Source organism: Pogoniulus pusillus, unplaced genomic scaffold (assembly GCF_015220805.1).
Source record: "Pogoniulus pusillus isolate bPogPus1 unplaced genomic scaffold, bPogPus1.pri scaffold_64_arrow_ctg1, whole genome shotgun sequence".
NCBI classification, from domain to species: domain Eukaryota; kingdom Metazoa; phylum Chordata; class Aves; order Piciformes; family Lybiidae; genus Pogoniulus; species Pogoniulus pusillus.
This window is the reverse complement of record NW_026974714.1, coordinates 532,031-598,437: the sequence shown is the minus strand read 5'-3', so window position 1 is coordinate 598,437 and position 66,407 is coordinate 532,031. Positions and strand designations below refer to the sequence as shown.

Below are 66,407 nucleotides of genomic sequence, written 5' to 3'. Positions count from 1 at the left end.
GCCCAAGGACCTGCCCACCCTGCCCAGGATGTGAGTCCCAGGGCCCGGGGCAGAGAGGGAAGCTCAGGTGGAGGATGTGTGGAGCTGCTGCTCCCCCCCTGGCCGTGCCTGCTGCTGGCAGCTCAGCACCCAACTGCTCCTCCCTGCCCCTGCCAGCACCCCAGAGCCAGCTCCAGCCACCAGCTCCACCCATGGGAGCCTCCCACACTGCAGCAGGACAGCCTGGGAGGAGGCTTGGCAGGAAGAGGAGGAGAGGGAAAGCAGTGGGCAAGGGTGGGAGAGACTCTGGAAGTGAGGAGGTCTGGACTGGACCTCAGGATCTTCAGCAGGAGGGTGCTGAGAGCCTGGCACAGGCTGCCCAGGGAGGTGAGAGCCTGGCGCAGGCTGCCCAGGGAGGTGGTGGCAGCCTCAGCCCTGGAGGTGTTTAAGGCCAGGCTGGGTGTGGCTCTGGGCAGCCTGCTCCTGTGTGAGGTGTCCCTGCCAAGGATGGTCCTTGAGGTCCCTTCCAGCCCTGGCAGTTCTCTGCCTCCATGACCAGAGCTCTCCATGATGCTGAGGGTCAGGGGATGGCTGGAAGGGACCTTAGAAGCTGCTCTGGTGCAGCCGTGGTGGAGGCCATGAGGATGGGGCTGGGCTCTGCTCAGGGGTGCCCAGGGCCAGGACAAGGGGCAAGGGGCACAGAGTGGAGGGCAGCAGGAGGAGAAAGTTGTTTGTTGTGAGGGTGCCAAGGCCTGGAGCAGGCTGCCCAGAGAGGCTGTGGAGCCTCCTTGTGTGCAGAGCTGCCAACCCCCCTGGGCACTGTGCCCCTGGGCAGGCTGCTGTGGGTGCCCTGCTGGGGCAGGGTGGGGCTGGCACTGGGTGAGCTCCACAGGTCCCTTCCAGCCCCCTCTGGGCACTGTGCCCCTGGGCAAGCTGCTGTGGGTGCCCTGCTGGGGCAGACTGTGGCTGGCACTGGGTGAGCTGCACAGGTCCCTTGCAGCCCCTCCCTGCTGGGATGCCAGTCCGGGGCACAGCAGAGAGGGAAGTGCTGGAGCCCAGCCCCGGAGCAGGCTTCTCCTGGGCTGTGCATTTCCTGTGTCTCCTCCCTGGGGAGCTCCAGGGCCTGAGATAAGCCTCCAGAGCCTGCTGCTGATTGCAGCCCTCATAAAAGCTCTGGTAACCAATTAAGCCTTTGAAGAGTCTCTGATCTCCTCCTCTGCTGGTGACTCAGCTGGGAGGGGGACCTGAGCCTCTCTGCTGCAGCCCCTCCACCTTTGCCCCTCTGCCTTTCACGCAGCTGCTGGAGTGGTCCCAGGCAGGGCAGGTCCTGCAGGCTCACATTCCTGGGGCTGGGATGGGTAAAATTCCTGCAAGGGAGGGGATCCTGCCCCTCTGGGCTGGGCTGCTCTGCTCTGATCTGCTCTGCTCTGGGCTGGGCAGCTCTGATCTACTCTGCTCTGTTCAGCTCTGGGCAACTCTGTGCTGGGCTGCCCTGCTCAGCCCCCACCTGCAGCACTGCCTCCAGCTCTGGGCCCCCCCAGCAGCACAAGGACCTGGAGCTGGTGCTGGAGAGGCTCCAGAGGAGGCCAGCAGGAGCAGCAGAGGCTGCAGAAGCTCCCCTGTGGGGCCAGGCTGGCAGAGTTGGGGCTGCTGAGGCTGCAGAGCAGAAGGCTGCAGGCAGAGCTTGGAGCAGGCTGGCAGGAGCTGAAGGGCTGCAGGAGAGCTGGGGAGGGAGTGGGGAGAAGGGCTGGGGGGGGCAGGAGAGGGCCAATGGCTTGGAGCTGGGAGAGGGGAGAGGGAGAGAGGAGAGGAGAGGAGAGGAGAGGAGAGGAGAGGAGAGGAGAGGAGAGGAGAGGAGAGGAGAGGAGAGGAGAGGAGAGGAGAGGAGAGGAGAGGAGAGGAGAGGAGAGGAGAGGAGAGGAGAGGAGAGGAGAGGAGAGGAGAGGAGAGGAGGAAGAAGAAGTTGCTGGAAGTGAGTCTGGGCAGAGGCTGGCACAGGCTGCCCAGGGAGGCTGTGGCTGCCCCTCCCTGGCACCATCCCAGGCCAGGCTGGGTGAGGCCCTGAGCAGCCTGTGCTGGTGGAGCTGTCCCTGGGCATGGCAGGGGCTGAGCTCTCAGCTCCCTTCAGCCAAACCCATCCCATAATGATTCACTTGGTGCTGTCCTTTCCCCTTGGCATGAACTCAGCCCACAGACTCCTGTCCTGACCCTGAGCCCTGCTGCACTCTTCTGCTTCTCTCCCCCAGCAGCTGCTGTGCCCTGGAGTGCAGGGAGGTGACCTCGTGGCCTCCACCTGCCCTGAGTGGGGAAACCTTCATCTGCTGCTGAGTGAGGAAGAGGAGCAGGGGAAGATCTGCTCAGCCCAGCTGCAGTCTGCTCAGCACTAGCTGGGATGAGTTGGAGCAAGCAGTGGAGCAGCAGTGGGGGGAGAGGAGCAGCAGCAGCAGGAGGGACCCAAGCTGCAGCCTCCCAGCTGGGCAGGGTCAAAGAGCTGCTGGCTGGGGGGGGCTGGAGGGAAATGGGCAGAGGGAGGATGGCTCTGGGGTGACCTCTGCCTGGGCTGGAGGATCTCTGAGGTCCCTTCCAACCTAAAGCATTCTGGGGTGACCTCTGCCTGGGGAGGCTGCAGAGAGCTGAGCTCTGACCTGAGCCATCCTGCCCTGCCCCAGCTGAGTGCCCACAGAGGGCAGAGCAGATCAGGGCTGGCAACTTGGGCAGAGCAGCAGAGCCCAGAGGCAGAACACAAAAGTCATGGACTGAGAATGGTGGAGCTGGAAGGGACCTCTGGAGCCCCACCAGTGCCAGCCCCACCCTGCCCCAGCAGAGCACCCACAGCAGCTTGCCCAGGGGCACAGTGCCCAGGGGGGTTGGCAGCTCTGCACACAAGGAGGCTCCACAGCCTCTCTGGGCAGCCTGCTCCAGGCCTTGGCACCCTCACCCCAAACAACTTTCTCCTCCTGCTGCCCTCCACTCTGTGCCCCTTGCCCCTGGGCACCACTCAGCACAGCCTGGCCCCAGCCTCCTGTCCCCCCACAGCTCCTTCAGCTCCTGCTGGGCACTGCTCAGATGCCCTCTGGGGCTGCTCTGCTGCAGGCTCTCAGCACCAGGGCACAGCCTCTGCTCCTCCCAGAGCTGCTCCAGGCCCTCAGCCTCTGCCCAGCCTCCTCTGGCCTCTGCCCAGCCCTTCCCTGCCCCTCTGCCCCTGGGCAGCCCAGAGCTGGGCACAGGCCTCCAGCTGAGGCTCCCTGGGGCAGAACAGAGGGCAGCAGAACCTCCCTTGCCCTGCTGCCCACACTCTTCTCTGCCCACACTCTGCTGCCCGCACTCTGCCCACACTCTGCCCACACTCTGCCCACACTCTGCCACACTCTGCCACACTCTGCCCACACTCTGCCCACACTCTGCCACACTCTGCCCACACTCTGCTGCCCACACTCTGCCCACACTCTGCCCACACTCTGCCACACTCTGCCACACTCTGCCCACACTCTGCTGCCCACACTCTGCCACACTCTGCCCACACTCTGCCACACTCTGCCACACTCTGCCCACACTCTGCTGCCCACACTCTGCCACACTCTGCCCACACTCTGCCCACACTCTGCCACACTCTGCCACACTCTGCCCACACTCTGCCCACACTCTGCCCACGCTCTGCCCACACTCTGCCCACACTCTGCCACACTCTGCCACACTCTGCCCCCCACACTCTGCTGCCCACACTCTGCCACACTCTGCCCACACTCTGCCCACGCTCTGCCCACGCTCTGCCCACGCTCTGCCCACACTCTGCCACACTCTGCTGCCCACACTCTGCTGCCCACACTCTGCCCACACTCTCCTCACGATGCTCTGGGGCCAGGCTCAGGATTTCCTCTTCCCAAGGAGCCTTTCCCAGCTCTGAGACCTCTCCTGGGCTCTTCATGTCTGCCTTTGGTTGTTTGCCCCTCCTGAAGGCTTCAGCTGTGGGGGAGGGAGCCTCAACTGCCCCTGATCCACCTGATGATGATGATGATGATGATGATGATGACTCTCTCTAATCAGAGCTCCATTTGCAGCCATTCCCCCAGGGATTTCTGCCCAGCAAACCTCCTGACCCGGGGCAGAGGGGAAGGAGCCAAACCCCAACCAGCTCCAGGTGGCTGTGAGGGGAGCTGGAGCCAGGGGAGGTCCATAGCTGAGATGCCTCCAGCATGAGTCAGGGGCAGGAAGCTCTGCTGCTGAGCTGCTGTCCCCTCCAGCCCCCCCGGAGCCCTGCAGCCCATCTGCCTGGGTTGGGTTTGCTTTGTTTGGCCCAGGAGCTCCTGGCAACAGGCAGAGGTTTGGTTCCCATGGCTGCAGCCTGGGCACTCCTTCTGCAAACAGCTCAGGAGGGGCCCCGGAGGTCCAGCCCCGAGCCCTGGGGAGCTGTGCCCAGCAGCTGGGGCCAGGAGGAGCCTCCAGCAGCAGCCATGGGGGTGGTGGGGGGAGGGGTCCGAGATGTCCCTGGGGATGCTGGAGAGGCTTTGTGCTGCTGGCTCAGCACCTTGGGCTCCAGCCCCTGCTCTCGGTGGCTTCCAGCTGACAGGACAAGCAGCTGGGGGAGGGGGGGAGGTGATGCTCAGTGCTGGGTGAGGAGGGGCTGGCAGCAAGGAGCTGGGCTGAGAGCCCCCCAGGCTCAGCAGGGGGAGGAGGGAAGGTGAGATGCAGCTCCTGGGGGGTCAAGAGCTTGCTGGAGGCTGTGTGCAGCTGTCCTGGGGGGGCAGGAGCTTGCTGGAGGCTGTGCCCAGCTGTCCTGGGGGGGCAGGAGCTTGCTGGAGGCTGTGCCCAGCTGTCCTGGGGGGGCAGGAGCTTGCTGGAGGCTGTGCCCAGCTGTCCTGGGGGGCAGGAGCTTGCTGGAGGCTGTGCCCAGCTGTTCCAGCTGCTCCTTTTGGGGTCCCTCTCTACACCAAGGCTGCAAACAAGCAGAGGTGCAGCTGGAAGCTGCAGTGGGGTCTGGGTGGGACCTCCTGGACCATTCCTTAGCCTTGCTGTGGCCCTGAGGCTGTCTGGGCCCTGAGGGTGGAGAGCAGAATGTGGCTTGCAGGTGTGAGAGCAGAGGAGCTGGCAGCAGGAGCAGTGCCAGGCTGTGTGCCAAGGGCAATGAGGCAGAGAGAGGCCACAGAAGGGCTTTCAGGTTCCCAGCAAAGGGCTCTGGTGGAGAGATCCATGAGGACTGCAGCAGATGGACCTCAGCCAGGGAAGGGAGGGGGGGAGGTGGCAGCAGAGTGGCACCAGGGGTGGGGACTGCCCCAGGTGCAGCTTTGCCACCAGAGTGCCTTAGAGGTGTGCAGGGCACAAGGCCAAAGCCACCAGCCCAAGAGAGCAGCCCGAGGGGGGGATCTGAGCAGGGCAGAGCAAGAGTGCCAGGCTGGGGGGCAGGAGGCTGGGGCCAGGCTCTGCTGAGTGGTGCCCAGGGCCAGGACAAGGGGCACAAAGTGGAGCCCAGGAGGTGCCACCTGAGCAGCAGGAGAAAGTTGTTTGGTGTGAGGGTGCCAAGGCCTGGAGCAGGCTGCCCAGAGAGGCTGTGGAGCCTCCTTGTGTGCAGAGCTGCCAACCCCCCTGGGCACTGTGCCCCTGGGCAGGCTGCTGTGGGTGCCCTGCTCAGGAGAACCTCCCTCAGCCTTGCTGCTGCCTCCTAGACCCCTGCAAGTGACCAATCTCTCTCTCAAGCCAGCTGCAAACCAAATAGGACCTGGAGGTAGGGAAGAGTGAGGCCAGCAGCTCCAGGGAGCTTCTGCTCTGCTCAGCTCTGCTCAGCTCTGCCCTGCTCAGCCCTGCTCAGCCCTGCTCAGCTCTGCCCTGCTCTGCTCAGCTCTGCTCTGCCCTGCTCAGCTCTGCTCAGCTCTGCCCTGCTCTGCTCAGCTCTGCCCTGCTCAGCCCTGCTCAGCCCTGCTCAGCTCTGCCCTGCTCTGCTCAGCTCTGCCCTGCTCTGCTCAGCCCTGCTCAGCTCTGCCCTGCTCTGCTCAGCTCTGCTCTGCCCTGCTCAGCTCTGCTCAGCTCTGCCCTGCTCTGCTCAGCTCTGCCCTGCTCAGCCCTGCTCAGCCCTGCTCAGCTCTGCCCTGCTCTGCTCAGCTCTGCCCTGCTCTGCTCAGCTCTGCTCAGCTCTGCCCTGCTCTGCTCAGCTCTGCTCAGCTCTGCCCTGCTCTGCTCAGCTCTGCTCAGCTCTGCCCTGCTCAGCTCTGCTCAGCTCTGCCCTGCTCAGCTCTGCTCAGCTCTGCTCTGCTCTGCCCTGCTCAGCTCTGCTCAGCTCTGCCCTGCTCAGCTCTGCTCAGCTCTGCCCTGCTCTGCTCAGCTCTGCTCAGCTCTGCCCTGCTCTGCTCAGCTCTGCTCAGCTCTGCCCTGCTCTGCTCAGCTCTGCTCTGCTCTGCCCTGCTCAGCTCTGCTCAGCTCAGCTCTGCCCTGCTCAGCTCAGCTCAGCTCAGCTCTGCTCAGCTCTGCTCAGCTCTGCTCTGCTCTGCTTTGCTCTGCCCTGCTGATGCCACAGCTGGAGGCCTGTGGCCAGCTCTGGGCTGTGCAGCCCAAGCAAGGCAGGGAACTGCTGCAGAGGGCATAGCAGTGGAGCTGCCAGGACCATGCTGGAGCTGCCAGGACCATGCTGGAGCTGTCAGGACCATGCTGGGGCTGTCAGGACCATGCTGGAGCTGTCAGGACCGTGCTGGGGCTGTCAGGACCTGGCTGCCAAGGTGCAGCTCTTGCTGCCAGTGCCCACAGGCAATGCCAACCCAGCAGCACTTCCACCCCCCCCCTGCAGCCACAGAAGTGCCCTGCAGAGGATTCCAACCCCGCTGCTGCCAGCAGAGCTTCCCCTTCCAGCCTCTGAGCAGCTTCCCTCATGCCAGCTCCCAGCACTTACCCCTGTGGAGAGGGAAGGATTGCTCCAGGTCTGGGGGGGTTGGGATGGTAGAGCTGTCGAGGCTGGGAGAGGCCTTGGAGATCATCCAAGTGCTGAGCCCCAGCCCTGCTGCTCAGCCACCAGTGCTGAGCCCCAGCCCTCAGCACCACAGCTGGGGGAGGGGTCTGGGACCCTTCCAGGGATGGGGACTTCATCCCAGGATCACAGCTCATAGATGCCAGGGATGGGAACTGCATCTCCTGGGGTGGGAACTGCATCTCCTGGGGTGGGAACTGCACCTCCTGGGGTGGGAACTGCACCTCCAGGGATGGGAACTGCACCTCAGGGATGGGAACTGCACCTCCAGGGGTGGGAACTGCACCTCCTGGGTTGGGAACTGCACCTCAGGGATGGGAACTGCACCTCCTGGGATGGGAACTGCACCTCAGGGATGGGAACTGCACCTCCTGGGATGGGAACTGCACCTCCTGGGATGGGAACTGCACCCCAGGGATGGGAACTGCACCTCCTGGGATGGGAACTGCACCCCAGGGATGGGAACTGCACCTCCTGGGGTGGGAACTGCACCTCCTGGGATGGGAACTGCACCCCAGGGATGGGAACTGCACCCCAGGGATGGGAACTGCACCCCAGGGATGGCCAACCTGAGCCTGCTCTGGGGCAGCTTGAGGCCATCTTGTGGACTCTTGGAATCACAGAGCCTTGGAGTGCTGGAATTACAGAGCCATGGGGCCACAGAACCATGGAATCACAGAGCATGGGGTTGTGGAATCAGGAATCACAGCCTTGGAGTCATGGAACTGCATCACAGCTCCCAGGTGCCAGGGGGTGGAAGGGACCCAAGGAGCTCATCCAACCCAGCCCCTGCCAGAGCTCATCCCATCCAGCCCAGGGCACACAGGAACAGCTCCAGACAGGGCTGGGAGGGCTCCAGGGAAGGAGACTCCACAACCTCTCTGGGCAGCCTGTGCCAGGCTCTGGCACCCTTCCAGTCAAGAAGGTCTCTGCTGTGTTGAGCTCTGCTGTGCTGCAGCTTCCATCCACTGCTCCTTGCAGCCCTGGGGCAGCTCATTCCAGCCCCAAATCGCTCTGCAAACAACTTCCTAAGGCCCAACCCAAACCTCTCCTGGCACAGTCTGGGGCTGTCCCCTTGGCTCTGCCACTGCTTGCCTGGGAGGCTCAGCAGGGGGAGAGAGAATAGACTCAGAACCCCAGACCCCAGCAGGTGGGTTGGCAGAGAGCTCCAAGCTCAACCCAGCCCTGCCCAATCACCCAGAGCATGGCATCAAGTGCCCCAGCCAGGCTTGGCACCAACACCTCCAGGGATGGGCATTGCTCCCTGGGCAGCCCATGCCAGTGCCAATCACTCTCTCTGGGCACAGCTTCCTCCTACCCTCCAGCCTGAGCCTGCCCTGGCACAGCTTGAGGCTGTGTCCCCTTCTCCTGCCCCTGCCTGCCTGGCAGCAGAGCCCAACCCCACCTGGGCACAACCTCCCTGCAGGCAGCTGCAGGCAGCAATCAGCTCTGCCCTGAGCCTCCTCTGCTGCAGGCTGCACCCCCCCAGCTCCCTCAGCCTCTCCTCACAGGGCTGTGCTCCAGGCCCCTCCCCAGCCTTGCTGCCCTGCTCTGGGCACCTTCCAGCACCTCAGCAGCTCTCTGCAATGGAGGAGCCCAGAACTGGACACAGCACTGCAGGGGTGGCCTGAGCAGTGCTGAGCACAGGGGCACAAGAACCTCCCTTGTCCTGCTGCCCACACTGCTCCTGAGCCAGCCCAGGATGCCATTGGCTCTGCTGCCCACCTGGGCACTGCTGCCTCCTCTGCAGCTGCTCTCTGCCAGCACCCCCAGGGCCCTCTCTGCCTGCCTGCTCTCAGCCACTCTGGCCCCAGCCTGGAGCTGCTTGGGGTTGTTGTGGCCAAAGTGCAGAACCTGCCCTTGGCCTTGTTCAGTCTCATCCCCTTGGCCTCTGCCCACCTACCCAGCCTGGCCAGGTGCCCTCTTGGGGTTTCTCTTTGGGCAGGATGATGAAATTGGGTAAGCAAAGAGTAAAGCAGCCAGAAGCTGCCATAGATGTGGCAGTGCAGAAGCTACCATCCATGGGGGCTTTGGGTTTTTGCTCTCCTTTGCTTTGCTTTTGTCCTGTTCTGTTTTGTTCATCTCTGGCAATTAAATCCTGCAAGGTTGAAGCAGCAAACCCAAACTGCCACCCGTGGGAGGCAGCTCCCTGGGCAGCCTGGGCCAAGGCTTGCAAGCCTCAGACGTGGAGGAATTGTTCCTCACCTCCATCCTGGGTCCAGTCCTGTGCAGCATCTTCAGCAATGGCATTGCTGAGGGCACAGACAGAGAGAGTCTGCTCTGCAGCTCTGCTGCTGGCACCGAGCTGGGAGGCTTGGCTGAGACAGCTGCAGGCTGCCCAGAGAGCTGGGCACAGAGCCCTGGGCACAGAACTGGGCACAGAGCCCTGAGCAGGCAGAGCTGGGCACAGAGCCCTGGGCAGGCAGAGCTGGGCACAGAGCCCTGGGCACAGAGCCCTGAGCAGGCAGAGCTGGGCAGAGAGCCCTGGGCACAGAGCTGGGCACAGAGGAGCCAGATGAGGCCCAGCAAGGCCAAGTCTCCTGGGGAGGGAGAATAAACTGCAGCAGCAGAGGCTTGGAGGTGCCTGCTGGAGAGCAGCCCTGGGGAGGGGTCCTGATGGCTAACATCCATGGCACAGCAATGTGCCCTGGTGGCCAAGAGGGCCAGTGGGGGCCTGGGGTGTGTTAGGAAGAGTGTGTGCAGAGCCAGGGAGGTTCTCCTGCCCCTCTGAGAGCTCATCTTGAGCTCTGCCTTCAGTTTGGGGCTCCTCAGCTGCAGAGGGACAGGAACTGCTGGGGAGAGTCCAAGGGAGGGCTGTGAGGATGAGGAGGGGACTGGAGCTGGGTGAGGAGGAGAGGCTGAGGGCCCTGGGGCTGAGAGTCTGGAGGGGAGAAGCCTGAGAGGGGATTGGATCAGTGTCTGTGAGTGCCTGAGGGGTGGGGGCAGGGGGGGGTCAGGCTCTGGGGGTCAGCAGGGGGGGACAGGCACTGGGGGTCAGCAGGGGGGGTCAGGCTCTGGGGGTCAGCAGGGGGGGGGGTCAGGCTCTGGGGGTCAGCAGAGGGGGTCAGGCTCTGGGGGTCAGCAGGGGGGGACAGGCTCTGGGGGTCAGCAGGGGGGGGTCAGGCTCTGGGGGTCAGCAGGGGGGGTCAGGCTCTGGGGGTCAGCAGGGGGGGGGTCAGGCTCTGGGGGTCAGCAGAGGGGGTCAGGCTCTGGGGGTCAGCAGGGGGGGGCAGGCTCTGGGGGTCAGCAGGGGGGGTCAGGCTCTGCTGGAAGCTGCAGCACAGCTCAGGAGGTTCAGCTCAGCACAGGAGGAACTTCTCTGCTGTGAGGGTGCCAGAGCCTGGCACAGGCTGCCCAGAGAGGTTGTGGAGTCTCCTTCCCTGGAGCCCTCCCAGCCCTGTCTGGAGCTGTTCCTGCGTGCCCTGAGCTGGACTCTGTGGCCCTGCTCTGGCAGGGGCTGGACTGGATGAGCTCCTTGGGTCCCTTCCACCCCCTGGCACCTGGGAGCTGTGATCCTGAGCCTCTCCCCCACCCCTGCAGCAACTCGAGGCTGTTTCCTCCTGTCCTGCCCCTTGCTGCATGCGAGAAGAGCCCAACCCCTACCTGGCTCCAGCCTGGAGGGAGCTGGAGAGGATGAGGAAGAAGAAATAAGCAGCTAAAACAAGCCCAAGGCTCTCAGCTGTGCTCCAGACCCTTCCCCTTCTTCATTGCCCTTCCCTGGACCCTCTCCACCTCCTCAGTGCCCTCCTTTGGAAGCGAAGGACCCAAACCCTGCCCCCCAGGATGCCAGCTGTGGCCTCCCCGGCGCTGGAGCTGCTCCCTGCCTGCCCCCAGGCTGTGCTGGGGGAGCTGTCCCTTGGCCCCAGCGTTACTGCTGCCTCCAGCCCTGCTCCCTGTGCCCCTCAGGCTGCAGGCCCCAGCTGGGTGATGCAGCTCCTGGGCTGCTGTCTGGGTGCCCAGAGCAGAGCTGCTGGAGCTGGAGGCTTCAGCTGGCCAAAGGCTGGCAGCTTGCTGCAGTTCCCTGCCCTGCCAGCAGGAAGCCTCCTCTGAGCAGCCTCTGCTGGGTGCCTGCTTGGGGGTGGTGGAGACACAGAGGATGGGAGGGGGTTGGAAGGGACACCCAGGCTGGCATCCAGGTGGCTCTGCAGTGACTGCAGAGATGGAGGCTCCAGCAGCTCTCTGGGCTTGTCTAAACCTTGCACCCCCCACAGCCCCCAGACCTCACTGCACTGAGCCAAAGGCCACTGAGGATGAAGAAGAACCTCCAAGGTCACCCAGTGCAAGCAGCAACCCAGCCCCACCCTGGGCACCAACCCATGGGCACAGTGCCATGGGCACAGGGCTCTGGAGCCCCCCCAGGCATGGGCACTGCCCCAGCAGCTCCCTGGGCAACCTGGGCCAGGCCTGCAGAACCCTCCCAGGGCAGGAATTGTTGCTCAGGGCCAAGCTCCACCTGCCCTGGGGCACCTTGAGGCCATCTCCTCTTGGCCCTTGGCAGCACAGCCCAACCCCCCCCGGCTCCAGCCTCCTCTCAGGCCCTGCCACAGCCCCACAAGCTCTGCCCTCAGCCTCCTCTCCTCCAGCCTCACCCCCCCCAGCTCCCTCAGCTGCTCCTCCCCAGCCTCTCCTCCAGACCCAAGGCTGAGGGAGATTCTCCTGAGCCTTCTGAGCTCTGCTTGTGTTGGGAATGATCCAGCAAAGAGAAGCTGAACTTTGCCTGGGAGACAAACTCATCCCTGCCTAAATCCAGGGCTGCTGCCTGAGATTAGCAAATGGCTTTGTCTGGATCTGCTCCCTGACAGTGCCAGGCAGGCTGAAGGTCAGTGCCTTGCTCTGGGCTGGGTGTTCCTGCCCAGCGCTGCCTTTATGAGGCTTTATCAAACAGCAGCTTCGGGTCCCACCTTGCCTGGGTCCTCTCTGCTTTGTCTGTGGAGTTATGCAGAGGCAAATAACCTCTGTGGGCTGCTGGCCAGGAGCTGGGGCTGGAATGCAGCCAGGTAGAAGCAGCAGCCCTGGGGGAGCTCTTCCTGCAGGGCTCACACAGTCAGATGCAGTCCTGAGCCTCTCAGGAGGAGATCCATGGCATGGGCTGGGCTGGAAGGGAGCTGAGAGCTGAGCCAGCTCCAGCCCTTGCCATGCCCAGCAACAGCTCCACCAGCACAGGCTGCTCAGGGCATCACCCAGCCTGGGCTGGGATGGTGCCAGGGAGGGGCAGCCACAGCCTCCCTGGGCAGGCTGTGCCAGCCTCTGCCCAGACTCACTCCCAGCAACTTCTGCCTCCTCTCCTCTCTCCCTCTCCCCTCTCCCAGCTCCAAGCCATTGGCCCTCTCCTGCCCCCCCCAGCCCTTCTCCCCACTCCCTCCCCAGCTCTCCTGCAGCCCTTCAGCTCCTGCCAGCCTGCTCCAAGCTCTGCCTGCAGCCTTCTGCTCTGCAGCCTCAGCAGCCCCAACTCTGCCAGCCTGGCCCCACAGGGGAGCTTCTGCAGCCTCTGCTGCTCCTGCTGGACCCAAGGCTGCCTCTTTGCTTTGCCCTCAGTGGCCAGGGCTGTGTGGCTGGTGCCAGCTGTGCCAGCTTGCAGGGCAGGGAGGCTCCTGCTCTCCTGCCTCTCTCTCTGCCTCCATCTCTCCCTTTCCCCTCCCTCAGAAAGAGATTTTCCTGCTGGCAGCTGCCAGCAGCAGCCAACTGCTGCCCTCCCCCACGCTGAGGAGGAAGCAGAGGCTGTGGCCAGGGTATGCAGCCAGCCCCAGCCGGGCTGTGAGGGGCAGAGCTGGGGGGGACCCTTCCAGGGCAGACTTTGGAATCTCCTGGAGGATTTATGAGCTGATAAGGAGGAGCTCTTCCCCTCCACGCTGCTGGAAGTGCAGAGGGGTCATAGATCTGCTCCCTGCCTCGTTCCCAGAGCAGCTCAGGAATGCCACACAAAACAGTTCCCTCCTGGGGGGCACTGGGGAGGGGCTGGCACCTTGGGGTGCCAACCATGTGCAGGGTGGGACCCACCTCAGTCACCTTCATGCCCTCCCTGGCAGGAGAGGGGAGGCAAAGGCCTGGGGGGCAGGGGCTGGCTGCAGCAGCTCCCATGGCAGTGAGCTGCAAGGGACCCTCAGAGCTCCTCTTGTCCACCCCCACCCTGCAGGCTGCTCACTTGGGGGTGTTGGACAGAGAGCTTTAGAGGTCCTCCAGCCCAGGTGACTCCAGGGCTCCATGGCTCCATCATTCCATAATTCTGTGTTTCCATGGTTCCTTGACTGCAGGGCTCCATGATTCCATGGCTCTTTGCTTCCATGGCTCCATGCTTCCATGGCTCCATGGCTCCAGCTTCAATGCTTCCATGGCTCCATACTTCCATGATTCTATGGTTCCATGATCCCATGGTTCCTTGGCTCCATGGTTCTAGGTTTCCATGTTTCCATGCTTCCATGGCTCCATGATTCTATGGTCCCATGCTTCCATGGCTCCATACTTCCATGTTTCCATGGCTCCATGATTCTATGGTCCCATGCTTCCATGGCTCCATACTTCCATGTTTCCATGGCTCCATGATTCTATGGTTCCATGGCTCCATACTTCCATGCTTCCACTGTTCCATGCTTCCATGGCTCCATGATTCTATGGTCTCGTGCTTCCATGGCTCCATATTTCCATGCTTCCATGATTCTATGCTTCCATGGCTCCATGATTCAATGTCCCATGATTCCATGGCTCCATGCTTCCATGCTTCCATGGCTCCATACTTCCATTCTTCCATTGTTCCATGCTTCCATGTCCCCATGATTCCATGGTTCCATGCTGCCATGGCTCCATGATTCTATGGTCCATGGTTCCATACTTCCATGCTTCCATTGTTCCATGCTTCCATGGCTCCATGATTCTATGGTCCCATGTTTCCATGGCTCCATGATTCCATGCTTCCATGGCTCCATATTTCCATGCTTCCATGGTTCCATGGCTCCATGCTTCCATGGCCCCATGATTCTATGGTTCCATGCTTCCATGGCTCCATACTTCCATGTTTCCATTGTTCCATGCCTCCATGCTTCCATGGCTCCATACTTCCATACTTCCATGGCTCTACGACGTCCCCAGCTAGAGCAGGTTGCTCAGGACCCCACTGAGCTTCACCTTCATTGCCCCCACAGACTGGGCCTCATCTGCCACCTTCCTTCCCCTCCTGGTACAGAGTGCCCAGGTGCTGCTGGCAGCTGTGCCCCCGAGCCTGCAGCTCCCCTGGGTCAGCTTAAGCCAGGCTGGAGCTGGTGCTGAGCTGAGGCCTCTCAGCTGCTTTCTGTTGCTGCACCTTCCCTGTCCAACACCCATGCAGCCTCCAGGAGGATGCCCAGGGCGAGGCTGGGCAGGGCTCTGGGCACCCTCAGCTACCCAAGGACATCTCTGCTGCCTGGGGGGGTTGGGGCTGTCCCCAGAGGAAGGCAAAGGTGTCCTCAGCTGGTGGAGGAGGTGAGGCCACAGCTCAAGTGCTGTGCTCAGCCTTGGGCATCCCAGTCCAGGAGAGCTGTGGAGGTGCTGGAGCAACTCCAGAGGAGGGCAACAGAGCTGGGGAAGGGCCTGGAGAGTAAATCTGCTGAGGAGAGGCTAAGGGGGCTGGGGAGGGGCAGTGTGAGGAAGAGGAGGCTGAGGGCAGAGCTCATTGATGCCTGCAGCTGCCTGAAGGGACCCTGAGCAGAGGCTGCTGCTGGGCTCTGCTCACAAGGAGTTGGGGGCAGCACAGGGGGGAATGGGCTCAGGCTGAGGCTGGGGAGGGTTAGGTTGGGCATGAGGAGGGAGCAGTCAGGGAGTGGAGTGAGCTGCCCAGGGAGGTGCTGGAGTCACCCAGACTGGGTGTGCCTGAGGCTGGCTTGGATGTGGTGCTTGGGGCTGTGGTTTGAGGGCTGGAGGTTGGACTTGGTGCTCCTGAGGAGCTTTGCCAACCTGGATGCTTTGTGAGAAGAGATGAGCCTGGGAGCAGGCAGCAAGGTGTGGAGGGGCAGAGCAGAGCTGGGACTGCAGGGAGGGACTGAGACCTAACCCAGCTCAGCATCTGCTCAGGGCTGCTGAGGCCACATCCTTGGAGATCCAGAGGGGCCTGGGCAGGCTGCAGAGGTGGGCACAGGCCAAGCTCAGGAGGTTCAATGAGACCAAGGGCAAGGTCCTGCAGCTGGGTCAAGGCAATGCCAAGCACCAATCCAGGCTGGGCAGTGCCAGGCTGGAGAGCAGCCCTGAGCAGAGGGACTTGGGGGTGCTGCTGGAGGAGAAGCTCAGCAGGAGCCAGCAGTGTGCACTTGCAGCCCAGAGAGCAACCAGAGCCTGGGCTGCAGCAGCAGCAGTGTGGCCAGCAGGGCCAGGGAGGGGATTCTGCCCCTCTGCTCTGCTCTGCTGAGACCCCACCTGGAGTCCTGCACCCAGCTCTGGAGCACCTGGGACAAGAAGGCTGTGGAGATGCTGGAGAGTGTCCAGAGCAGGGCCAGGAGGATGCTCAGAGGCTGCAGCAGCTCTGCTGTGAGCACAGCCTGGAAGAGTTGGGGCTGTGCAGGCTGGAGCAGAGGAGGCTCCCAGGGGACCTTCTTGTGGCCTGCCAGGAGCTGAAGGGGGCTCCAAAAAAGCTGGGGAGGGACTTTTGAGGCTGTGAGGGAGTGGCAGGAGTGGGGGGGATGGAGCAGAGCTGGAGGGAGGCAAAGTTAGGCTGGAGGGGAGGAGGAAGTTCTACAGCATGAGAGTGGTGAGAGCCTGGCAGGGGCTGCCCAGGGAGGGGGTTGAGGCTCCATGGCTGGAGGGGTTTGAGGCCAGGCTGGGTGAGGCTGTGGGCAGCCTGAGCTAGGGCAGGGTACCCAGGGCACGGCAGGGGTTGGCACTGGCTGGTCCCTGTGGTCCCTTCCACCCTTGACTGGTTCTGTGATCTCCAAGGTGAGGCTCGACAAAGCCCTCAGCACCCTGAGCCCCTGGGCCATGTCCCTGCTGACCGCGGGCTTGGGCTGGGTCCCCCTTCGGAGGTCCCTTGGGACCCTTCTGCGGCTCTCCGGGACGGGCACAGGACCCAGCGGAGCTCAGCAGCGCTCCGCGGCCGAGCCCAGTCCCTATCCCTGTCCCTATCCCTGTCCCGGTCCCTGTCCCTATCCCTGTCCCTGTCCCCGTCCTTGTCCCTATCCCTATCCCTGTCCCTGTCCCTATCCCTGTCCCTATCCCTGTCCCTGTCCCTGTCCCTATCCCTGTCCCTATCCCTATCCCTGTCCCTGTCCCTGTCCCTGTCCCTATCCCTGTCCCTATCCCTATCCCTATCCCTGTCCCTATCCCTGTCCCTATCCCTGTCCCTATCCCTGTCCCTATCCCTATCCCTATCCCTATCCCTGTCCCTATCCCTGTCCCTATCCCTATCCCTATCCCTGTCCCTGTCCCCGTCCCCGCTCCCGCGGCTCGGCGGGGGCTGGAGGGCAGCCAGGCACACCCAGCCCTGCCCCCGCCCGGCGAACCCCTCCCGGGGCTGCCCTGGGGCCAAGCCCAGCTGCTCCCGCGGGATAAAAGCAGGAGCGGGCAGGAGCCCTCCCGCACTGCTCCGCACTGCTCCGCAGCTCCGCTCGCAGCCTCGCCAGGGTGCGCAGCGCTCCGCAGGACCCCCGGCAGCCGCCGCAGCTATGTCTCGCTCCGTCAGCTTCAGCTCCCGCTCGGTGGCGGTGCCCGGGGCCAGCCCGGTGCGGGTCAGCAGCGTCTCCGCCGCCCGCGGGCTGAGCCGGGCGGGAGGCTTCGGCAGCTCCAGCCTCTACAGCCTGGGCTCCGGCAAGAGGATCTCCCTGGCCGGGGGCAGCTCCTACAGCCTCCGCTCCGGCTACGGCTACGGAGGAGGCGTGGGGCTGGCTGGCCCCGGGGGCATCCAGGAGGTCACCATCAACCAGAGCCTGCTGACCCCCCTCAACCTGGAGATCGACCCCAACATCCAGCGGGTGCGCAAGGAGGAGAAGGAGCAGATCAAGAGCCTCAACAACAGGTTCGCCTCCTTCATCGACAAGGTGAGGGGCTGGGAGGGGCAGGGGCAGGACCTCAGCGGTGAGGTGGGACCTGCTTGGAGCCAGGAGCGACCCCCACAGATTTCTTTAACCCAATGGGGAGGTCCTCAGATGGGCTCAGGGGGAGGTCCTCAGGAGGTTCTGGGCTGTGGGACCTGCTTGGAGCCAGGAGTGACCCCCAGAGCTTGCTTAACCCAATGCAGGGGCTCACAGATGGGTTGGGGGGGGGGGGGGGGGGGGGGGGTGTCCTCAGCAGCGTGGAAGGGTTGGTAGTGATGTGGGACATGCTTGGAGCCAGGAGTGACCCCCAAAGTTTGCTTAGATGAGCCCATGGGGGGGTCCTCAGCAGCGTGGAAGGGTTGGCAGCTCTGTGGGACCTGCTTGGAGCCAGGAGTGACCCCCACAGGTTTCTTTAACCCAATGGGGAGGTCCTCAGATGGGCTCAGGTGGAGGTCCTCAGGAGGTTCTGGGCTGTGGGACCTGCTTGGAGGCAGGAGTGAGCCCCAGAGCTTGCTTAGCCCAAGGGAGGGGTCCATAGGTAAGCCCATGGGGGGGTCCCCAGGAGGGTTGCCAGCTCTGTGGGTCCTGCTCTGAAGCAGGAGTGGCCCCCAAAGGTTTTTTAACCCGATGGGGAGGTCTTCAGATGGGCTCAGGGGGAGGTCCTCAGGAACACAGTGAGGTTCTGGGCTGTGGGACCTGCTTGGAGGCAGCAGTGAGCCCCGAAGTTTGCTTAGCCCAAGGGAGGGGTCCATAGATGAGCCCATGGGGGGGTCCCCAGGAGGGTTGCCAGCTCTGTGGGACTTGTTCTGAGGCAGAAGTGACCCCCAGAGCTTGCTTAACCCAATGGGGGGTTCACAGATGGGCTCAGGGCGAGGTCCTCAGCAGCAGGGTGAGGAGCTGGGAGGGTTGGCAGCTCTGTGGGACCTGCTTTGAAGCAGGAGTGACCCCCAGGGCTTGCTTCCCCAGTGAGGAGGTTCTCAGATGGGTCCATGGGGAGGTCCTCGGCAGCAGGGTGAGGAGCTGGGAGGGTTGGCAGCAATGTGGACCCTGCTCTGAGGCAGCTGTGACCCCCAGGGCTTGCTTAACCCCCCGAGGGGTTCTCAGATGGGCTAAGGGAGAGGCCCTCAGCAGCACAGTGACACTGCAGGGGCTGCAGACACGACTCTGGTCTGAGCCCTGCTGGCACTGCAGGGGCTTGCCCTGCTTTGTGCCCCCTTGCTTGCCCAGCACGAGGGTGCAGATCAGGTCTGCAGCACCATGAGCACAGCACCAGCACCTCCAGGGAGGGTGAGGGCCTCTGGGAGAAGCCTCAGCCCAGCAGAGCTGTGCAGGTCAGAGCTGGCTGTGGGTGTCTGCACTGCCCTGCAGCTCTGGGCCTCTGCTGCCCTGCCCTCATCCACCCCCTGCCTTGTGCCACCTCAGGCTCTGCCCTCATCCACCCCCTGCCTTGTGCCACCTTTGGCTCTGGCATCCTCACCATGCCAGGAATCCTGCCCTGGGCTGGGAGGGCTGTGGATGACTTCTGTCAAGGGTCAGGAGAGCAGAATCTGCTTTGACTCACACAGAGCCCCAAAGCCAGCCCCAGGCTGCTGTGCTCCCCTCAAGGTCTTTATGGCCCCTCCAGAGCTTAGATCCTTCCCTCGAGGTCTTTATGGCCCCTCCAGAGCTTAGATCCTTCCCTCGAGGTCTTTATGGCCCCTCCAGAGCTTAGATCCTTCCCTCGAGGTCTTTATAGCCCCTCCAGAGCTTAGATCCTTCCCTCGAGGTCTTTATGACCCCCTCCAGAGCTTAGGTCCTTCCCTCATGGTCTTTATGACCCCCTCCAGAGCTTAGGTCCTTCCCTCATGGTCTTTATGACCCCTCCAGAGCTTAGATCCTTCCCACAGGCACTCCAAGTCCTCCAGATGCCATCCCTCACCCATCCCCCAGGACCTTCACTCCACAGTGCCAGCTCCTCCCTTTCCTTCTTGCTTTCACCAACCACCTCTTGGTGGCTTTCCAGGTCCGCTTCCTGGAGCAGCAAAACAAGATGTTGGAGACCAAATGGAGCCTCCTCCAGGACCAAAAGACCTCCAGGAGCAACATAGGTCCCATGTTTGAAGCCTACATCAGCAACCTGCGCCGGCAGCTGGATGCGCTGCTGGGGGACAAGGGGCGGCTGGAGGGAGAGCTGAAGAACATGCAGGACCTCGTGGAGGACTTCAAGACCAAGTAACCAGCACCTGCCCCACCCAAGGGTCTCCTTCAGCTGGCAGCTTGGTGGGGGGAGGCTTGGCAGAGCTGTGCCCAACTCTTCTGGTCATGAGGGAGAGCTTTTCCCAGCCAGAAGTTAGGGGTTTGGTCCAGGGAAGCTGGAGGAGGTGCTCAGGGGCTGTGCTCCTCAGGGGCTGTGCTCCTCAGGGGCTGTGCTCCTCAGGGGCTGTGCTCCTCAGGGGCTGTGCTCCTCAGGGGATGTGCTCCTCAGGGGCTGTGCTCCTCAGGGGATGTGCTCCTCAGGGGCTGTGCTCCTCAGGGATGGGCTGCTCAGGGGATGTGCTCCTCAGGGGCTGTGCTCCTCAGGGGCTGTGCTCCTCAGGGGCTGTGCTCCTCATTAGATGTGCTCCTCAGGGGCTGTGCTCCTCAGGGGCTGTGCTCCTCAGGGGCTGTGCTCCTCAGGGGCTGTGCTCCTCAGGGGCTGTGCTCCTCAGGGATGGGCTGCTCAGGGGCTGTGCTCCTCAGGAGATGTGCTCCTCAGGGGCTGTGCTCCTCAGGGGCTGTGCTCCTCAGGGGCTGTGCTCCTCAGGGGCTGTGCTCCTCAGGGGCTGTGCTCCTCAGGGGCTGTGCTCCTCATTAGATGGGCTGCTCAGGGGCTGTGCTCCTCAGGGGCTGTGCTCCTCAGGGGCTGTGCTCCTCAGGGGCTGTGCTCCTCAGGGGCTGTGCTCCTCAGGGATGTGCTCCTCAGGGATGGGCTGCTCAGGGGCTGTGCTCCTCAGGAGATGTGCTCCTCAGGGGCTGTGCTCCTCAGGGGCTGTGCTCCTCAGGGGCTGTGCTCCTCAGGGGCTGTGCTCCTCAGGGGATGTGCTCCTCAGGGATGGGCTGCTCAGGGGCTGTGCTCCTCAGGGGCTGTGCTCCTCAGGGGCTGTGCTCCTCAGGGGCTGTGCTCCTCAGGGGCTGTGCTCCTCAGGGGCTGTGCTCCTCATTAGATGGGCTGCTCAGGGGCTGTGCTCCTCAGGGGCTGTGCTCCTCAGGGGCTGTGCTCCTCAGGGATGGGCTCCTCAGGGGATGTGCTCCTCAGGGGATGTGCTCCTCAGGGATGGGCTGCTCAGGGGCTGTGCTCCTCAGGGGCTGTGCTCCTCAGGGGCTGTGCTCCTCAGGGGCTGTGCTCCTCAGGGGCTGTGCTCCTCAGGGGATGTGCTCCTCAGGGGATGGGCTCCTCAGGGGATGGGCTCCTCAGGGGATGGGCTCCTCATTAGATGTCTCCTCATTGGATGTGCTCCTCATTGGATGTGCTCCTCAGGGGATGTGCTCCTCAGGGGATGTGCTCCTCAGGGGATGTGCTCCTCAGGGGATGTGCTCCTCAGGGGATGTGCTCCTCAGGGGATGTGCTCCTCATTAGATGTGCTCCTCATTAGATGTGCTCCTCAGGGGATGTGCTCCTCAGGGGATGTGCTCCTCAGGGGATGGGCTCCTCATTAGATGTGCTCCTCAGGGGATGTGCTCCTCAGGGGATGTGCTCCTCAGGGGATGGGCTCCTCATTAGATGTGCTACTCAGGGGACGGGGTCCTCATTGGATGTTCTCAGCAAACTGGGTCCTCATTAGATGTGGTCCTCACTGATGAGGTCCTCAAGGGATGTGGTCCTCAGTGGCTCCATCCTCCTGGCTTTGCTTTGTTGCCTCCTGAGGAATTCATAGATTCACAGAATGCTTTAGGTTGGAAGGGACCTCAGAGATCCTCCAGCCCAGGCAGAGGTCACCCCAGAGCCATCCTCCCTCTGCCCATTTCCCTCCAGCCCCCCCCAGCCAGCAGCTCTTTGACCCTGCCCAGCTGGGAGGCTGCAGCTTGGGTCCCTCCTGCTGCTGCTGCTCTTCTCCCCCCACTGCTGATCCACTGCTTACTCCAACTCATCCAGCTGGTGCTGAGCAGACTGCAGCTGGGCTGAGCAGATCTTCCCCTGCTCCTCTTCCTCACTCAGCAGCAGATGAAGGTTTCCCCACTCAGGGCAGGTGGAGGCCACGAGGTCACCTCCCTGCACTCCAGGGCACAGCAGCTGCTGGGGGAGAGAAGCAGAAGAGTGCAGCAGGGCTCAGGGTCAGGACAGGAGTCTGTGGGCTGAGTTCATGCCAAGGGGAAAGGACAGCACCAAGTGAATCATTATGGGATGGGTTGGGCTGGAAGGGAGCTCAGAGCTCAGCCCCTGCCATGCCCAGGGACAGCTGCACCAGCACAGGCTGCTCAGGGCCTCAGCCAGCCTGGCCTGGGATGGTGCCAGGGAGGGGCAGCCACAGCCTCCCTGGGCAGCCTGTGCCAGGCTCTCCCCACCCTCCTGGGGAAGAATTTCCTCCTCCTGTCTCACCCCAGTCCAGCTTCTTCTGGTTTGAAGCCACCACCCCTCAGCCTGGCACTGCCAGCCCTCAAAGGTCCTCCAGCTCCAGCCCCCTGCAGGCAGCAAGGAGACCCCAAACGAAAGCAGCTTGCTCAGAGCCTGACCTTGAGTGTCCTCAGGCCTGGGCACTGCACAGCCTCCCTGGGCAGCCTGTGCCAGCCTCTGCCCAGCCTCACTCCCAACAACTTCTTCCTCCTCTCCTCTCCTTTCTCCCTCTCCCCTCTCCCAGCTCCAAGCCATTGACCCTCTCCTGCCCCCCCCCAGCCCTTCTCCCCACTCCCTCCCCAGCTCTCCTGCAGCCCTTCAGCTCCTGCCAGCCTGCTCCAAGCTCTGCCTGCAGCCCTGAACACCTCCAGGGAGGGACATTCACAGCCTCCCTGGGCAAACTCTCCTGCAAGAGGGTCAGACACTGGCACAGGCTGCCCAGGGAGCTGCTGCTCCAAGCTCCTCCTCTTCTCCAGGCTGAGCAGGGGTTGGTACTTTGGGTTGGCCATGCCAGGTTGGGTCCCTGGGGAGCCCATGGCAGCTGAGCAGGTTGCTGTGTGGTCGCTGAGCTGCTGCTTGGCTTGTGGGGAGGTGTCAGAGCCTCTTCTAAGCACCTTTTCAGCCCAGACCATATCAGCTGGGAGGAGGCCCATGAAGAAAGTAGCCTTTGTGCCAACCTGAGCCCAACCCAAGGGCACAGGGGAATGCCTTGAGTGAAATAAAAGAATAAAAGGGGGGAGAGAGGAAGGAGGGAGCTGGCAGGCTGCATGGAGCAGGAACTGAAAGCAAACAGCCCTGATAATGCCTGGGGTGTGGTGAGGGAAAGTCAATAGCCAGGGATCCCCAAGCAGCTGCGTGGCAGAGATGAGGCCTCCAGCCCTGGCAGCTCTCTGTGCCCATCCACAGCTGCTCCCTCAGCCCTGGGAGCTGTTTCTGTGCCCATCCCCAGCTCAGACCCATCCCTGGGAGCTGTTTCTGCTCTGTGCTCATCCCCAGCTCAGACTCATCCCTGGGAGCTGTTTCTGCTCTGCACATCCAGGCCTGAGGAGATCTGTGGCTAGAGTAGACCTCAGCCTTGAGGAGACCTCAAGCTTGAGGAGACAACAGACCTGAGAAGACCACAGGCTTGAGGAGATGAGCAGCTTAAAGATACCTCAGGCTAGAGGAGATCCGTGGCTAGAGGAGGTCTGTGGCTTGAGAAGACCACAGACCTGAGGAGATCTGTGGCTTGAGGACATCACAGACCTGAGGAGATCTGTGGCTTGAGGACATCACAGACCTGAGGAGATCTGTGGCTTGAGGACATCACAGACCTGAGGAGACCTCAGGCTTGAGGAGATCTGTGGCTAGAGTAGACCTCAGGCTTGAGGAGACCTCAAGATGGAGGAAACCACAGACCTGAGGAGACCTCAGGCTTGAAGATACCTCAGGCTTGAGGAGGTCTGTGGCTAGAGGAGGTCTGTGGCTTGAGGAGATCTGTTGCATGAAGAGATCCCAGCCCTGAGGAGAGCACAGGCTGAGGCAGTTCAGGAGGGCTCCTGGGGGGAGCAGGGCACTGGGGTGACTCTGAGCCCCTTTTGCCCTGTGCCCATCTCCTCCCCACCCCTGCTCCTCCTGCAGGTACGAGGATGAAATCAACAAGCGCACAGCAGCAGAGAACGAGTTCGTGGTGCTGAAGAAGGTGAGGCCCCTGGGTGCTGGCTGGGCCTGCTCAGCATCCTCCTTGCAGCCTTTCTCCCTCCCCCTTTGCCCTGCACTCTGCTCCAGGCTGTGCCCAGGCAGCTGCAGGTCTGGGTGCTGAAGTCTCCGTGGGAAGCTGGGGAGGAGGCTCAGGCCCCAGGAGCTCCTGGGCTGTGGCTGTGTCTCTCCTGGGGATGCTGCCCAAGGCCTCCTCTGACTGCCCAGGCTGGCAGGTGGCAAACCCAGCTCCAGGAGAGCCTGCAGAGCCCAGAGCCATGGAGTGGTTTGGGTTGGAGAAGGCCTTTAACATCCTCCACTCCAACCTGCAGCTCAACCCCACCATGGGCACCAAACCACAGGTGCCATGGCCACAGGGTTCTGGAACACCTCCAGGCAGTCCTGCTGCACAACCCCCCCTGAGTGCCCTCTTCCCCCCCAGGGGCTCTGCAGGCTCAGTGCATGGAGGCTCCTCCAGCCCTGCTCCCACTGCAGGCTGCTTGCTGGGGGGGCAGGGGTCTGGCTCCTGCAGAGCCTGCAGGGTGGATGGGTGCTGGGGGGGTGTGGGGGTCCTGCTCCTCTCCTGCCCAGTGCCCATTCAGCTCCTCCTAGAATCACAGCAGCAGAATGGTTTGGGTTGGAAAAGCTCTCTGAGATCATCCAGTCCAGAACCAGCCCAGCCCCACCATGGGCACCAACCCATGGGCACAGTGCCATGGGCACAGGGCTCTGGAGCCCCCCCAGGCATGGGCACTGCCCCAGCAGCTCCCTGGGCAGCCTGGGCCAGGCCTGCAGAACCCTCCCAGGGCAGGAATTGTTGCTCAGGGCCAAGCTCCACCTGCCCTGGGGCACCTTGAGGCCATCTCCTCTTGGCCCTTGGCAGCACAGCCCAACCCCCCCCTGGCTCCAGCCTCCTCTCAGGCCCTGCCACAGCCCCACAAGCTCTGCCCTCAGCCTCCTCTCCTCCAGCCTCACCCCCCCCAGCTCCCTCACCTGCTCCTCCCCAGCCTCTCCTCCAGACCCTTCCCCACCTCCAGGCCCTTCTCTGGCCCTGCTGCAGCTCCTCAGTGTCCATGTGGGGTCCTGCAGTGCCTGTTCCACTGCCCATGGCTGGTTTTTGGGTGGGCAGAGCTGGAGAGCAGACAGCTTGGGGAACCTGTTGGGCTCATGGCTGCTGCTGAAGGCATTAAAGGCTGAGTGGCCTCAGCTGTCCAAGTGATGTCAATCTCCTTGGGCCCTTGTCTAGGATGTGGATGCTGCCTACATGAACAAAGTGGAGCTGGAGGCCAAGGTGGATGCCCTAACAGATGAGATCAACTTCCTGAGGTCCCTCTACGAAGCGGTAAGGTCCCTTCTGTGCCTCCTGCTTCCCCCTGTGTGGCACCAGCAGAGGGTGAGGAAACAGCAAAGAGCTGTTCCCAGCGCTGAGAGGGCTGAGGGGGCGCTGGAGGCTTCCCTTGCCTCGGCAGCCTGCAGGTGGAGTGGACCTTCTGGATTTGTCTGGCTCCGATGGTGGCCAGGACCTGCGGGGAGGTTTGGGTGGGAGTCGTGTGGAAAGCAGGAAGAGCAGCGAGGAGGCAGCGCCAGAGCCGGGCTGTGCTGCCGCTGGTGTGCACTGGGGTGCACTGGGGTGTGCTGGGTGTGCTGGAGTGTGCTGGTGTGTGTGTGCTGTGTGCGCTGGTGTGTGCTGTGTGTGCTGTGTGCACTGGTGTGTGCTGTGTGTGCTGTGTGTGCTGTGTGTGCTGTGTGTGCTGTGTGCACTGGTGTGCGCTGGTGTGCGCTGGTGTGCGCTGGTGTGTGCTGGTGTGTGTGTGCTGTGTGCACTGGTGTGTGCTGTGTGTGCTGTGTGTGCTGTGTGTGCTGTGTGTGCTGTGTGCGCTGTGTGCGCTGTGTGCGCTGTGTGCGCTGTGTGCGCTGTGTGCGCTGTGTGCGCTGTGTGTGCTGTGTGCACTGGTGTGCGCTGGTGTGCGCTGGTGTGCGCTGGTGTGCGCTGGTGTGTGCTGGTGTGTGTGTGCTGTGTGTGCTGTGTGTGCTGTGTGTGCTGTGTGCACTGGTGTGCGCTGGTGTGCGCTGGTGTGCGCTGGTGTGTGCTGGTGTGTGTGTGCTGTGTGCACTGGTGTGTGCTGGTGTGTGCTGTGTGTGCTGGTGTGTGCTGGTGTGTGTGTGCTGTGTGTGCTGTGTGCACTGGTGTGTGTGTGCTGTGTGTGCTGTGTGTGCTGTGTGCACTGGTGTGTGCTGGTGTGTGCTGTGTGTGCTGGTGTGTGCTGGTGTGTGCTGGTGTGTGCTGGTGTGTGCTGGTGTGTGCTGGTGTGTGCTGTGTGTGCTGGTGTGTGCTGGTGTGTGCTGTGTGCGCTGGTGTGCGCTGGTGTGCGCTGGTGTGTGCTGTGTGTGCTGTGTGTGCTGTGTGTGCTGTGTGTGCTGTGTGTGCTGTGTGCACTGGTGTGTGCTGGTGTGTGCTGGTGTGTGTGTGCTGTGTGCGCTGGTGTGCGCTGGTGTGTGCTGGTGTGTGCTGGTGTGTGTGTGCTGTGTGCGCTGGTGTGTGCTGGTGTGTGTGTGCTGTGTGCACTGGTGTGTGCTGGTGTGTGCTGTGTGCGCTGGTGTGTGTGCTGTGTGTGCTGTGTGCACTGGTGTGCGCTGGTGTGCGCTGGTGTGTGCTGTGTGTGCTGTGTGTGCTGTGTGTGCTGTGTGCACTGGTGTGCGCTGGTGTGCGCTGGTGTGTGCTGGTGTGTGTGTGCTGTGTGCACTGGTGTGTGTGTGCTGTGTGCGCTGGTGTGTGTGTGCTGTGTGTGCTGTGTGTACTGGTGTGTGTGTGCTGTGTGTGCTGTGTGTGCTGTGTGTGCTGTGTGCGCTGGTGTGTGCTGTGTGTGCTGTGTGTGCTGTGTGCACTGGTGTGTGCTGTGTGTGCTGTGTGTGCTGTGTGTGCTGTGTGTGCTGTGTGTGCTGTGTGCGCTGTGTGCGCTGTGTGCGCTGTGTGCGCTGGTGTGCGCTGGTGTGCGCTGGTGTGCGCTGGTGTGTGCTGGTGTGTGCTGGTGTGTGTGTGCTGTGTGCGCTGGTGTGTGCTGGTGTGTGTGTGCTGTGTGCACTGGTGTGTGCTGGTGTGTGCTGTGTGCGCTGGTGTGTGTGCTGTGTGTGCTGTGTGCACTGGTGTGCGCTGGTGTGCGCTGGTGTGTGCTGTGTGTGCTGTGTGTGCTGTGTGTGCTGTGTGCACTGGTGTGCGCTGGTGTGCGCTGGTGTGTGCTGGTGTGTGTGTGCTGTGTGCGCTGGTGTGTGTGTGCTGTGTGCGCTGGTGTGTGTGTGCTGTGTGTGCTGTGTGTACTGGTGTGTGTGTGCTGTGTGTGCTGTGTGTGCTGTGTCTGCTGTGTCTGCTGTGTGTGCTGTGTGTGCTGTGTGTGCTGTGTGCGCTGGTGTGTGCTGTGTGTGCTGTGTGTGCTGTGTGCGCTGGTGTGTGCTGTGTGTGCTGTGTGTGCTGTGTGTGCTGTGTGTGCTGTGTGTGCTGTGTGTGCTGTGTGTGCTGTGTGCGCTGTGTGCGCTGTGTGCGCTGTGTGCGCTGTGTGCGCTGGTGTGCGCTGGTGTGCGCTGGTGTGCGTGTGCTGTGTGCGCTGGTGTGCGCTGGTGTGCGCTGGTGTGTGCTGGTGTGCGCTGGTGTGTGCTGGTGTGCGCTGGTGTGCGCTGGTGTGTGTGTGCTGTGTGTGCTGGTGTGTGCTGGTGTGCGCTGTGTGTGCTGTGTGCGCTGTGTGCGCTGTGTGCGCTGTGTGTGCTGTGTGTGCTGTGTGTGCTGTGTGTGCTGTGTGTGCTGTGTGTGCTGTGTGCGCTGGTGTGTGTGTGCTGTGTGCACTGGTGTGTGTGTTCTGTGTGTGCTGTGTGCACTGGTGTGTGTGTGCTCGGGTGTGCTGTGTGTGCTGTATGCACTGGTGTGCTGTGTGTGTTGTGTGCACTGGTGTGTGCTGTGTGCACTGGTGTGTGTGTGCTGTGTGTGCTGGTGTGCACTGGTGTGTGCTGTGTGCACTGGTGTGTGTGTGCTGTGTGTGCTGTGTCTGCTGTGTGTGCTGTGTGTGCTGTGTGCACTGGTGTGTGTGTGCTGTGTGTGCTGTGTGTGCTGGTGTGCGCTGGTGTGCGCTGTGTGCGCTGTGTGCGCTGTGTGCGCTGTGTGTGCTGTGTGCACTGGTGTGTGTGTGCTGTGTGCACTGGTGTGTGTGTGCTGTGTGTGCTGTGTGTGCTGTGTGTGCTGTGTGTGCTGTGTGTGCTGTGTGTGCTGTGTGCACTGGTGTGTGCTGGTGTGCACGAGTGTGTGCTGTGTGCACTGGTGTGTGTGTGCTGTGTGTGCTGTGTGTGCTGTGTGTACTGGTGTGTGTGTGCTGTGTGTGCTGTGTGTGCTGTGTGTGCTGTGTGTGCTGTGTGCACTGGTGTGTGTGTGCTGTGTGCACTGGTGTGTGCTGGTGTGCACGAGTGTGTGCTGTGTGCACTGGTGTGTGTGTGCTGTGTGTGCTGTGTGTACTGGTGTGTGTGTGCTGTGTGCACTGGTGTCTGTGTGCTGTGTGTGCTCTGTGTGTGTGTGCTGTGTGCACTGGTGTGTGTGTGCTGTGTGCACTGGTGTCTGTGTGCTGTGTGTGCTCTGTGTGTGTGTGCTGTGTGCACTGGTGTGTGTGTGCTGTGTGCACTGGTGTGTGTGTGCTGTGTGCACCGGTGTCTGTGTGCTGTGTGCACTGGTGTGTGTGTGCTGTGTGTGCTCTGTGTGTGTGTGCTGTGTGCACTGGTGTGTGTGTGCTGTGTGCACTGGTGTGTGTGTGCTGTGTGCACTGGTGTCTGTGTGCTGTGTGTGCTCTGTGTGTGTGTGCTGTGTGCACTGGTGTGTGTGTGCTGTGTGCACTGGTGTGTGTGTGCTGTGTGCACCGGTGTCTGTGTGCTGTGTGCACCGGTGTGTGTGTGCTGTGTGTGCTGTGTGTGCTGTGTGCACTGGTGTGTGTGCTGTGTGCACTGGTGTGTGTGTGCTGTGTGTGCTGTGTGTGCTGTGTGCACTGGTGTGTGTGCTGTGTGCACTGGTGTGTGTGTGCTGTGTGCACTGGTGTGTGTCTGCTGTGTGCACTGGTGTGTGTCTACTGTGTGCACTGGTGTGTGTGTGCTGTGTGCACTGGTGTGTGTGCTGTGTGCACTGGTGTGTGTGTGCTGGAGTGTGCTGGGTGCACTGGTTTGTGTGTGCTGTGTGTGCTGTGTGCACTGGTGTGTGTGTGCTGGGGTGTGCTGTGTGTGCTGTGTGCACTGGTGTGTGTGTGCTGGGGTGTGCTGTGTGTGCTGTGTGCACTGGTGTGTGTGTGCTGTGTGCACTGGTGTGTGTGTGCTGTGTGTGCTGTGTGCACTGGTGTGTGCTGTGTGCACTGGTGTCTGTGTGCTGTGTGAACTGGTGTGTGTGTGCTGTGTGCACTGGTGTGTGCTGCGTGTGCTGTGTGTGTGTGTGCTGCGTGTGCTGTGTGCACTGGTGTGTGTGTGCTGTGTGTGCTGGTGTGTGCTGTGTGCACTGGTGTGTGTGTGCTGTGTGTGCTGTGTGCACTGGTGTCTGTGTGCTGTGTGTGCTGTGTGTGCTGTGTGCACTGGTGTGTGTGCTGTGTGCACTGGTGTGTGTGCTGTGTGCACTGGTGTGTGTGTGCTGTGTGCACTGGTGTGTGCTGCGTGTGCTGTGTGTGTGTGTGCTGCGTGTGCTGTGTGCACTGGTGTGTGTGTGCTGTGTGTGCTGGTGTGTGCTGTGTGCACTGGTGTGTGCTGTGTGTGCTGTGTGTGTGTGTGCTGTGTGCACTGGTGTGTGTGTGCTGTGTGCACTGGTGTGTGTGTGCTGTGTCCACTGGTGTGTGTGTGCTGTGTGTGCTGTGTGCACTGGTGTGTGCTGTATACACTGGTGTGTGTGCTGTGTGCACTGGTGTGTGTGCTGTGTGTGCACTGGTGTGTGTGTGCTGTATACACTGGTGTGTGTGTGCTGTGTGTGCTGCTGTGTGTGCTGTGTGCACTGGTGTGTGTGTGCTGTGTGTGCTGTGTGCACTGGTGTGTGTGCTGTGTGCACTGGTGTGTGTGTGCTGTGTGTGCTGGGGTGTGCTGGTGTGCATTGGTGTGTGTGTGGCAGTGTATTAGTGTGCGCTGGTGTGTGCTGCAGTGTGCACTGGTGTGCACTGGAGTGTGTTGGTGTGCTCTGGTGTGTGCTGGTGTGTATTGGTGTGTGTGTTGGTGCATGCACTGCTGTGCACTGCTGTGCTCTGCTATGTGCTGCTGTGCGCTGCTGTGCACTGCTGTGTGCTGCTGTGCACTGCTGTGTGCTGCTGTGCACTGGTGTGTGCTGGTATATGCTGCTGTGTGCTGCTGTGCCCTGCTGTGCACTGCTGTGCACTGGTGTGTGCTGGTGTGCACTGGTATGCGCTGCTGTGTGCTGCTGTGCACTGGTGTGCGCTGGTGTGCGCTGGTGTGCACTGGTATGCGCTGGTGTGCACTGGTATGCACTGCTGTGCACTGCTGTGCACTGCTGTGCACTGGTGTGCACTGGTCTGTGCTGCTGTGCACTGCTGTGCACTGGTGTGTGCTGGTGTGCATTGGTATGCGCTGGTATGTACTGCTGTGCACTGGTGTGCACTGGTGTGCACTGCTGTGTGCTGCTGTGCACTGCTGTGTGCTGCTGTGCACTGGTGTGCACTGCTGTGTGCTGCTGTTCACTGCTGTGTGCTGCTGTGCTCTGGTTGTGCACTGCTGTGCACCGCTGTGCACTGCTGTGTGCTTGTGCCGGGCGAGAGGAAAGCAAAGCTGCTCCCCTCAGCACCTTTGCCTTAGCCACTGCTTGCAGGGCTGGAGCTTGGCTGGGCTGGACACTTGAATCAGGGAATGCTTTGGGTTGGAGAAGCCCTCTGGGATCATCCAGACCAGCTCCAACCCAGCCCCACCGTGAACACCAACCACAAGTGCCATGGCCACAAGGTTCTGAAACCCCTCCAGGCATGGGCACTCCACCACCACCTGTCTGGGCAGCCTGGGCCAGGCCCTGATCATTCTGGCAGTAAAGAATTGTTCCTCATGGCCAAGCTGGACCTGCCCTGGGGCACCTTGAGGCCATCTCCTCTTGCCTGGCCCTTGGACCTTGGCAGCAAAGCCCAACCCCCACTTGGCTCCAGCCTCCTGTCAGGCACTTGCAGAGCCTCAGAAGTTCTCCTCTCAGCTTCCTCTCCTCCAGCCTTAACACCCCCAGGGTCAGGTGCTGGCGTCTGGACCTGGCTTTGCTGTGGAGCTGAAGCTCAAGCTCCTCGGGCTGGCATCTTCTGCTGGGCTCTGATCTCAGCAGTGAGCTCAGCAAACCCTGCCCTGAGCATGCAGGGGACAGGAAGTGCTCCACACCTGCTGTGGGTTGCAGCTTTCTGCTCTGCAAGGCTGAGCTGATTCCGTTGGGTCCTAATTAAGGAAGGTTTTGATTGAATGACTCTAATCTGCCTCCCTTTGCCTCCTCTCCTCCTGCCTCCCTTTGCCCTTCTCTCCTCCTGCCTCCCTTTGCCTTTCTCTCCTCCCACCTCCCTTTGCCCTTCTCTCCTCCTGCCTCCCTTTGCCCTTCTCTCCTCCTGCCTCCCTTTGCCCTTCTCTCCTCCTACCTCCCTTTGCCTTCTCTCCTCCTGCCTCCCTTTGCCTTCTCTCCTCCTGCCTCCCTTTGCCTTTCTCTCCTCCCACCTCCCTTTGCCTTCTCTCCTCCTGCCTCCCTTTGCCTCCTCTCCTCCTGCCTCCTTTTGCCTTTCTCTCCTCCTACCTCCCTTTGCCTTCTCTCCTCCTGCCTCCCTTTGCCCTTCTCTCCTCCTACCTCCTTTTGCCTTTCTCTCCTCCTACCTCCCTTTGCCTCCTCTCCTCCTGCCTCACTTTGCCCTTCTCTCCTCCTACCTCCCTTTGCCCTTCTCTCCTCCTACCTCCCTTTGCCTTCTCTCCTCCCACCTCCCTTTGACCTTCTCTCCTCCTGCCTCCCTTTGCCTCCTCTCCTCCTGCCTCCTTTTGCCTTTCTCTCCTCCTACCTCCCTTTGCCTTCTCTCCTCCTGCCTCCCTTTGCCCTTCTCTCCTCCTACCTCCCTTTGCCTCCTCTCCTCCTGCCTCACTTTGCCCTTCTCTCCTCCTACCTCCCTTTGCCCTTCTCTCCTCCTACCTCCCTTTACCTCCTCTCCTCCTGCCTCCCTTTGCCTTTCTCTCCTCCTACCTCCCTTTGCCTCCTCTCCTCCTGCCTCACTTTGCCTTTCTCTCCTCCTGCCTCCCTTTGCCCTTCTCTCCTCCTGCCTCACTTTGCACTTCTCTCCTCCTACCTCCCTTTGCCCTTCTCTCCTCCTGCCTCCCTTTGCCCTCCTCTCCTCCTGCCTCCCCTTTGCCTTCCTCTCCTGCCTCCCCTTGGCTTCCATACAAGAGGCTCTCCAATCTCCATCACTAAGGCTGCACTTTCCCATGCCCCCCTCCAGGAGCTGCAGGAGCTGCAGGCCCAAATCTCTGACACCTCCGTGGTGCTCTCCATGGACAACAGCAGAAACCTGGACCTGGACAGCATCATCGCAGAGGTCAAGGCGCAGTACGAGGAGATCGCCAACCGCAGCCGGGCGGAGGCCGAGTCCTGGTACCAGAGCAAGGTGAGGCAGCAAGGCAGGGGTGAGCCAGGGGCAGGGAGGGGAGCTGGGGGGCGCTGGGCTGGGTCTCCATCACCTGCCCCTGCTCTGTGCTGCAGTACGAGGCGCTGCAGGTGACGGCCGGGAAGCATGGCGATGACCTGCGCAGCACCAAGAGCGAGATCGCCGAGATCAACCGCATGGTCCAGAGGCTGCAGGGGGAGATCGAGGGGGCCAAGGCTCAGGTGAGCACCTGCCCTGCTGCCCCGCTGCCCACACAGTGGCTGGGCTGGGAAGGGGACTCTGGAGGTCACAGAACCATCATCCAGGCCAACCTGAACCCCAGAGATCATCCAGGCCAACCTAGAACCCCAGAGATCATCCAGGCCAACCCAGAACCCCAGAGATCATCCAGGCCAACCTGAACCCCAGAGATCATCCAGGCCAACCCAGAACCCCAGAGATCATCCAGGCCAACCTGAACCCCAGAGATCATCCAGGCCAACCCAGAACCCTAGAGATCATTCAGGCCAACCCAGAACCCCAGAGATCATCCAGGCCAACCTAGAACCCAGAGACCATCCAGGCCAACCCAGAACCCCAGAGATCATCCAGGCCAACCCAGAACCCCAGAGATCATCCAGGCCAACCTAGAACCCAGGAACCATCCAGGCCAACCCAGAACCCCAGAGATCATCCAGGCCAACCCAGAACCCAGGAACCATCCAGGCCAACCCAGACCCCCAGAGACCATCCAGGCCAACCTGAACCCCAGAGATCATCTAACCCAAGCCCCACTCCTGCCAGTGAGAGGTCACCTAGAAGAGGTCACATCCAGGTGGGTTTGGGATCTCTTCAGCCCCTCTCTGGTGGAGCTCCAGGCACTTTCATTAAGGAAGTTCATGGATGCCTGGGATGGTTTGGGTTGGAAGGGACCTCAGAGACCACCCAGCTCCAGGCAGGTGGGAAGGGCAGGGACACCTTCCCCCAGCCCAGGTTGCTCAAAGCTTCTTCCAACAGCAGCAAGAAGTCCTGGGGGCCTTGGTTGGGACTCAAATGATCCTCCAAGTCCAACCACTCTCCAGCTCTACCAAGGCTGAGGCTCAGCCCCAGCCCTCAGCAGAGCATCTCTGCAGCTTTGAAACCCCTCCAGGGGTGGGGACTCAGCCTCCTCCCTGGGCAAGGACTGGCAGCAGTCTGGGGGTGGCTGCCATGGTCACCTTGAGAGGTGTCAGCTCTGCTGGGGGGGAGGAACTCCTTTGAGGCAGGCAGCTGGGAACAAGCCCTCCAGTGGCCTGGGGGCACGGGAGGGATGCAGGGCAAGGCTGCCTGTGCCAGCCACACACACTCACGGCACCATCAGGGCCTTTGCCTGGCACCCCCACACCAACAAATTTGCTGTGGCCCTTCTGGATGACTCCATCTGGGTCTGCAAGTCCAGCAGGTGAGCTCTAGGCAGTGTCCTGGGGATGTTCCTCCCTTTGGGTGTCCCTCCACAGCCCCTCCCTGCTCCCCACTTTGCCCCCTCACATACCCACCCCAAGGCTTCCTGCAGGGTCTGCCCTCTGCTGCCTTGGGCTTGGCTCTCACTGGCCCCAGGCTGTGCAGCAGGAGCTCTGTAAGGACATCTCCAAAGCTCTTAGGCCTTAACCCTGGATCCCAGCATGGAGGGGTGGGAAGGGACCCCCCAGTGCCAACCCCACCCTGCCCCAGCAGGGCACCCACAGCAGCTTGCCCAGGGGCACAGTGCCCAGGGTAGGGGTTGGCAGCTCTGCGCACAAGGAGACTCCACAACCTCTCTGGACTCCACCACCACCTCCCTGGGCAGCCTGGGCCAGGCCCTGACCACTCCTGCAAGGCAGAAATTGTTCCTCATCACAGCATGAAGGGTCTGGAAGGGACCTCTGGAGCTCACCCAGTGCCCAACCCCACCCTGCTCCAGCAGGGCACTCACAGCAGCTTGCTCAGGGGCACAGTGCCCAGGGAGGGTCTGGAAGAGAGCAAAGCTGAGCAGGGCAAAGCTGAGCTGAGCTGAGCTGAGCAGAGCAGAGCAGGGCAGAGCAGAACCTCCTTGGAGCTGCTGGCCTCACTCTTGCCAACCTCCAGGTCCTGTTTGGTTTGCAGCTGGCTTTAGAGAGGGATTGGTCACTTGCAGGGGTCTAGGAGGCAGCAGCAAGGCTGAGGGAGGTTCTCCTGAGCAGGGCACCCTCAGCAGCCTGCCCAGGGGCACAGTGCCCAGGGGGGTTGGCAGCTCTGCACACAAGGAGGCTCCATAACCTGCTCCAGGCCTCCAGCACCCTCACACCAAACATGTTTCTCCTCCTGCTCAAGGTGGCACCTCCTGGGCTCCACTTCGTGCCCCTTGTCCTGTCCTTGTGCACCACTGAGAAGATTCCAGCCCCATCCTCATGTCCCTGGAGGCATTTAGATGCCCTCCTTGCAGCCTCCTGGGCTCTTTGCCCACTCCCTGCTCTGCAGAAGGTGATGCCAGGGCTGGGCACTGGGCAGGACTTCTCAGCCCTGTGGGACCTTCTGTTTGCTTTCTCCAGAGGCCCTGCAGGGCTTTATCTGAGGTGGTGGAAAGCAAAGCAGTGAGCAGGGCTTGGGGCCCTGGTGGAGCCTGGCAGGGAGCTGCAGATAAACCTCCTGTGACTCAGCCCCGGAGGTTTGTTTGGTTTCAGGGCAGGGAAGCTTCAGCACCCAGCGGGGGGAAGCCAGGAGCTGCCCAACAGCAGGAGCCTTGAGTGAGGAAGGAGGCTCTGAAGCACCAAGGAGCTCCCCCTGAGCCCTCCCAGCCCAACCTGGGGCACCTCTGGAGGTGCAGGGGGCACAGCTGAGGGTGGAACACAGCAGGTTCCACCTGGGCAGGAGGAGAAAAGCAAAGGCTGAGCCCTGGGGCTGAGAGCCTGCAGCAGAGCAGCCCCAGAGGGCATCTGGGCAGTGCCCAGCAGGAGCTGAAGGAGCTGTGGGGGCAGGAGGCTGGGGCCAGGCTGTGCTGAGTGGTGCCCAGGGGCAAGGGGCACAGAGTGGAGGGCAGCAGGAGGAGAAAGTTGTTTGGTGTGAGGGTGCCAAGGCCTGGAGCAGGCTGCCCAGAGAGGCTGTGGAGCCTCCTTGTGTGCAGTGCTGCCAACCTCCCTGGGCACTGTGCCTCTGGTCAAGCTGCTGTGGGTGCTCTGCTGGGGCAGGGTGGGGCCGGCACTGGGTGGGCTCCAGAGGTCCCTTCCAGCCCATCAGGGACAGCTGCTCTGTGGGGGTTGGGTGCTGAGCTCCCCTCTGGGCTCCCCTCTGGCTCCTCTGGGTGCCACCTGCGGTTGGCAGCCTCTCACCACCCTGAGGTGTCTGCCAGGGAGCCTTTGGCACAGCCTGCTCTGCCCTGGGGTGGCTCAGCAGGGCCTGGGTGAGACACCAGAGAAGTTGTGGAGTCTCCTTCTCTGCAGACCTTCAAGCCCCACCTGGCTGTGTCCCTGTGTGCCCTGCCCTGGGCACCCCTGCTCTGGCAGGGAGGGTGGCACTGGATGCCCTCCAGAGGCCCCTCAGGGGTGCCCTGAGGCTCTCTGTGCTCTTTGTTCAGCTCAGCTCTGCTCCAGTCCATGCTTGGCTCACATCAAAGCTGTGCTGTGGACAAGCCCTGACGCATGATCCTGGCATCCTCGAGGGGGTTGGCTTGGAAGGGACCCCCAAAGCTCAGCCAGTTCCACCCCCCCTGCCCTGAGCAGGGACACCTCCCACTGGCTGAAGGCTTCACCCAGCCTGGCCTCGAACACCTCCAGGGGTGAGAAGAACTTCTCTGGGGAGCCCATTCCAGTCTCTCACCACCCTCAGAGTAAAGAACTTCCTCCTCCAGCCTGGCCTTGAGCTCCCTCCGGGGAGGGAGCATCCACAACCCCCACCCCGGGCAACCTGTGCCAGCCTCTGCCCACCCTGAGGGGAAGAAGGCAGGCAGAGGAAGCAGAGCTCAGGAGCTGTGCTGCCCAGGCTGCTTGGGGCTGCCCAGGGCTCAGGAGCTGTCCTGCCCAGGCTGCTTGGGGCTGCCCAGGGCTCGGGAGCTGTGCTGCCCAGGCTGCTCTGGCACTGCCCAGGGCTCAGGAGCTGTCCTGCCCAGGCTGCTTGGGGCTGCCCAGGGCTCAGGAGCTGTGCTGCCCAGGCTGCTTGGGGCTGCCCAGGGCTCAGGAGCTGTGCTGCCCAGGCTGCTTGGGGCTGCCCAGGGCTCAGGAGCTGTGCTGCCCAGGCTGCTTGGGGCTGCCCAGGGCTCAGGAGCTGTGCTGCCCAGGCTGCTTGGGGCTGCCCAGGGCTCAGGAGCTGTCCTGCCCAGGCTGCTCTGGGGCTGCCCAGAGCTCAGGAGCTGTCCTGCCCAGGCTGCTTGGGGCTGCCCAGGGCTCAGGAGCTGTGCTGCCCAGGCTGCTTGGGGCTGCCCAGGGCTCAGGAGCTGTGCTGCCCAGGCTGCTCTGGCACTGCCCAGGGCTCAGGAGCTGTGCTGCCCAGGCTGCTTGGGGCTGCCCAGGGCTCAGGAGCTGTGCTGCCCAGGCTGCTCTGGCACTGCCCAGGGCTCAGGAGCTGTCCTGCCCAGGCTGCTTGGGGCTGCCCAGGGCTCAGGAGCTGTGCTGCCCAGGCTGCTCTGGCACTGCCCAGGGCTCAGGAGCTGTCCTGCCCAGGCTGCTTGGGGCTGCCCAGGGCTCAGGAGCTGTGCTGCCCAGGCTGCTTGGGGCTGCCCAGAGGCCATCCAGGAGCGCAGCCTGGGCAGAGGAACTGAGTCTGCCTCCTGGCAGAGCCTCTCTTGGCGCCAGCTGAGCCTCCTCTGCAGCCTGTGCCCCCCACAGCCTCCCTGCAGGGGTGACCCTGCGGGGCTGAGCGCGGGGCAGGCGCCCAGGGCAGGTCGTGCTGGGGCTGACGCCGCTGCCCTGCCCGCAGCGAGCCAAGCTGGAGGCCTCCATCGCCGAGGCGGAGGAGCGCGGGGAGCTGGCGCTGAAGGACGCCAAGGCCAAGCTGGAGGAGCTGGAGGCAGCGCTGCAGAAGGCCAAGCAGGACATGGCCAGGCAGCTGCGTGAGTACCAGGAGCTGATGAACGTCAAACTGGCACTGGACATCGAGATTGCAACCTACAGGAAGCTGCTGGAGGGCGAGGAGAGCAGGTGAGGACCACCCCAGGGGGCAGGCCAGGGTCCAGCTCTGCCTCCCCCTCACCTGGGCACCTTCAGAGGGCTCAAGGAGAGAAATCCTCCAGCTCCAGCTGAGCTTTGGTGCTGCAAATCAGAGCATGGGTTGGGAAAGTCCTCTGGGGTCAGCCAAGTGCAAGCAGCACCAACCCCACCATGGGCACAGTGCCATGGGCACAGCGCTCTGGAGCCCCCCCAGGCATGGGCACTGCCCCAGCACCTCCCTGGGCAGCCTGGGCCAGGCCTGCAGAACCCTCCCAGGGCAGGAATTGTTGCTCAGGGCCAAGCTCCACCTGCCCTGGGGCACCTTGAGGCCATCTCCTCTTGGCCCTTGGCAGCACAGCCCAACCCCCCCCTGGCTCCAGCCTCCTCTCAGGCCCTGCCACAGCCCCACAAGCTCTGCCCTCAGCCTCCTCTCCTCCAGCCTCACCCCCCCCAGCTCCCTCACCTGCTCCTCCCCAGCCTCTCCTCCAGACCCTTCCCCACCTCCACTCCCTTCTCTGCCTCTGCTGCAGCTCCTCACTGCCCTCCTGCCACTCAGCTGCCCAACCCTGCCCCCACCTCTGCCCTCCCCACTGCCCACTGCAGGGGCACAATCCCTGCCCTGCTCCTGCTGCCCACACCACTGCTGAGCCAGCCCAGGCTGCTGCTGCCCTCCTTGCCCACCTGGGCACCCCCTGGCTCAGCTCCAGCTGCTGCCACCAACCCCCCCCAGCTCCTTCTTCCCCTGGGGGCAGTTCCCATCCCCTCTGCCCCCAGCCTGGAGCCCTCCTGTGCTTGTTGTGCCCCCAGGGCAGGCCCCAGCCCTTGGTGCCCTCATCCCAGTGCCCTCAGCCCTGGCTGCATCCTGCCCAGGGCCCTCTGCAGAGCCTCCAACCCCTCAGCAGCTCAACTCCCACCCAATGAGGCTGAAGACTCAAACTGCCAAATCTGGGAGGGGAATTTGATGCTTTAGGGGAAATTTTTTTGCTTTATGGGGGAAATTTTGATGCTTTAGTGGAAAATTTGATGCTTTTGGGACAAAATTTGGTACTTTGGAGGGAAAATTTGATACTTTGTGGAGAAAATTTGATGCTTTAGGGGAAAATTTTGATGCTTTTGGGATAAAATTTGATTCTCTGGTAGGAAATTTGATACTCTGGGGGAAAATTTGATGATTTATGGAGAAATTTTGATGCTTTTGGGGAAAATTTGATGATTTAGTGGAAAATTTGATACCTTATGGGGAAATTTTGATGCTTTGGGGATAAAATTTGATTCTCTGATAGGAAATTTGATACTTTGGGGGGAAAAATTGATGATTTAGGGGAAAATTTTATGCTTTATAAGGAAATTTTGGTGCTTTATGGAGAAATTTTGATGCTTTAGTGGAAAATTTTATACTTTCTGGCGAAATTTTGGTACTTTATGGAGAAATTTTGATTCTTTGGGGGAAAATTTGATACTTTGTGGGGAAATTCTGATGCATTTGGGATAAAATTTGATACTTTGTGGAGAAAATTTGATGCTTTAGGGGAAAATTTGATGATTTAGTGGAAAATTTGATATTTTGTGGGGAAATGTTGATGCTTTTGAGATAAAATTTGATTATCTGATAGGAAATTTGATACTTTGGGGGGGAAATTTGATGATTTAGGGGAAAATTTTATGCTTTATAAGGACATTTTGGTGCTTTATGGAGAAATTTTGATTCTTTAGGGGAAAATTTGATGATTTAGTTGAAAATTTGATGCTTTGTGGGGAAATTTTGATACTTTATGGAGAAATTTTGATGCTTTAGGGGAAAATTTGATGATTTAGGGGAAAATTTGATGCTTTGTGGGGAAATTTTGATGCTTTTGGGATAAAATTTGATTCTCTGATAGGAAATTTGATATTTTTTGGGGGGAAAATTTGATGCTTTAGTGGAAAATTTGATACTTTGTGGGGAAATTCTGATGCATTTGGGATAAAATTTGATACTTTATGGAGAAATTTTGATTCTTTAGGGGAAAATTTGATGATTTAGTGGAAAATTTGATACCTTATGGGGAAATTTTGATGCTTTGGGGATAAAATTTGATTCTCTGATAGGAAATTTGATACTTTAGGGGAAAAAAATTGATGATTTAGGGGAAAATTTGATACTTTGTGGGGAAATTTTGATGCTTTAGAGATAAAATTTGATTCTTTGGCAGGAAATTTGATACCCTGGGGGAAAATTTCAATATTTAGGGGAAAATTTTATGCTTTATAAGGAAATTTTGGTGCTTTATGGAGAAATTTTGATGCTTTAGGGGAAAATTTCATGATTTAGTACAAAATCTGATAATTTGTGGGGAGTTTTTGATGCCTTTGGGATAAAATTTAATACTTTGGAGGGAAAAATTGATACTTTGTGGAGAAAATTTGATGCTTTGGGGGAAATTTTGATGCATTTGGGATAAAATTTGATTCTCTGGTAGGAAATTTGATACTTTGGGGGGAAAATTTGATGATTTAGGGGAAAAGTTTGATGCATTATGGAGATATTTTTGATGCTTTAGTGGAAAATTTGATACTTTGTGGGGAAATTTTGATGCTTTGGGGATAAAATTTGATTCTCCTGTAGGAAAATTGATACTTTGGGGGGAAATTTATTAATTTGAGGGTAAGATTTGATGCTTTGGGGGTAAAATTTGATGCTTTGGGGTGAATTTTTTTAACTTTATGGGGAAAATGTTACATTTTGGGGGGAAATTTGCTGCTCTGGGGGTGAAGACCAACAACAAACCACCCACAAATGAGACCTTTTCCCTTTGATGTTGGTGGAAAATTTGCCTGCAGCTCAGATCCTGCTGGGATTAGGGCAGAGCCTCTGTGCCCTGCCAGCACCCCCAGGCTGGCAGCAGAGGTGGCAGCTGCAGAGCAGCTCTGAGCCATTGTCCTCAGCCTCAGCCCTGGGGGGACACTGAGTAAGGCCAACTCTAAGCCCTCCTCTTCCTCTCTGTCTTCTGCTCCTCCTGCAGGTTGGCTGGAGATGGAGTTGGCAACGTCAACATCTGTGAGTTGAGTTCTTTGTCACTGAGGGTTTCACCCCTAGCCCTGTGCCCACAGGAGGGGCACCTGGGCACAGGCAGGAGGCTCAGAGGGTCCTGCCTCAGCCTCCTGCCACCCACTTGGGCAGCTCCTGAGATGGAAGCCTCTGAGGCAGGAGCTGGCTCCAGCACTGGCTCAGCTGGCAGGGTAGCAGCAAAGGACTCTGAGGTCATCCAGTCCAAGCAGCAACCCAAGCCCACCATGGGCACAAATGCCATGGCCACAGGGGTCTGGAGCACCTCCAGGGGTAGGGACTCCACCACATCTCTGGGCAGCCTGGGCCAGGCTTGGAATCATAGAATCAATCAACCAGGTTGGAAGGGACCTCCCAAATCATCCAGGCCAGGCTCTCACCCAGCCCCAGAACCCTTCCAGGGCAGAAGTTTCTCCTCATGGCCAACCTCAACCTGCCCTGGGGCACCCTGAGGCCATCTCCTCTTGGCCCTTGGCAGCACAGCCCAACCCCCCTCTGGCTCCAGCCTCCTCTCAGGCACTTGCAGAGCCTCAGGAGGTCTCCCTTCAGCCTCCTCTTCTCCAGCCTCCACCCACCCTCAGCTGCTCCTCCCCAGCCTCTTCTCCAGCCCTTTCCCACCTCTGTTGCCCTCCCCTGGAGAAGGCACAGCCTGGGAGTCAGAGGTGGCACTTGGAAGGTGCCATTCCAGCTTGGAAAGTGTTGGCTTCCCACCCTGCCTGGCACTGGGCAGCTGCTGCTGTCCCAGAGGCATTGTCCACAGCTCCAGAGCACTGCTGCTGGGGAGCCACAGCCCCTTTGGCACACCAAGAGATGAGCAGGATGAGGTCCTCCATGCTGCAGGGGGTCCTGAGCCAGGCTGAGTGCTGGAGGCGAGGCTGAGCTGAGCTCCTCAGCATGGAGAAGGAATGCTCTGGGCCAAGAGCCAGCAGCAGCTTTAGTGCCTCAGGCCCTAGTGGCTGCAGGAGGTCCCAGGGAGCTCTCCTCTGGGTGCTGCAGCTCAGCAGTGGCCTCTCTGGGAGGGTGCCCAAGTGTGGGAGGCTCTCCTGTGGTTTCCAAGGTGTGGAGGCTCTCTGGAGGTGCCCAAGCTGTGGGAGGCTCTCTGGAGATGCCCAAGCTGTGGGAAGCTCTCTGGTGGTGCCCAAGCTGTGGGAGGCTCTCAGGTGGTGCCCAAGCTGTGGGAGGCTCTCAGGTGTGCCCAAGGTGTGGGAGGCTCTCAGGTGGTGCCCAAGGTGTGGGAGGCTCTCAGGTGGTGCCCAAGCTGTGGGAAGCTCTCAGATGTGCCCAAGCTGTGGGAGGCTCTCTGGAGGTTCTCTGGTGCTCACCTTTGGTTTGTTCTCTCTCCTCCAGCTGTGGTCAGCTCCAGTGGTGGAGGAGCCTACGGCAGCTCTGGAGGGTTCCTGGCAGGAGGAGCTGGAGGAGCCCTCAGCCTGGGGGCAGGAATGGGCAGTGGGGCTCTGGGCTTCTCCTCAGGGGGCAGCTCCAAATCCTACACCATCACCACGACCTCATCCAGCAGGAGAAGCATCAGGAAGTAGCTCCAGGAGGGGAGAGCAGCAGCAGGGAGGGGAGGGGGAAAGCCACAGGGAGACTCTTGGAGGCTTCTGTAGGACACTTTGGCTGCAGTGATGGAGGAGCTGGAGCAGGACCCCCCAGAGTGACCCTCCCAGGCTTGAGCCTGCCCTGAGGAACCTGCAGAGATCCACAGGATGGGTTGGGCTGGATGGGACCTTAGAGGTCACCCAGGTCCAAGTCACCTTCCACCAGGAGGCCTCATCCTGCCTGCCCCATTCCAGGTTCAAGCCTGCAGGGTGGAACTCACCCCACGAAGCAGGGGGGAGGAAGCTCTGTGGGCTTGGTCCCCTCTGCTGGGGGCTGGGTCTCAGCCTTCAAAGGGCAAAGCAAGGCAGAAGAGCCCCAGCAGGTGACCCCCCCCAGTGCAGCTTGGGAGGTTTGATCCCCCCCTTAGGCTCCTCAAGGACCCCAACCCTCAGCTCAGCTCTCAGCTTGGGGCTCCCCTCAGAGCACACCCAAGGAGGAGGCAGTGAAAGTGCTTTGGGCTCCTCCTGACCTGCCTCAGGAGTGGAACTCCACAAACTGCTCTGGCTGGAGCTGGTCCCTGGCCAGGGCAGCATTGGAGGCTCCTCAGAGCCAAGAGATCCCCCAGCAACCTCCTCCCCTCCCCCAGCAACCTCCTCCCCTCCCCCAGCCAGTCCTGCTCTTCCCCCAGAGCTTGAGGGAGGTGAAGTTGCCTACAGCTGGCAAATGGGAGCTAACAGCCTCCATCCTGGGGGGGTCATCAACCATCCTGGGGGGTTCAGCCTCCATCCTTGGGGGGTCAGTCTCCATCCTTGGGGTTCAGCCTCCATCCTTGTGGGGGTTCAGCCTCCATCCTTGTGGGGTCAGTCTCCATCCTTGGGGTTCAGCCTCTATCCTTGAGGGGGTTCAGCCGCCATCCTTGGGGGGTCAGCCTCCATCCTTGGGGGGTCAGCACCCATCCTCGGGGAGTCATCCCCCATCCTGGGAGTGTCTTTTGGACCCCCTTAGGAGTTCAGAGGGTTCCTGGTGGTGTCTGATGGCTTCAGTACAGCCCAAACCAAAGTGTGCTTGGTTGAGGCCCCACGAGAGCCACTTCTGGCTCCTACCACAGTGGGTCTTCAACTCAGGCTTCTTCTGGCTCCTGCCAAGGGAGCCTTCAGCTTTGGACATCTTCCAGCTCCTGCCAGAAAGGGTCTCCAGCTGCAAGCCTGCCCAGGGAAGCAGCCAGCTCCTCCCTGGTCACTCACTCCAAGAGCTGTTGTGTCCCCCCCAGCCGTGTCCCAGCAGCCTCCCTGGGGCTGCTGCTTGATGTCTTTTGCCATCTGAGACCTCAGCAAGAGGCTCTCAATAAAGTTCTCCTCTCCTGTGCCCCTTCAGCCCCAGCTGAGTTTCTTCTCTGGGCTGCCCTGGGTGCTTGGCAGCTCTGGAGGGCATCCAACGTTGGCAGCTTCCTGCTGGCTCCAGAGCCTGCTCCAGGTTGTGTCCTCTGGAGCAGAGCCAGGCTGAGGGCAGGGCAAGGAGCCAGGTTGGCTGCCTGCAGCCTTCTCCATCCCCGAGGGGCTTTTGCCAGCTGCTGTGTGCCAGGGCTGGGTGGGGGTGGGCAGGGCTGGATGCAGCTCAGCACTGAAGCTGAGTGAGGAACCCCCCCTGAGCAGCATCTTCCTCCCCTGAGCCAGGAGGTGCCTCCAGCCCCTCCCTGCGCAGCCTGGGCCAGGCCTGCAGAACCCTCCCAGGGCAGGAATTGTTGCTCAGGGCCAAGCTCCACCTGCCCTGGGGCACCTTGAGGCCATCTCCTCTTGGCCCTTGGCAGCACAGCCCAACCCCCCCCTGGCTCCAGCCTCCTCTCAGGCCCTGCCACAGCCCCACAAGCTCTGCCCTCAGCCTCCTCTCCTCCAGCCTCACCCCCCCCAGCTCCCTCACCTGCTCCTCCCCAGCCTCTCCTCCAGACCCTTCCCCACCTCCACTCCCTTCTCTGCCTCTGCTGCAGCTCCTCACTGCCCTCCTGCCACTCAGCTGCCCAACCCTGCCCCCAGCTCTGCCCTCCCCACTGCCCACTGTGGAGCACAATCCCTGCCCTGCTCCTGAGCCTTCTCTCATCTCACAGCTTCTCACTGAAGCAGTCAGGAGGAAGATTCTTGCCTGGCTCAAGCCCAAACCTCCACTGGTCCGAGGGAGCTGTGGTGCCAGCAAGGTGCCAGCAGGGGCAGGGGACACCACCTGGGCCCCTCCTGAGCTTGCTCTGCTGCCTGCACAACTTGGGCAAGCTCTGAAAGGTCTCAGCATTGCCTCTCTGTGACCTCTGTCTGCAGGGCACTTCGTGTTCCTCCTCCCCAGGGTGGGATGGGGAAGAGGAGGAGCAGAGGAAGGTTTTGGGCTGGAAGGGACCTTTGAAGGTCTTCCAGTCCTACTCCAAGGGCAGGCAGAGGAAGAGTCTGGAGCTGAGGCAGAGCAGGGCTGGAGTGGAGCTGAGGCAGAAGCTGCTCAGCAGAGGGGGCAGAGACTCTGGCCCAGGCTGCCCAGGGAGGCTGTGGCTGCCTCCTGCCTGGGGCTGTGCCAGGCCAGGCTGGATGAGGCCCTGAGCAGCTGAGTCTGGCTGGGAGCTGGCCCTGGGCATGGCAGGGGTTGGAGCAGGTGGCCTGGAAGGTGCCCTCCGAGCTGAGCTCTGCTGTGGTCTGCTGAGGACAGTTTTGGGGGAGCTTCCTGATGGCCCCAAAGCAGCCCCAGGACCCCCCTTGGGAATGGCTCTTGGGAATGACCTTTATTGAGGGTGCTGGGGGAGGCTCCAGGGGTGCTGGGAATGCTTCTCCCTCCTGGGGGGTGCTGGGGAGGCTCCAGGGGTGCTGGGAATGCTCATCCCTCCTGGGGGGTGCTGGGGAGGCTCCAGGGGTGCTGGGAATGCTCATCCCTCCGGGGGGGTGCTGGGGGAGGCTCCAGGGGTGCTGGGAATGCTCATCCCTCCTGGGGGGTGCTGGGGGAGGCTCCAGGGGTGCTGGGAATGCTCATCCCTCCTGGGGGGTGCTGGGGGAGGCTCCAGGGGTGCTGGGAATGCTCATCCCTCCTGGGGGGTGCTGGGGAGGCTCCAGGGGCGCTGGGAATGCTCATCCCTCCTGGGGGGTGCTGGGGGAGGCTCCAGGGGTGCTGGGAATGCTCATCCCTCCTGGGGGGTGCTGGGGGAGGCTCCAGGGGTGCTGCTGGCTGCGGTCTGGCCGCGGGAGGTGGTGCTCAACCTCCTCTGCTCTGGGGCTGTCAGGACTCAGCTCCTGCAGCTCCTCTCGGTGGTGTTTGTGGACACAAACTCCTGCAGCAGCCCCCAGCCAGGCAGCTCCCTCCGCGGGGGCTTCTGCCCCTGCCGGTGCTGCCCAGCCCCAGGCTACTCCCTGGCAGCACAGCCGGGAAGGGGAACCAGAGCAGAGCTGAGTTGGCCGGGGGGGGTCTCCAGAGCACCTCCCAGGCAATGGCTGCACACAGCCAGGGCTGCTCCTGGAAGACTGCCACTGCCTACAGCTCCCTCCTGGGGTGGCCTTGGCCTCCCGGGGACCTCTGAGCCCCCCAAGGGGCACTGAGCCCCCCAGGGACACTGAGCCTCCTAGGGACATCTGAGCCTCATCTCAGCCCCCCAGGGACAGGCACATCTGAGCCCCCCAGGGACAGGGACACTGAGCCTCCCAGGGACATCTGACACCCCCCCAGAGACATGGAGCCTCCTAGGGACATCTGAGCCTCACCTAAGCCCCCCAGAGCCAGGCACATCTCAGCCCCCCAGAGCCAGGCACATCTCAGCCTCCCAGGGCCAGGCACATCTCAGCCCCCCAGGACCAGGCACATCTCAGCCCCCCCAGGACCAGGCACATCTCAGTCACCCCCAGGACCAGGTACATCTCAGTCCCCCCCCCCAGGGCCAGGCACATCTCAGCCTCCCCAGGACCAGGCACATCTCAGCCCCCCAGGACCAGGCACATCTCAGCCCCCCAGGACCAGGCACATCTCAGCCCCCCAGGACCAGGCACATATCAGCCCCCCAGGACCAGGCACATCTCAGCCCCCCCAGGACCAGGCACATCTCAGCCCCCCAGGACCAGGCACATATCAGCCTCCCAAGACCAGGCACATCTCAGCCCCCCCAAAGACCAGGCACATCTTAGCCCCCCCCCAGGGCCAGGCACATCTCAGCCTCCCAAGACCAGGCACATCTCAGCCTCCCAAGACCAGGCACATCTCAGCCCCCCAGGGCCAGACACATCTCAGCCTCCCAAGACCAGGCACATCTCAGCCCCCCCAAAGACCAGGCACATCTCAGCCCCCCAGGACCAGGCACATCTCAGCCCCCCCCAGGACCAGGCACATCTCAGCCCCCCCCAGGCCCAGGCACATCTCAGCCCCCCAGGACCAGGCACATCTCAGCCCCCCCCAGGCCCAGGCACATCTCAGCCCCCCAGGCCCAGGCACATCTCACCCCCCAGGCACAGGCTCAGTGCACAAAACCTTTCCAGCTCAGGGCTGGCCCAAGCAGAGGTTTTTGGCCCCTTTGGCCTCCCCAGGGCCAGAGCCCATTGGGCTCCCAAGCTCCAGGCTGGTGCAGCTCAGTGAATCCTCAGCTCACTGCTTCTGAGCCAGGGGACCCCAGAGAGGCATTTTGGTTGGAGAAGACCTTTTAGGTCATCCAGTCCAACCCTTCTCTACCTCTACCCAGGCTGGGGCTCAGCACCACATCCCCAAGGCTTTGAAACCTCCCTGAGCAGCCTGGGCCAGCCTTGGAGAACCTTCCAATGAAGAAGTTTCTTCTGATGTCCAACCTGAACCTCCCCTGGTGCAGCTTGAGGTCATCTCCTCTTGTCCTGTCCCTTACTCCCTGGGAGAAGAGACCAACCCCCACCTGGCTCCAACCTCCACCCAGCCACAGCCCCCCCAGAGAGCTGCAGAAGTTATCAGCACTGCTTTGACTTACAAACCTTGACTGCTCCAACACCTTCCCCTGCCAGCCTGGAGGAGACAGAGGGCAGGGAAGGGAGAGGTTGTTACCAGGGCAGTGTTAGGGCCCAGGGCCATGGAGGACAGGATGCTTGAGGGTGCTGAGGGCTGCTGCTGAGCACCTGGTGGGAAGTGAATTCAGACCCAGGACACGAAGCTCAGTTTGGGTTTGGGCATGATCTAGTGGGGGCTGTTCCTGCTCACTGCAGGGAGTTGGGCTGGAGGACCTCTGGAGGTCCCTTCCAACCATTCTGCCATTCTGGGAAGGGCATTGAGGAGCTACAGCAGAGGCAGAGAAGGGACTGGAGGTGGGGAAGGGTCTGGAGGAGAGGCTGGGGAGGAGCAGCTGAGGGAGCTGGGGGGGGGTGAGGCTGGAGGAGAGGAGGCTGAGGGCAGAGCTTGTGGGGCTGTGGCAGGGCCTGAGAGGAGGCTGGAGCCAGGGGGAGGCTGAAACCTCCTGCCCTAAGTGATGGAGCAAGAGGAGATGGCCTCAAGGTGCCCCAGGGCAGGTGGAGCTTGGCCATGAGGAACAACTTCTGTCGTGCCTGTGGCCATGGCAGTTGTGGCCATGGTTTGGTGGCCGTGGTGGGGCTGGGCTGAAGGTTGGGTTGGGCTGAAGGTTGGGTTGGGCTGAAGGTTGGGCTCAGTCACCTCGGAGGTCCTCTCCAGCTGAGCCCACTCGGTGCTGTGGTTGGCAGCCACCCACCTGTTCTCCTCCCCCTCTCTGTAGGTTGCAATCTCCGTGTCCAGAGCCAGTTTGATGCTCAGCAGCTCCTGGTGCTGGTGCAGCTTCCTGGCCAGGTCAGCCTTGGCCTGCTGCAGGGCATCCTCCAGCTCTGCCAGCTCAGCCCTGGCCTCCTCCAGGGCCACCTCCCTGCGCTGCTCTGTGTCCATGATGGCTGCCTGCAGAGTGCTGCACAGGTGGGCAGGCGCCTGGGGGGTGCTCAGTGTGCTTGGAGCCCCAGTCCTGAGCAGCCTCCTCAGGGTGCTGGAGGTGCCCCCAGTGGAGCCCCAGTCCTGAGCAGCCTCCTCAGGGTGCTGGAGGTGCCCCCAGTGGAGCCCCAGTCCTGAGCAGCCTCCTCAGGGTGCTGGAGGTGCCCCCAGCGCTGCCTGGCTCCGGGGGGGCTCCTCTCTGCCTTACCTCCTTCCTCACACTGTCCACTTCCGAGCGCAGCCTCTGGACCAAGCAGTTCAGCTCCGAGAGCTCCTCCCTGGTGCTGTGAGGCCTTCTCCACACCTGCCTGCTGCCTGCTGAGCTCCTCGTGCTGGGAGGGGCAGGCACTGAGACCCCAGGGGGAGGCAGAGCTGGGCAGGAGCCTGAGCTCACCGCCAGAGGTGAACCCTGCTATGATCCTCTCTTGACTGCGCCTTCTGACTCTGCCTCAGCTCCACCTAAGCTCTTCCCCTACTCCATCCAATCTTTACTCCATCCAGTCTTTTCCTCTACTCCATCCAGTCTTCTCCTCTACTCCACCCAAGCTCTTCCTCTACTCCATCCAAGCTCTTCCTCTACTCCATCCAGTCTTTTCCTCTACTCCATCCAAGTTCCTCCTCTACTCCATCCAGTCTTTTCATCTACTCCACCCAAGCTCTTCCTCTACTCTACCCAAGCTCTTCCTCTACTCCATCCAATCTTTCCCTCTACTCCACCCAAGCTCTTCCTTATGAGCTTCAGGGGATTCCTTTCCTCCCCCTCTCCCCTCATGCTTCTTGGTCTCACTGTGTCAAGAGGACATCTCCCAGTGTTCAGGAGGCTCAACAAAACCCCAATCCAAACCCTCCTGGGCCTCCACTCACCTCTCTGCTGGGAAACAACCCTTGGGAGATGCTAATCCAAGGTCGTCCTCTGCCACCTGCTCAGTTGTCTCATCCTCACCTTGCTCTGGTACCAGGACTCTGCTCCAGCCCTGCTCCTGCTGGCAATGTCCTCGTACTGAGCCTTGACCACTGCAATGATGCTGGCCAGGTCCAGGTTGCTGTCCATGGAGAGGAGCACAGAGGAGTCAGAGATCTGTGACTGCATCTCAGACAGCTCCTGCAAGGCAGGATCCTCCTCAGCCCCAGCAGCTTCCCTGCTCTGCAGGCCCCAGAGGTGATAGTGGCAGAGGGGGAGGGATGCTGTGGAACTGCAGCTCTCAGCAGCTCCCTCAGGCTGGGGTGCAGGTGGTGGAACACTGGAGCAGGCTGCCCAGGGAGGTGGTGGAGGCTCCATCCCTGGGTCAGCTGCTGTGCTTGGGGATGTCCCTGCTGGCTGAAGGAGGGAGGTTGGGCTGGGTGACCCCTGGAGGTGCCTCCAGCCCAGGGCATTCTGTGGCTCCCAGCTGGGCCCAGGGAAAGGAGGAAACAGCAGAGCTGGGAGACTTGGGAGCTTCTCCCCTCTTCATAGAAGGCTCTCAGGAAGTTGAGCTCCTCTGCCAGGGTCCCCACCTTAGTCTCCAGGTCCACTTTGTTCACATAGGCAGCATCTGCATCCTGGAAGCACAACAGCAGAGCTACTGAACCAAACCTCCTCTGCCAGGCAGCAGCTGCCACCCAGGGCCATGGAATGGTTGGGCTGGAAGGGAGCTCAGAGCTCAGCCAGCTCCAGCCCCTGCCATGCCCAAGGACAGCTCCACCAGCACAGGCTGCTCAGGGCATCACCCAGCCTGGGCTGGAGCACCCCCAGGGAGGGGCAGCCACAGCCTCCCTGGGCAGCCTGTGCCAGCCTCTGCCCAGCCTCACTCCCAACAACTTCTTCCTCCTCTCCACTCTCCCTCTCTCCTCCTCCAGCTCAAATCCATCCTCCCTTATCCGTCTCCTCCCAACCCTCTCCCCAGCTCTCCAGGGGCTCTTCAGGCACAGGAAGACTGCTCTAAGTTCTCCCTGCAGCCTTCACTTCCCCAGGCTCAGCAGCCCCAGGGCTCTCACTTCCAGTCCCTTCAGCAACTTCAGAGCCTCCACTGCACTCTTGCAGCAGTTCCCTGTCCTCCTTGAGCTGGGGAGCCCAGAACTGGACCCAGACCTTTGCAGTGGTAGGATGAGGAGCAATGGATTGGAGCTGGAGCAGAGTAGAGTTAGGTTGGACATCAGGAGGAAGCTGCTCCCAGTGAGGCTGGGCAGAGGCTGGCACAGGCTGCCCAGGGAGGCTGTGGCTGCCCCTCCCTGGCACCATCCCAGGCCAAGCTGGCTGAGGCTCTGAGCAGCCTGGGCTGGCAGGAGGTGCCCCTGGGCATGGCAAGGGCTGGAGCTGGCTCAGCTCTGAGCTCCCTTCCAGCCCAGCCCATGCCATGGATCTCCTCCTGAGAGGCTCAGGACTGCATCTGACTGTGTGAGCCTGCAGGAACAGCTCCCTCCAGGGCTGCTGCTTCTACCTGGCTGCATTCCAGCCTCAGCTCCTGGCCAGCAGCCCACAGAGGTTATTTGCCTTTGCATAACTCCACAGACAAAGCAGAGAGGACCCAGGCAAGGTGGGACCCGAAGCTGCTGTTTGATAAAGCCTCATAAAGGCAGCGCTGGGCAGGAACACCCAGCCCAGAGCTGTCCCTGGGCATGGCAGGGGCTGGAGCTGGCTGAGCTCTGAGCTCCCTCCCAGCCCTGCCATGGGTCTGCGGGAAGCAGTCCTGGCCAGGGCCCCGCAGGCTGCCCCAGTTGGGTGTTCCTCCTGCCAGGAGCGATGAGTCCTCCTTGGCTGCAGGCTCTGCCCAGCTTGGCACTGCCGGATGAAGAGGATCATTTGCATCCAAATGCCTTTGGTCCCTTCTTTGTTCTTTGGGCCTCACCTTCTCCAGCAAGACCAAGTCGTTCTCAGCAGGGGTTCGGTGCTTGAGCTCCTCCTCGTTCCTGTCTGGAAGGAGGAGGTCAGCAGCTCACCACAGCCTCCCTGCTGCAGCCAGGGGGGGCTTGGGAATCCTCCCTCCCTGCCTTCCCTTGCTGGCTGCTTGTCAGCCTGCTCCCAGCAGGGCTTCACCCCTGCCTGTGCCAGGCTCTGCCCAGCCACCTGCAAGGTGCCAGGCTGGGGACAGAGTGGCTGGAAAGTAGCCAGGAAGAAAGGACCCTGGGGGTGCTGGTAGAGAGCAGCTGAAGAGGAGGCAGCAGTGCCCAGGTGGGCAGCAGAGCCAATGGCATCCTGGGCTGGCTCAGGAGCAGTGTGGGCAGCAGGACAAGGGAGGTTCTTGTGCCCCTGTGCTCAGCACTGCTCAGGCCACCCCTGCAGTGCTGTGCCCAGCTCTGGGCTCCTCCATTGCAGAGAGATGCTGAGGTGCTGGAAGGTGCCCAGAGCAGGGCAGCAAGGCTGGGGAGGGGCCTGGAGCACAGCCCTGTGAGGAGAGGCTGAGGGAGCTGGGGGGGTGCAGCCTGCAGCAGAGGAGGCTCAGGGCAGAGCTGATTGCTGCCTGCAGCTGCCTGCAGGGAGGTTGTGCCGAGCTGGGGTTGGGCTCTGCTGCCAGGCAGCCAGGGCCAGAAGGGGACACAGCCTCAAGGTGAGCTAGGGCAGGTCCAGGCTGGAGGGTAGGAGGAAGCTGTGCCCAGAGAGAGTGATTGGCACTGGAATGGGCTGCCCAGGGAGGGGGTGCAGTGCCCCTGGCTGGGGCACTGAGTGCCATGCTCTGGGTGATTGACAGGGCTGGGGGAGCTTGGAGCTCTCTGCCAACCTGCTTGGGCCCTGCTGCAGAGCTTCCTCCCAGCACCACCACCCTGGGGTTTAACCCAGAGCTGGTACAGGAGGAGGAAAGAGCTGATGGGGAGGCCTTGCCCTCCACAGCCAAGAGAGGGCTGAGCAGAGGTGGTTCTTGCTCTCCTCTCCCAGGAAACAAGCACCAGGACCAGCAGAAACAGCCTCGAGCTGTGCCAGGAGAGGTCTAGTTTGGGCACTAGGAACAGTTTCTTCCCTGCAAGGTTTGTTAAGCTCCAGAAGAGGCTGCCCAGGGGGTGGCAGTGGAGTCCCCAGCCCTGGAGGGACTGAGCAGCCATGCAGAGGTGGTGCTGAGGGCTGTGGCTCAGCAGTGAGGGTTAACAGTTGGACTCTGTGACCTCAAAGGTCTCTCCCAATCCAAAGGGCTCTGTGCTGGAGCACTTAGGGACGTCCTGGGCCATCAGCTACAGAGAGCCAGCTGCAGAGCAGGAAGGCCATGGAAGGAGCCTTTGTGGATGGCATCTTCAGACCTCTTCTTTCTGCCCCAGCTCAGCCTGGCTCAGCAGGTGAGGAAATCTCAGGACATGCCCTGGGAGGTCTCCTGCTCTGCCCTGGCACAAGCCCTGACCTTGCAGCAGCTTCCCAGGGCTTCACCTGCAGGGCAGCTGGGGCTGTCCCCTGGCTCAGAAGGTGAGGTTGCCTCTAAAGCCTGTTCCCAGGCTGCCCTCTCCTCTGCTGCCTTCCCACCCTGGCAGCTCTCAGGAGCAATTGCAGGGCTTGGGATCCAGGCTGGGGACGTTGGTCGTGGACAGCTCCTTCCACCCTTACCCCGTGGGGCAACCAGGAGAGGTCCCACAGTGGGGGAGGACAGATGGGTGTGAGGCCTTGAGCAAGCTGAGCTAGTGGGAGCTGTCCCTGCCCGTGAGAAGAGGGTGGCCAGCAGCTCTGGGGAGGTTCTGCTGCACCTCTGCTCTGCTCTGCTCAGTTCTGCTCTGCTCTGTTCTGCTCTGCTCTGTTCTCCTCTGCTCAGCTCAGTTCTGCTCTGCTCTGCTCAGTTCTGCTCTGCTCTGTTCTGCTCTGCTCTGCTCAGCTCTGCTCTGCTGCACCTCTGCTCTGCTCTGCTCAGTTCTGCTCTGCTCTGCTCTGCTCAGCTCAGTTCTGCTCTGCTCTGTTCTGCTCTGCTCTGTTCTGCTCTGCTCAGTTCTGCTCTGCTCTGTTCTGCTCAGCTCAGTTCTGCTCTGCTCTGTTCTGCTCTGCTCTGCTCTGCTCTGCTCTGTTCTGCTCTGCTCTGTTCTGCTCTGCTCAGTTCTGCTCTGCTCTGTTCTGCTCTGCTCAGTTCTGCTCTGCTCTGCTCTGCTCTGCTCAGTTCTGCTCTGCTCTGTTCTGCTCTGCTCTGTTCTGCTCTGCTCTGCTCTGTTCTGCTCTGCTCTGCTCAGTTCTGCTCTGCTCTGTTCTGCTCTGCTCTGCTCAGCTCTGCTCTGCTGCACCTCTGCTCTGCTCTGCTCAGCTCAGTTCTGCTCTGCTCTGTTCTGCTCTGCTCAGCTCAGCTCAGCTCTGCTTAGTTCTGCTTTACTCACCTCTGCTCTGCCCTGCCCTGCTCAGCTCTGCTCACCTCTGCTCTGCCCTGCCCTGCCCTGCTCTGCTCAGCTCTGCTCTGCTACACCTCTGCTCTGCTCTGCTCTGCTCAGCTCTGCTTAGTTCTACTTTGCTCACCTCTGTCCTGCTCTGCTCAGCTCTGCTCTGCTCTGCTCAGCTCTGCTCAGCTCTGCTCAGCTCTGCTCTGCTCTGCCCTGCTGAGGCCACAGCTGGAGGCCTGGGGCCAGCTCTGGGCTGTGCAGCCCAAGCAGGGCAGGAACTGCTGCAGAGGGCACAGCAAAGGGCTGTGAAGGTGCTGAGGGGCCTGGCACAGCTCCTGCAGAGAGGCTGAGGGGCTTGGGGCCTGCAGAAAGGCAGCCTGAGGGGATCTGATCAATGCTGATCCATACTGCAGGGCTGGGGGCAGGAGGCTGGGGCCAGGCTGTGTGCAGTGGTGCCCAGGGACAGGCCAAGGAGCAGTGGGCACAAACTGGACCATCAGAAGTTCTACCTCAGCAGCAGGAGGAGTTTCTTTCATTTAAGGTTGGTGGAGGCCTGGAGCTGCCCAAGGAGGTGCTGGAGCCTCCATCCCTGCAGGCATTCCAATCCCACCTGGATGCCAGCCTGGGAGAGCTGCCCTGGGTGCCCTGCTCTGGCAGGGGGCTTGGACTGGATGCTCCCCAGAGGTCCTTTCCAAGCCCAGCCACTTGGATGCTCTGTGCTTGGGAGCCCAAGCAGCAGCACACAGAGGGAGGGTGCAGGAGCTGGAGGTCAGAGCCTGCTTCTGCTCACTGCTCTGCAGCCAACTTCAGCTGCTGGGAGAAGAGCTGAGAGATGGCCAGGGCAGGGAGAGTGCCCCTGGAGTGGGCACTGGGGAGGGCAGAGCTGGGACAGGGTTGGGCAGCTGAGTGGCAGGAGGGCATTGAGGAGCTGCAGCAGAGGCAGAGAAGGGACTGGAGGTGGGGAAGGGTCTGGAGGAGAGGCTGGGGAGGAGCAGCTGAGGAAGCTGGGGGATACCAACCTGGGTGAGCTGCCCTGGGTGCCCCTGCTGTGGCAGGGGGGTTGGGGCTGGGTCTCCAGGGGTCCCTTCCAACCATTCTCTGCCTGCTCCTGGTTGCCATTTCACAGGTGGAGGCTGAGCAGTTGAGTGAGTCTGCCCAGAAGGTGCCAGCAGGAGGCTCTGAGGTGTCTGCCTGGGCTCTCTGTTAGGTCTATTTCGCCTTCAGCCATGTGTTTTGTTTTTCCTTCTCCCTTTTCCTCTCCATTCTTCTGCTGTTTCCATTACACAACCCTGGAACAAAGCTCAAATAACTGCCCCGGGAGTGTTCTCAGCTCCTGGCTGTTACAACAAGCAGCAGGTTGGAAGAGAAAGGAGCTTCTGTGACTTACCTGTGCTCAGGAAGCTCATAAAGCCCTGAGCAATTAACCATCAGCTGCTTCCACAAGCCCAAGCCCCCGAGTGCAGGCTGCTTCCCTTCCCTGGTGACTCAGGCTCCCTCTGGGCTGTGCTGCACTTCCTGAGGGTTGTCCTTTCCCACTCAGAGGCAAGCCCCAGGCCAGCTGCAGCCTCTGCCTCTGCTTGGCTCTGCCCACAGGGCAGGGTGCTGGAGGTTCTGTCCCTGGGGAGCAGAGCAAGGACAGGTGGGCATTGGTCACCCATCCAGAGGTGCCTGCCCTTGCCAGGGTGGGGGTTTGCACCTGGCTGGCAAAGGGATGGCCTGGGAGAGCAACCAGAGGGTGGAGTGGGTGGGAAAGCCTCTGAGAGCACAGAGCCACAGAGCCAGGAGCACAGAGCCAGAGAAACACAGAACCAGAGAGACCTGGGACCAAGCAGGTTGGCAGAGAGCTCCAAGCTCCCTCAGCCCAACCCAGCCCCCAGCCCTGCCCAATCACCCAGAGCATGGCACCAAGGGCCCCAGCCAGGATTGCCTTCAACACCTCCAGCCATGGGCACTGCACCCCCTCTCTGGGCAGCCCATTCCAGTGCCAATCACTCTCTCTGGGCACAGCTTCCTCCTACCCTCCAGCCTCAACCTGCCCTGGCACAGCTTGAGGCTGTGTCCCCTTCTCCTGCCCCTGCCTGCCTGGCAGCAGAGCCCAACCCCACCTGGCTACAGCCTCCCTGCAGGCAGCTGCAGGCAGCAATCAGCTCTGCCCTGAGCCTCCTCTGCTGCAGGCTGCACCCCCCCAGCTCCCTCAGCCTCTCCTCACAGGGCTGTGCCCCAGGCCCCTCCCCAGCCTTGCTGCCCTTCTCCAAACACCTTCCAGCACCTCAGCAGCTCTCTGCAATGGAGGAGCTCAGAGCTGGGCACAGCACTGCAGGGGTGGCCTGAGCAGTGCTGAGCACAGGGGCACAAGAACCTCCCTTGTCCTGCTGCCCACACTGCTCCTGAGCCAGCCCAGGATGCCATTGGCTCTGCTGCCCACCTGGGCACTGCTGCCTGCTCTGCAGCCTACTGTCTATCAGCACCCCCAGGGCCCTTTCTTCATGGCTGTTTTCCAGCCACTCTGGCCCCAGCCTGGAGCTGCTTGGGGTTGTTGTGGCCAAAGTGCAGAACCTGCACTTGGCCTTGTTCAATCTCATCCCCTTGGCCTCTGCCCACCCATGCAGCCTGGTCAGGTCCCTTTGCAGGGCTCTGCTACCCTCCAACAGCTCCACAGCTGCTGCCAGCTTGGTGTCCTCTGCAAACTCACTCCTGAGCCAGCCCAGGATGCCAGTGGCTCTGCTGCCCACCTGGGCACTGCTGCCTCCTCTGCAGCTGCTCTCTACCAGCACACCCAGGGCCCTCTCTGCCTGGCTTCTCTCAGACACTCTGGCCCCAGCCTGGAGCTGCTTGCGGTTGTTGTGGCCAAAGCCCAGATCCACAGAACCATGGATCCATAGAACCACAGAGCCATAGAACTGTGGAACCAGAGACCCATGGCCCCACACAAAGAGTGGCTGTCAGTGGCTCCATGGCCAAGTGCTGGCAGTGCCATGTGGAGTCCCTCAGGAATCAGTCCTGGCACCAGTCTTGTGCAGCATCTCTGTGGGTGCCATGGGCAGAGGCACTGAGTGCAGCCTCAGCAGGTTTGCTGCCTGCACCAAGCTGTGTGGTGCAGCAGCCAGGCTGGAGGGCAGGATCCAGCCAGAGGGAGCTGCACAGGCTGCAGAGGTGGGCACAAGCCAAGCTCAGGAAGTTCAACGAGACCAAGGGCAAGGTCCTGCAGCTGGGTCAAGGCAATGCCAAGCACCAATCCAGGCTGGGCAGTGCCAAGCTGGAGAGCAGCCCTGAGCAGAGGGACTTGGGGGTGCTGCTGGAGGAGAAGCTCAGCAGGAGCCAGCAGTGTGCACTTGCAGCCCAGAGAGCCAAGCAGAGCCTGGGCTGCAGCAGCAGCAGTGTGGCCAGCAGGGCCAGGGGGGGGATTCTCCTCTGCTCCCCTCTGCTGAGACCCCACCTGGAGCACTGCACCCAGCTCTGGAGCCCCTGGGACAAGAGGGCTGTGGAGATGCTGGAGCCTGTCCAGAGCAGGGCCAGGAGGATGCTCAGAGGCTGCAGCAGCTCTGCTGTGAGCACAGACTGAAAGAGTTGGGGCTGTGCAGGCTGGAGCAGAGGAGGCTCCCAGGTGACCTTCTTGTGGCCTGCCAGGAGCTGAAGGGGGCTCCAAAAAAGCTGGGGAGAGACTTTTGAGGCTGTGAGGGAGTGGCAGGAGTGGGGGGGATGGAGCAGAGCTGGAGGTGAGGAGAGTGAGGCTGTAGGGGAGGAGGAAGTTCTGCAGGATGAGAGTGGTGAGAGGCTGGAATGGGTTGCCCAGGGAGGGGGTTGAGGCTCCATGGCTGGAGGGGTTTGAGGCCAGGCTGGGTGAGGCTGTGGGCAGCCTGAGCTAGGGCAGGGTGTCCCTGGGCATGGCAGGGGTTGGCACTCGGTGGTCCCTGTGGTCCCTTCCAGCCCTGACTGATTCTGAGGTTGCTGATTAATTGTTGCTTGATCACTGCCACAGGCACCAGAGCTCCTCAGCTGCTGCCATTCCTCCTCCTCCCTCCGTCTGAAAACTCCACCTCAGACACAAGGAAGCAGCTGGAGAAGTCAGCAGAGCTCTCAGCCAGGTCCTGCTCTGCAGCTCTCAGCCAGGTCCTGCTCTGGAGCCCTCAGCCAGGTCCTGCTCTGGAGCCCTCAGCCAGGTCCTGCTCTGCAGCTCTCAGCCAGGTCCTGCTCTGCATCCCTCAGCCAGGATCTGCTCTGCAGCCCTCAGCCAGGATCTGCTCTGCAGCTCTCAGCCAGGATCTGCTCTGCAGCCCTCAGCCAGGTCCTGCTCTGCAGCTCTCAGCCAGGATCAGCTCTGCAGCCCTCAGCCAGGTCCTGCTCTGCAGCTCTCAGCCAGGTCCTGCTCTGCAGCTCTCAGCCAGGATCAGCTCTGCAGCCCTCAGCCAGGTCCTGCTCTGCAGCTCTCAGCCAGGATCAGCTCTGCAGCCCTCAGCCAGGTCCTGCTCTGCAGCTCTCAGCCAGGTCCTGCTCTGCTCTTTTACTGCTCAGTTAATGTCTGCTGGTTAGTCAGACCACATCTAACATCACTGCAGCTCCTCTGGTTTTCTTCCACCTCGGAGGCTCCAGTGGGCAGGAGGAGTGTGAGGAAGCATCAGGAGGAACATGAAGAAACATCAGGAGGAAGAGGAGGAAGCATCAGGAGGAAGGTGAAGGAAGATCAGGAGGAAGAGGAGGAAATATCTTCACCTGCTAGGAATGGGAAGAAATCTTCCCAGTCTGGGAAGGTGAAGAATCTTTGGGACTTGAAGCCTTTCCCTTCCCACAGGGATCCCTCTCTTGGCTGTGCTCAGGAGCTGCTGGGTGAGTGGCACCAGCCCAGGGCTGCCTATGGACCAGCTTCTCCCCCCCCTGGAGACAACAGCAGAGGACACTTCAACCTCAAGACCCAAGACCAGCACCCGACCCAGTGTGGCCCTGAGAGCGCCAGGGAGAGCTTTCCACCCTCTCAGCCAGATGTTGGCACCGCTGGAACCTCCAACTGAGGTGAAAGAGCTGCAGGTGAAAGGGCTTTGGCGATGGGTGGGAGCCTTGGCCGAGCCTGCTGCTAATTAGCTGCCTCTTAGAAGCTTGTGGAGGTTCATCACATGCTTGGCACTGCCCCTGCTGCCCCTGGCTGCCAGGCTGTGGGGTGAAAGCTGCACACTCAGTGCATTTTTAGGCCCTCTCCCCCCTGCCTGGCTCCTGCCTTGGCCTGCCTGGTGTTTAGCTGCCGCGGGGCTGGGGAGGACTTCACCACCAAGCTCCTGTTGGGAGCTGGGGAAATGTGCTCATAGAATCAGCCAGGCTGGCAGAGAGCTCCAAGCTCATCCAGTCCAACCTAGCACCCAGCCCTAGCCAGGCAACCAGACCCTGGCACTAAGTGCCTCAGCCAGGCTTTTTTTGACTCCACCACCTCCCTGGGCAGCCCATCCCAGTGCCAATCACTCTCTCTGGGCACAGCTTCCTCCTACCCTCCAGCCCAGACCTCCCCTGGCACAACTTGAGGCTGTGTCCCCTTGTTCTGTTGCTGGCTGCCTGGCAGCAGAGCCCAACCCCACCTGGCTACAGCCTCCCTGCAGGCAGCTGCAGGCAGCAATCAGCTCTGCCCTGAGCCTCCTCTGCTGCAGGCTGCACCCCCCCAGCTCCCTCAGCCTCTCCTCACAGGGCTGTGCCCCAGGCCCCTCCCCAGCCTTGCTGCCCTGCTCTGGGCACCTTCCAGCACCTCAGCAGCTCTCTGCAATGGAGGAGCTCAGAGCTGGACACAGCACTGCAGGGGTGGCCTGAGCAGTGCTGAGCACAGGGGCACAAGAACCTCCCTTGTCCTGCTGCCCACACTGCTCCTGAGCCAGCCCAGGATGCCATTGGCTCTGCTGCCCACCTGGGCACTGCTGCCTGCTCTGCAGCCTACTGTCTATCAGCACCCCCAGGGCCCTTTCTTCATGGCTGTTTTCCAGCCACTCTGGCCCCAGCCTGGAGCTGCTTGGGGTTGTTGTGGCCAAAGTGCAGAACCTGCACTTGGCCTTGTTCAATCTCATCCCCTTGGCCTCTGCCCACCCATGCAGCCTGGCCAGGTCCCTTTGCAGGGCTCTGCTACCCTCCAACAGCTCCACAGCTGCTGCCAGCTTGGTGCCAGCTGCACACTCACTGCTGCTGGACTCCATCCCCTGCTCCAGAGCATCAATAAAGATACTGAACAGGACTGGGCCCAGCACTGAGCCTTGGGGCACACCTCTGGTGACTGGCTGAGGAGTGAAAGACAAAGCAAGAGCTGAGAGGGTCTGGAGCTGGGCAGGGCCCTGGCAGCAGTGCTGGCTGCCTGCACTGGCAGGGGCTGCTCCTCCTCCTCCTGGTAGAGGCAGCGCAGAGGAGCTGGGGTGGAAATGACAACTTGCATCTTTATTGGACAGAGAGCAGCGAGGGAGGAGAGGCAAAGGCACAGGACACATTTTATGTACAAACTCTGGGCCCCCTCCCCCAGCAACAAAACAATCCACACAACCCCCCCCAAAAGGACAACAGTGCTGAGCTGGGACAAAGCAGGTTGCAAAGTGCCAGACTCGGTCAGGCTCCAGCAGCAGAGCCCCACACGAGGCGCGGGAGACGACGCAGCGGAGAGGGAGCTCCTCAGGAGAGGAGCTGTGACAAGAGAGAGGGTTTAGGTGGCCCTCATCCTGCTGGCCCCCACTGGGCTCAAGTGAAGAACCAGCCTGAAGGTGTCTTCTGGCCACCCAAGGTGTCTGGAAGGCAACTTTTAGCTTCTGTAGCTTCTCCTGGTGGAGGAAGTGGAGACAAACTTCACGCTGGAGCTGCTGCCACCACCCAGGGTGCTGCTGCTCAGCCCAGGACCACTCCCACAGTTGAAGCTGTTCCCCATGCTGCAGATTCCTCCCATGCTGAGGTTGCTTCCTCCTCCATAGCCTGTTCCCACTGTTGTTCTGGTCACAGCTGCAAGGGAGAGAGGGAGATGAGATGGAGATGGAGGAGGGGAAAGGGAAGGGGAAGGGGAAGGGGAAGGGGAAGGGGAAGGGGAAGGGGAAGGGGGAGGAGGGGAAGGGGGAGGAGGGGAAGGGGGAGGTGGGGAAGGGGAAGGAAGCAGGAGGGGAAGGGGAAGGAAGCAGGAGGGGAAGGGGAAGGAGGTAGGAGGGGAAGGGGAAGGAGGAGGAGGAGGAGGGGTAGGAGGAAGGGGGAGGGAGGAGGAGGAGGAGGGATAGGAGGAGGAGGAGGAGGAGGAGGAGGAGGAGGAGGAGGAGGAGGAGGAGGAGGAGGAGGAGGAGGAGGAGGAGGAGGAGGAGGAGGAGGAGGAGGAGGAGGAGGAGGAGCTTTTCTCTGGGTGTTAGGCTCTTGGTGCAGAGAGCCCAAAGCTTGAGCTCTTGAGGCACTCACAGATGTTCACTGGGACACCATCTCCAGCCAGCCTGTGGGGGGCAGAACACAAGGGAGGAGGATGAGGAGTCTGGGGGTGGTTGGGGGGAAGAAGAAAGAACATTTCCTGGAGACCTCTGGGGCAGAAAGGCAGAACCTTGGCACAGCCTGGAGGTGCTTCCTCCACCTTCTGACCTCTGACAAGCAGGACACCCTTGCCACCTCCCCTCCCCACCACCTGCTGCCCTGCTCAGCACCTCCAGAGATGCACTGCTTGGTCCCTGCAGTGCCAGGCCAAGAAGGGTCTCACTTCCCACCCACCTGCACTCTTCTCCCTCCAGCAGCTTCCTGTAGGTGGCAATCTCGATGTCCAGAGCCAGTTTGACATTCATCAGCTCCTGGTACTCCCGCAGCTGCCTGGCCAGGTCAGCCTTGGCCTGCTGCAGGGCATCCTCCAGCTCTGCCAGCTTGGCCTTGGCATCCTTGAGGGCCATCTCCCCGCGCTCCTCCGCGTCCGCGATGGCTGCTTTCAGGTTGGCACACTGCAGGGGGAAGGTCCTGCTCAGCTGGGCCTGGACTTGGTCTTTACCTGCTCTGACACCACAGGGTCCTGTCCCAGCACCATCAGGGCAACCCTCTCAGAGTCACGGAATGGTTTGGGGCTGGAAGGGACTCTAAAGGTCATCTGGATCCAACCCCAGCCCTGCCGTGCCCAGGGGCACCTCCCACCAGCACAGGATGCTCAGGGCCTCATCCCACCTAGTCTTGAGCACCCCCAGGGAGAGGACATCCACAGCCTCCCTGGGCAGCCTGGGCCAGGCTCTCCCCACCTGCACTCCCAACAATTTCCTCCTCCTCTCCTCTCTCCCTCTCCCCTCTCCCAGCTCAAACCCATCCCCTCTCATCCTGGCACTCCCAGTCCTTCTCCCCAGCTCTCCTGGAGTCCCTCAGCTCCTGCCAGGCTGCTCTAAGCTCCCCCTGCAGCCTTTTCTTCCAGCCCCAACCCCCTCAGCCTGTCCTCGTTGGACCTGCAGCAGTTTCACAGGTTCACAGAATGGTTCCAGGTCCTTCTGTGCCATCTCCATCCCTAGGGACAGTTCCGAGTTTGACAGGGGGAAGAGCCAACTGAGCAGCCCTGGCTTAGGTTACCTCTGACCTTCTCCTTCCCCTCCCTCGGGGGTCAGGGGCTCAGTGGGTGCCAGCTGGGGCTGCTGCTGCCCTTTACCTGCTTCTTCACACTGTCGATCTCGGAGCGCAGCCTCTGGACGTGGCGGTTCAGCTCCGAGATCTCCTGCTTGGTGTTGCGGAGGTCGTCCCCATGCCTGCCTGCCGTGGCCTGCAGCTCCTCATACTGCCACAGACAGAGGGACAAGCAGGCAAAGTGAGACCCATCTTTGGGGCAGTAATCAAGGTACCTGGGCCCCCCCTCTCCCCCCCAAGCCTGGGGTGCTGCAGTGCACCATGCAAGAGGAGGCTTTCCTGGAGGGGTCCTCCTTTATCTGCTCAAGGCAAGGAAGGGAGAGGACAGCAGAGAGCTCCCACCCTGGTTCCTCACCTTGGTTTGGTACCAGGACTCTGCTTCAGCCCTGCTCCTGTTGGCAATGTCCTCATACTGTGCCTTGACCTCTGAGATGATGCTGTCCAGGTCCAGGTTCCGGTTGTTGTCCATGGTCAGCACCACAGAGGTGTCGGAGATCTGCGTCTGCATCTGAGACAGCTCCTGCGAAGCAGACGAGCAGCTGGGGAGCAGATCCACCTGGGAGCTGCCCTCTCATCCTCCCAGACCTGGGAGAGGCTACAGATCCTTATCTAGGCAGCTCAGGCTGGTGGTGTAACTCCAGAGAGGGAAGGATTTAGCATCTCCTGGGGGGAAGAAATTAGGAGGAAAGGAGGGAGGGAAGCTCCTGGGCGAGGGGTGAGGTGCCCTGGGCAGTGCCTCCACTCACAGCCTCGTAGAGGGCTCTCAGGAAGTTGATTTCTTCGGTCAAGGCATCGGCCCTGGCCTGCAGTTCCACCTTGTTCATGTAGGCAGCATCAACATCCTGGAGGAGAGGAGCAAAGGAGGTGACTGAAACTCCCCTTAGCAAGTCAGGGAGAGGAAACTCCTCTGCAGGAACAGAACCTTTGGAATGTGGGGGTGGGGAGGGGATGGGGAGGGATAGAGGGGAGGGGGGGAGGGATGGAGGGGGCTTGGAGAGGGATGGAGGGGGATTGGTGAGGGATGGAGGGGGCTTGGAGAGAGATGGAGGGGGATTGGTGAAGGATGGAGGGGGATGAGTGAGGGATGGAGGGGGATTGGTGAGGGATGAGGGGAGGTTGGTGAGGGATGGAGGGGATTTGGTGAGGGATTGAGGGGGATTGGAGAAGGATGGAGGGGATTTGGTGAGGGATGGAGGGGAGTTGGAGAGGGATTGAGTGGGACTGGAGAAGGGTGGAGGGGGATTGGTGAGGGATGGAGGGGATTTGGTGAGGGATGGAGGGGAGTTGGAGAGGGATGAAGGGGCATTGGTGAGGGATGGAGGGGATTTGGTGAGGGATTGAGTGGGACTGGAGAAGGATGGAGGGGAGTTGGAGAGGGATGAAGGGGATTTGGTGAGGGATTGAGAGGATTTGGTGAGGGATTGAGTGGGACTGGAGAAGGATGGAGGGGGATTGGTGAGGGATGAAGGGGTATTGGAGAGGGATGGAGGGGGGGGTGGTGAGGGATTGAGGGGAGCTGGTGAGGGATTGAGGAGGATTGGAGAGGGATTGAGTGGGATTGGAGAGAGATGGAGAGGGGGCAAGAGCTGCAGAGAGCCCTGAGGAGCTGCCCTGCCCTTGGCTCTGACCTTCTTGAGCGTCACGAACTCGTTCTCGGCGATCGTGCGCCTGTTGATCTCATCTTCGTACCTGCGGGAGGGAGGCAGAGGAGCATCTGTTTAGGCAGGTCCCAGAGGAGGGGGGTGGGGAGGGAAGGTTTTGCTCTGTTGCAAGGAGCTTCCTCAAGAGCAGTCCTGCTTGCAGTGCCTCTCCTCTGAGCACAAGCCCAGGAGCCTGCTCCCGGGGCAGCTGCTCACCACGAGCCCAGCCAAAAGCCTGCTGAGAAGCTCTCCTCTTTCTGCCCCATTACTCATCCTCCTCCTGCCTCTCTCCAGCAACCTGAGCGTGCTGACCTGAAACTCTCAGCCCCTGCCATGTAATTTACTCCCTCTCAGAAGGTAATTAAGTTAATAAGGCTTTGATCATAAATTATTCCCTAGATGTTTGTGCTTTGGATCTGTTACTCCGTTACCGTTCGTCACGAGCTTCACCCCTGGCAGTTTCTGTGTCTTGGCCTCTGTTGGATCCCCCCCAGGTGGCTTAAGGAGGTTGGAAGGAGGAAAGCTGCACCCACCTAGGTCAGGAGACCACCAGCTCAAGGGACCTACTCCTTCTTGAAGCCCTCAGCCAGGCGCTGTGTGTGACCAACTCTGCCTCCAGCCTATCTTGGGCTTTGCTGGATCCTCCTCAGGTGGCTTAAGGAGGTTGGAAGGAGGAAAGCTGCACCCACCTAGGTCAGGAGACCACCAGCTCAAGGGACTTACTTCTTCTTGAAGTCCTCCACCAGGTACTGTGTGTTGACTAACTCTCCCTCCAGCCTGCCCTTGTCGCTCAGCAAACTGTTCAGCTGAACCCTCAGGTTGTTGATGTAGGTCTCGAAGAGTGGCTCCAGGTTGTTCCTGACTGTCTTCATCCCCTGCTCCTGCAGCAGGCTCCACTTGGTCTCCAGCACCTTGTTCTGCTGCTCCAGGAATCTGACCTGCAACAGAACCAGCCTGAAGTGCTTTGGAAAGAGACTGTGGAGAGCTCCTCCTGGCAAATGTGGCCTCTTGGAGCTAGCTGAGGAGGTGAAGTTCTCCTTCCTGCTGGGTTTCATAGCCCAGTTCTCATCTGGCAGAAGCAGGAGTTTGCTGCTTGGCTGCAGGGACCCAGGCTCTGCAGTGCCTCCTGATTTCCTGGCCCCTTCATTGCTCTGCTCCACCAAGGCAAGGTGCAAGCACTTGGTGGCATCTGGCATGAGGAGTGCAGGCAAAGCCAGGTAAGGAGCAGCCCAGGGGTAAGGAGCAGCCCAGGGGTAAGGAGCAGCCCAGGGGTAAGGAGCAGCTCAGGGGTAAGGAGCAGCCCAGGGGTAAGGAGCAGCCCAGGGGCTCCATGTTCCAGTAGCCTTTCTCGTTCCCTCCAGGAGAGCTCTCCCCCAGCCCAGAGCAGCTCCCAAACAGTGCAGCATTGCCCTAAAACCCAAGGAGGAGCTGCTGAAGCACAGCAGAAAGCAGGCAGGGGCTCTTCTTGTTGCACCTGGGACAGTTAGCATGGAGGTGGAGTGGGCAGGCAGTGGCAGGTGCTTGGAGCTAAGGACCCAAAGGTGCTGCTGGTGCTGCCCTGAGGCCTGAAGTGTCCAAGCGATGGGAAGCTTCCTTCTCCCTGCTGCCAACTCCTGGGGTCCCTTTCCTGGTCGTTTTCACATGGGTTACTTGCATCTCGTTTAAACCACCTGAGAAGCTGCTCTCAGGGCTCCTCTAATGCTCAATGGAGGGAGCCCAACAGCTCCAATGGGCTGGAATTGCCTTCCAGGGCTTTGTTTTGGCTTTGCCCCACTGCCTGTGAGCTCCACCGAGCAGTCACCAAGGAGGACCTGCAGTGCTGGCTGGTTCCAGCAGGGACCAGTCCCTGCACTCTCAGGGGTCTGGGCATCTTCCAGTCCCATTCCTCACCTCTTTTCCTTCTTGCTCAGCTTCTGAACTCAGAAAGCAGCTAAGAAAAGAGTCCTCACCCCGAGCAGAGCAGCTCCCTAGGGCAGCTCTGGGCTCACCTTGTCGATGAAGGAGGCGAATTTGTTGTTGAGGGTTTTGATTTGCTCCTTCTCCTCCTTCCGGATCCGCTGGATGCTGGGGTCGATCTCCAGGTTGAGAGGCTTCAGGAGGTTCTGGTTGATGGAGACTTCGTGGATGCCCCCAGCTGGGAATCCAGGGCCCCCCAAGCCACCACCAAAGGCACCGTATCCAAAGCCCCCACCGTAGGCACTACCCGCACCGAGCCCTGCAGATCCATAGAAGCTCCCACCCCGGCCAGCCACAGAGATCCTCTTGCATCCACCAACGTTGTAGAGGCTTTTGCTTCCAAAGCCACCACCAACCCTAGCAAAGCCACTGCCTGCATTGCAGTTTCCAACCCGGGTGACAGAGCAGGAGCTGAAGCTGGTCCTGCAGGAGTTGGGGACCACGGCCGAGGCGGCGCTGAAGCCGCTTCTGCCCCTCTGGATGCGGACGGTGGACTGGCGAGACATGGCTGGCTCCGGGGCGGGGAGGGAGGCTGCAGCAAGGAGAAAGGAGCAAAGGTGCTGGCCTGGAGCAAGGAGGAGGAGGAGGGAAAGGCAGGAAAGATGAACCTGTGCTCTCCACCAGCTCGGGAGAGCCCTTTTATGCATGCATGAGACTGGGATGGGTTGGCTGAGGTGGATCTTCTCCCTGGTTAATTAGGCTTGGCATGTCCGACAGCATTCTGCGGGGTGAACTCACTGCTCACACACACCCTGTGAAATCACACAGCAGCCTCTGAGCAACAGGGGCATTGGTCGGGAATAACTGTCGCCTGCTGCCGCCTCTGGAGCCAGGCTCAGCTCCATATCAAAGCGGTCGAAAGTTGCCGTGAGTCACCCGCGGCACGGGGAGGAAAACACCGCTCAGAGCTGCCTGTCACTCAGCGCCTTCCTCGTGGGAAAAACTTCATCCCTCAGGATTGCTCTGGCCCCTTCTCTTCCCACCAGCAGGGCTCTGGGAAGCTGCAGCGCCTTCTGCCCAGGGAAGAGCCAAGCCCTGCACTCACTTGGTCTGCCCTGGGAGTTTTGGGGGTGTGCTGCGTGGTCCCCTCTCTGTCACCACCACCTGCATGAACACTCTTGCTTCCAAGCCTGCTTTGCTTGTTTCCAGCCCTATTTTTTGCTCCCATCCCCATTTTTTCGCTTCCATCCCTGTCCTTGCTCCCATCCCTGTCCTTGCTCCCATCCCTGTCCTTGTTTCCAGCCCTGTTCTTGTTTCCAGACCCTTTTTTTTTTTGCCCCATCCCTGCTTTTTTGCTCCCATCCTTGTCTTTTTGCTTCAATCCCTTTGTTTTTGCCCCCATCCCTGTTGTTTTCTTCCATCTCTGTTCTTGTTTCCATCCTTGTTTTTTCCTCCACCTCTGTTTTTTTGCTCCCATCCTTGTTTTTTTTTGCTTCAATCACTGCTTTTTTGCCCCATCCCTGTTCTTTTCTTCCATCCCTGTTCTTGTTTCCATCCCTGTTTTTTACTCCCATCCCTGCTTTCTTTCCCCATCCCTGTTCCTTGCCTCCATCCCTGATTTCTGCTTCCATCCCTTTTTTTGTTTGTTTTGATCCCTGCTTTTGATTCCATCCCCAT

At 60.9% G+C, this 66,407-nt stretch overlaps 2 protein-coding genes across 2 annotated transcripts; one reads left to right on the top strand and one right to left on the bottom strand.

The window, feature by feature from the left end:
- The first annotated feature begins 16,479 nt into the window (after window positions 1-16,479).
- On the top strand, window positions 16,480-42,843 carry KRT7 (keratin 7). The gene is made up of 9 exons (XM_064141700.1): window positions 16,480-16,920; window positions 18,920-19,128; window positions 23,108-23,168; window positions 24,411-24,506; window positions 31,615-31,779; window positions 31,875-32,000; window positions 36,664-36,884; window positions 39,896-39,930; window positions 41,287-42,843. Exons 1-9 carry the CDS (start codon window positions 16,549-16,551, stop codon window positions 41,472-41,474), a joined length of 1,473 nt encoding a protein of 490 aa, XP_063997770.1. The 5' UTR covers window positions 16,480-16,548; the 3' UTR covers window positions 41,475-42,843.
- Window positions 42,844-59,007: 16,164 nt separating this feature from the next.
- Window positions 59,008-65,379, bottom strand: LOC135174437 (keratin, type II cytoskeletal 6A-like). The gene is made up of 9 exons (XM_064141705.1): window positions 64,823-65,379; window positions 63,558-63,772; window positions 62,823-62,883; window positions 61,941-62,036; window positions 61,550-61,714; window positions 61,220-61,345; window positions 60,316-60,536; window positions 60,016-60,047; window positions 59,008-59,577 (listed from the first exon to the last, which is right to left on the bottom strand). Exons 1-9 carry the CDS (start codon window positions 65,294-65,296, stop codon window positions 59,384-59,386), a joined length of 1,584 nt encoding a protein of 527 aa, XP_063997775.1. The 5' UTR covers window positions 65,297-65,379; the 3' UTR covers window positions 59,008-59,383.
- Between the last annotated feature and the right edge of the window lie 1,028 nt (window positions 65,380-66,407).

Bases quoted from the DNA above. Each gene is read 5' to 3' on its own strand.
- KRT7 (XM_064141700.1), top strand. From the start codon at position 16,549: ATGTCTCGCTCCGTCAGCTTCAGCTCCCGCTCGGTGGCGGTGCCCGGG. The intron at 19,129-23,107 runs GTAACCAGCACC...CTCCTCCTGCAG, and splicing joins GTGGAGGACTTCAAGACCAA to GTACGAGGATGAAATCAACA. The intron at 23,169-24,410 runs GTGAGGCCCCTG...GCCCTTGTCTAG, and splicing joins AGTTCGTGGTGCTGAAGAAG to GATGTGGATGCTGCCTACAT.
- LOC135174437 (XM_064141705.1), bottom strand. From the start codon at position 65,296: ATGTCTCGCCAGTCCACCGTCCGCATCCAGAGGGGCAGAAGCGGCTTC. The intron at 63,773-64,822 runs GTGAGCCCAGAG...GTTCTGTTGCAG, and splicing joins TCGCCTCCTTCATCGACAAG to GTCAGATTCCTGGAGCAGCA. The intron at 61,346-61,549 runs GTGAGGAACCAG...TGTCTGTGGCAG, and splicing joins AGTCCTGGTACCAAACCAAG to TATGAGGAGCTGCAGGCCAC.